The sequence below is a fragment of the Ipomoea triloba genome, chromosome 2 (assembly GCF_003576645.1).
Source record: "Ipomoea triloba cultivar NCNSP0323 chromosome 2, ASM357664v1".
Classification (NCBI taxonomy): domain Eukaryota; kingdom Viridiplantae; phylum Streptophyta; class Magnoliopsida; order Solanales; family Convolvulaceae; genus Ipomoea; species Ipomoea triloba.
In genome coordinates this window covers 10,688,131-10,758,729 of record NC_044917.1, presented here as the reverse complement: position 1 = coordinate 10,758,729, position 70,599 = coordinate 10,688,131, and the positions used below count along the sequence as shown (strand labels likewise).

At 34.9% G+C, this 70,599-nt stretch overlaps 8 protein-coding genes and 3 non-coding genes across 13 annotated transcripts in view; 6 read left to right on the top strand and 5 right to left on the bottom strand.

Moving 5' to 3' along the window:
• LOC116010612 (kinesin-like protein KIN-14F) overlaps positions 1-3,395 on the bottom strand; it is a 9,720-nt gene extending 6,325 nt beyond the window's left edge. Inside the window, exons 1-4 of the mRNA XM_031250094.1 lie at positions 3,066-3,395; positions 2,709-2,882; positions 741-904; positions 471-611 (exon numbers count right to left, since the gene is read on the bottom strand). Coding sequence (XP_031105954.1) covers positions 471-611; positions 741-904; positions 2,709-2,850 — 447 coding nt within the window. The 5' untranslated portion in view covers positions 2,851-2,882; positions 3,066-3,395. The remainder of the gene's footprint in view (positions 1-470; positions 612-740; positions 905-2,708; positions 2,883-3,065) is intronic.
• Positions 3,396-12,744: 9,349 nt separating this feature from the next.
• Positions 12,745-16,358, bottom strand: LOC116008766 (UPF0481 protein At3g47200-like). Of its 2 annotated transcripts, none has more exons than XM_031248707.1 (3): positions 16,213-16,358; positions 13,718-15,147; positions 12,745-13,621 (listed from the first exon to the last, which is right to left on the bottom strand). In XM_031248707.1, the coding sequence occupies exons 2-3, from the start codon at positions 15,108-15,110 to the stop codon at positions 13,572-13,574; spliced, it is 1,443 nt and encodes a 480-aa protein (XP_031104567.1). In that variant the 5' UTR covers positions 15,111-15,147; positions 16,213-16,358; the 3' UTR covers positions 12,745-13,571. The 2 variants fall into 2 exon arrangements, with proteins under 2 accessions (XP_031104567.1, XP_031104568.1); XM_031248708.1 differs by having other exon boundaries at positions 12,745-13,597.
• A 2,000-nt stretch (positions 16,359-18,358) lies between these two features.
• TRNAG-GCC lies at positions 18,359-18,429 on the bottom strand. The gene has a single exon. It is a non-coding gene; the product is annotated as a tRNA-Gly (tRNA).
• A 4,525-nt stretch (positions 18,430-22,954) lies between these two features.
• Positions 22,955-29,678, top strand: LOC116010556 (uridine kinase-like protein 3). Of its 2 annotated transcripts, none has more exons than XM_031250021.1 (15): positions 22,955-23,108; positions 24,383-24,541; positions 25,816-25,907; positions 26,003-26,072; positions 26,156-26,274; positions 26,713-26,809; positions 27,448-27,527; positions 27,698-27,892; positions 28,014-28,097; positions 28,211-28,271; positions 28,346-28,406; positions 28,678-28,771; positions 28,872-28,944; positions 29,095-29,177; positions 29,306-29,678. In XM_031250021.1, exons 2-15 carry the CDS (start codon positions 24,394-24,396, stop codon positions 29,453-29,455), a joined length of 1,407 nt encoding a protein of 468 aa, XP_031105881.1. In that variant the 5' UTR covers positions 22,955-23,108; positions 24,383-24,393; the 3' UTR covers positions 29,456-29,678. The 2 variants fall into 2 exon arrangements, with proteins under 2 accessions (XP_031105881.1, XP_031105882.1); XM_031250022.1 differs by lacking the exon at positions 22,955-23,108 and adding an exon at positions 23,203-23,762 and having other exon boundaries at positions 29,306-29,455.
• Positions 29,679-31,841: 2,163 nt separating this feature from the next.
• Positions 31,842-31,913, top strand: TRNAM-CAU. The gene has a single exon. It is a non-coding gene; the product is annotated as a tRNA-Met (tRNA).
• A 78-nt stretch (positions 31,914-31,991) lies between these two features.
• Positions 31,992-32,064, top strand: TRNAA-UGC. Its single transcript has one exon. It is a non-coding gene; the product is annotated as a tRNA-Ala (tRNA).
• A 3,342-nt stretch (positions 32,065-35,406) lies between these two features.
• Positions 35,407-37,743, top strand: LOC116011334 (fructose-bisphosphate aldolase, cytoplasmic isozyme 1). The gene is made up of 3 exons (XM_031250883.1): positions 35,407-35,579; positions 35,868-36,550; positions 37,206-37,743. The coding sequence occupies exons 1-3, from the start codon at positions 35,435-35,437 to the stop codon at positions 37,566-37,568; spliced, it is 1,191 nt and encodes a 396-aa protein (XP_031106743.1). The 5' UTR covers positions 35,407-35,434; the 3' UTR covers positions 37,569-37,743.
• A 6,252-nt stretch (positions 37,744-43,995) lies between these two features.
• Positions 43,996-45,204, bottom strand: LOC116009755. Its single transcript, XM_031248883.1, has one exon. The coding sequence runs from the start codon at positions 45,053-45,055 to the stop codon at positions 44,204-44,206; it is 852 nt and encodes a 283-aa protein (XP_031104743.1). The 5' UTR covers positions 45,056-45,204; the 3' UTR covers positions 43,996-44,203.
• Positions 45,205-59,966: 14,762 nt separating this feature from the next.
• LOC116011096 (BTB/POZ domain-containing protein At1g55760-like) lies at positions 59,967-61,794 on the top strand. The gene is made up of 4 exons (XM_031250612.1): positions 59,967-60,439; positions 60,526-60,677; positions 60,781-60,902; positions 61,092-61,794. The coding sequence occupies exons 1-4, from the start codon at positions 60,321-60,323 to the stop codon at positions 61,695-61,697; spliced, it is 999 nt and encodes a 332-aa protein (XP_031106472.1). The 5' UTR covers positions 59,967-60,320; the 3' UTR covers positions 61,698-61,794.
• A 98-nt stretch (positions 61,795-61,892) lies between these two features.
• Positions 61,893-66,575, bottom strand: LOC116004357 (protein DNA-DAMAGE INDUCIBLE 1-like). The gene is made up of 16 exons (XM_031244373.1): positions 66,290-66,575; positions 66,157-66,189; positions 65,907-66,037; positions 65,341-65,449; positions 65,070-65,186; positions 64,883-64,948; positions 64,726-64,788; positions 64,591-64,635; positions 64,135-64,196; positions 63,583-63,676; positions 63,131-63,223; positions 62,965-63,034; positions 62,774-62,847; positions 62,587-62,635; positions 62,341-62,366; positions 61,893-62,221 (listed from the first exon to the last, which is right to left on the bottom strand). Exons 1-16 carry the CDS (start codon positions 66,353-66,355, stop codon positions 62,093-62,095), a joined length of 1,227 nt encoding a protein of 408 aa, XP_031100233.1. The 5' UTR covers positions 66,356-66,575; the 3' UTR covers positions 61,893-62,092.
• A 2,637-nt stretch (positions 66,576-69,212) lies between these two features.
• Positions 69,213-70,599, top strand: part of LOC116009729 (enhancer of mRNA-decapping protein 4-like) — an 8,326-nt gene continuing 6,939 nt past the window's right edge. The window contains exon 1 of the mRNA XM_031248852.1: positions 69,213-70,046. Within this exon, the coding sequence (XP_031104712.1) occupies positions 69,213-70,046 (834 nt within the window). The remainder of the gene's footprint in view (positions 70,047-70,599) is intronic.

The window sequence follows — 70,599 nt, the reverse complement described above, 5'->3', positions numbered from 1 at the left end:
TAACCTAAAATTGATGTTTCATTTGTTTGCTATAATAAATATGGACATTTTGATCTTCATACTACTTATTCCCTCTCAATTCCTATGAATACCAAGCAGTGGAATTTTTATTGAAATTTCCTGTAATTCTATTCTTGCGAACCAAACACTAAAATTTAAATTTCACTTTTTTTTTGTGTATTCCCACGAGGTGTTCTGGGTCTTTCTCTGTCCGTTTAACGGTCCAAATCCACACGACTAATCCCTACTCGCTCCGAAAGGCATATGAGCCTGGCCCAAGGGGAATTGTCACTTGTTGGAATCGAACCCGACTTTATTCCTTCCCATGGGATTGCAATTCCTTTCACCTTAATTCCATATTTCCATCCTCGCAACCAAACACCCCATAAAGCTTTACCAAATCTTAGCAGTATCTTACATAGAGACTGAATGCATTATAATGAGGAATAACCAAACATAAAAAAGGAAACCTTTTCAAGATCAGATGCTTCAAATGTAAGAAGCTGCATTCGGCCAACAGCAACAAGAAAATTCCTCATATTTTCGAAATACTGGATAGCAGACTGGGCAGCACCCTCACAGGACACATCCACCATTGGAATTTCAACCACCTTCAAGCACAAAACAACAATTAGTTAATAAAAAAAACATCAAGAAAACAACGAGCATCATTATTTGATGACAAAATCTTGAAAGTGACAAACTTTCTGTTCATACGCAAGCAGAAAGATGGAGGGTACCTTGTGAACTGCTCCGGGATTGACTTTGTTGAGGACATTGCAGAGAATGAGGCCATTGCGAAGAGCCAAACAGAACTCCTCTTCAGTGGGTTCTTTGGGCAGGACCGCTGGTGCACCGTGGTCCATCTGACGCAGCCATTCCGCCGCCTCGTACCTCCTTGCGGCTGCATTTTTCCACACAATACTTAATTGGTAGAAATTAAATATGTGAACAAAAATTATCATTTTACTACTATTAGTAGGATAAAAATTTGTTTCCAATTAATACAATATTTTTAATGCAAACAACATTGAATATAACTTGATAACAAATAATGTACACTGTTAGTACATCATACATTTTCTCTAATCTTAAATCTTCCTACGCAAATACATGCAATTTGGTTAGTCACAATTAACTTCGTATCATAAATCTCATAAATACTTACTATTAGTAAGGTGTAAAATTCAAAATATAAAAATATTAAGTACAGTAGCTTCCCATATTTAACATGATTAATTATGAATTATAATGAAGAATAAGGCTTGATTTGACAACTAATTGATCACAACGCACAAAGGTAATCGACATCTTAATTTTTGGTTAGGGAAATAAAGCTTTTTGGTGGAGTGTATTTGAAGTTAGGTGGCAGCGGTGCAACCATGATGATGATGAAATTTTCTTTTCTTTTTGGAAGTGGTAAGGACAATTTTTATTTTTGAATTATTAGGGAAATTCAGACCCACCATCTAAAGGTGTGTGTGGATAAATTACGCCATGTGATCCTAGTCGCCAAAGAGGTAAATCAGTCTATGTTGTCTATAATTGAATGGTTTAAACCAATAAGATCAATAGACTGCTCTGGTTCAGAATCAAATTTGTAACATTATAATTAATATATTAACAGTCTAACTAACTTGACTGAATTGTCTCGGAAATAACAATATTTAGTGAGGTGCAGTGGCAATGTCATCAAACGCCGTGGGGTATAGACATGCAAAAGATTCAGCAGTGTAGCCCTTTTTCTTTTCTAACATTACGCCTCACCTCAATTAGTCAATCACCCAATCAACTTCATCAGTCATGATTCTGCTGGACAATCCTGTTTTTCCTACCTTTCCCTTTTCCATTTTCTTGTATCAATATATTTTACGTTGTTTAAGGTGACAACTTGGTGGGTCACACCAAATCATATTACGCACCTTCAAATTTGTTTACCGACTTGATACAAATTTATTTTTAATATAACGTAAATTTATTTTTAATATATTTATTATTATATATATAATGAAACATTCCTATATTTTGGATAAAAATTATTCTGAAATATGTTAAAAGTTAAATAATCTCTGACGAGCCCACACTCAAACTACTTTTGACTAAATTTAAGTGCGGAATAAAATTTAAAGAAAAATGTTACTTTTTTCGTATTAAAATTGCCTTCTACGGAGTAAATTTTTTATTTTGAAAAAATAGTAGATATCTTCACAAGTTCATTTTTTGAAATATTCATAACCTTACGATGTGGTATCTATTTTACAATGCTTTTTCAATCTTTTTCCACTCAGAAGAGCAATGCCCCGCCCACCACTGAGTTTAGTCTTGCGACCACCTATTTGAAATGATAACACATGTGTTATCACATTACATGGTATTCTACTATACTTTTTCAGTCTTTTTCTTCAATTTCATTAATTATATCAAAAGGTGTTAAAAAAGGAAAAAAAAAGGATTGCCAAGCAAATCAAATGACAAAAAAAAAATAATCTAAATTGCCAAAATTGGTATCTTTATCCAACTTAATTGTATTATGAATTTATGATTAAGTGGTGATTCAAGCTAAGAAATCATCCAAAATGATAAAACGGATACGTGCATTAATATTTCCTATCTAGCAGTTAACCTCAATAATGCTGATTTATCAGTTTTTTTTTTTTTTTTGGGAAGTAAATTAAAAAAATAAAAATAAAAATACAGAAGGAACTAACCTGCTTCTTCAGCTTTTCTTTGAGCAAAGTCAAGGTCATTGAAGGTATCTTCAGAATGGACCAAACTCTTGAGTCCTCTCAACTTCCCTCCAGGACTATAATTGCTAAATGCAGAACTCAAGTTGCTCATTTCCTGCGGCATTTTAAATGTTTATTTGATCCAATCAGGCCGGCCTGCAACAACACAAACACCCAGAACGTTAACAACACAGAAACCTATTTATGTTTCTTTGTCTTCTGACTTGGCATCATGTGATCTGATGCTATTTTTCTTAATCAATTCGTAGATATATTTTAACTGGGATACTGACAATGAGGAGCCGTGGACAGACAAGACAAGAACAGTAATATACTTACGTTGGATTTGTCGTCGCCGGCGTCAGAAAAAAGTGGAAGCTAAAAGTCCGTCCGGGCGGCTGGCCGCTGGAGAAGTTATAACTAACAGAGAAAGTGATGGATCGCGTGGGGAGTTTGATATTTCTTGATTCTTACTGCAACCGTACAACTAACGACGGGCTTCTCGTGTTCTTCACTTAGTAAACAAGAAGAAAAGCAAATTCGAATTTTGGACGCCCAAGATGAGAGAGAGATATCATTTAATGCAGGCGAGGCAAGAGAGAGAGAGAGAGAGTGAGTGAGAGAAGAATGGCCTCAATTAAAATAAGGTGATGATACCCTACAAAAACAAACTCTCTACTCTCGTCTTCGCCTCCTTGTTTCGGATTTAGACCGCTGAATTGAATACTCTCCCTTTCTGCCGTAATTAACTAATAAATATTGTAGTCTCTATTATAATATTCATCAAATATTATTCACATGAGTAATTAATCACAATATTTTAAATTCGACTCTTATTGTTAAATTGTTTATTGGTCTTTCTTGATTTGATCAGCTGGTAAGTTTATGAATAACCTAAACTTGTTCTTGTCGATTAGGATCACAAGACAAACTTTTATCTAGTCCACACTATTGGGTAATGGCGGTATGTTTCTCTAGTTACCCAACAAAATATATATGACGCACTATTCATGTCAGGATAGCTTAAGTGGTTGACTAGTTAACATTCAGTCTTACTTCTAATGACAGGGTGGTAGAGCGACAATAATATTATTAATAAGATAGTGTAAAATTTCTAATACAGAATAATATTTAATGTGTCAAAGTTTAATTAACATTAAGTAAGGGTTTAACAAAAAAAGAGAGTAAATGAGTATAATATATATTAAATAAAAGAGAAATAGAATCAGTCAATTTGTGCTAATTAATAAATATTGAAGATACAAAAATTTAATAATTTCTTAAGAATTACACTTCTTAGCATTTTTTATAACTTCATATTTAGAAAAGTTTACGTCATACGGTGTACTAAGACACCTTGTAATGTTAATACTTTGTATTAGTGATGCCACACTTTCTTCCTTTAATAGTTTAATACGTTCATTAATATCAATGATATTATCGTAAAATATAGTTTTCAATTCTATGGTCAAAAACAAATATTGAGAGACACATGACAATATTTTACTGATATTGATGAATTTTTCGCTGATTAAATAAGGTGATTGTAAAATTCGTCATTGAGTGTTGATCATGATCACTTTTCATCCCTAAGTTATTATAGGCATTGCACCTTTCGTCCTTTCGTGCTCGCTTTTCATTTCTGAGTTATATGGAGTACTAAATTTCATCCCTAATTTTTATTAATAAAGAGATGAAAAATGTAACGTCAATGAACACTCAGGAACAAAAAGTGCAATTTTAACTAAATTTGTAATACAAGAATATTTTTACTTTGAGTATTGTTTTTGGGATAATATTTCCGAGGTTGTAGGAAGAAATGGGGGTAGACTAGAGTCAAGTGACGTTTGAATTGGGCAACAGTGACATACTGCCACGTGGCGAGCGGTGAGGAGGGATATACGACGTGACAAGTGGGGCCATCCGAACGTTGGACTGGGCGGCAAGATCTAGCTGAATTGATGAATGATGATGGATTCATGCCCATTTTCCAATTACTTTTCTCAAATATAGGATGCATTTACTTTCTTCTTTTTTTTTTCTTTTTTTTTTTTGTTTAACGGGGATAAATATTTAATTTTTAAATGCCTCTCACCCTCTTTATTTATTATAGTGAAATAAATATATTTCAATTAACATATAGATGTAACAGCTTAGTTTCACTCTTCTATAATCATTTTACACTTTTCTTAAAAATATATACTATAATAAATTTAAATTTAAAATTTATTATTCTGAATCTCACGTCAAAATCAATATTAAATAAACATAATTTCTGATAAGAACTATGAGACAAGGGAAAGTAGACATACCGTATGGGAGACCAAAATAACATAGATTTCCCTGCACTTCTCTTACCTCAAGATAGATCAAATAAAATTAAATTATAACTTAAAATTTATGCACAAATATATTATTGTTGCATGTCCACTTTAAAGTTTAAAGTGGAGAAACTGGCTGAAATGAGTACAAGTAGCAGTCCACCCCCTCCAAAGCAAAACTGTTTCAATCTCTGGATGACAATTGTGCAATGCCCACAACATAGATCTCATACAATGAATAAATAATGAATTGCCATAAAAAACAATTAGGTGAGATCCAAATTAATCTCAGGGTTCTCTGAACATTGTTACAAAAAATAATATAAAAACTTTTAAAACTACTTTGCAATAAAAAAAAAACCATTAAATAAAATACTAATACCCGTGTATATTTATTAATGTTAGGCAGCCTACAGAGGAAGAAGAAAAAACAAAAATATAGATAAAACAAATAAAAAATAGAATCTTTCAATTTGTTTTGTAAAAGTAATACGAAAAATTATACAGGTACTCTCGAGAAGTAAAACTCTCTATGCATATTGGGAAAAGAAAAAGAAAAGATAAAAATAGCATGTCGTCTTTTTTTAAAAAATCAATTAAAATGTGTCACGTAGGTATTAAGATTATAACAAATTAGATCAGAATAAAAAGTAAGATACATATAATATTATTTGATTAATAATCAGTCGTTGCATCAAATAAAAGAGTATAGAGTAAAATGAGAGTGCATACACGTATAAGGGTCAAATAGGCCCTCGAACATTTCATAAGAAGTCAATTAGGTCCAGGAACTTTTAAAACGTGCAATTAGACCCTCAAACATGTCAAAATAAGGCAATGAAGCCCACGAACAGGTAATTGACCTGTTATTATCGGTCATTTGGATTTTCCGGCGACCGGCAACACTTTCCGGCCACCGACGACACAGTCTGGCGACGACTGAATCGTCGCCGGTCGCCATCTCCGGCGAATGGCCGCCTTCTCCGTGAAGAAGGCAACCAGATCTGGTTGCCTTCTTCACGGAGAAGGCGACCAGATCTGGTCACCTTCTTCGTGAAGAAGGCGTGACCACCTTCTTCACGGAGAAGGTGACCAGATCTGGTCGCCATGGTTGCCTTCTTCACGGAGAAGGCGGCCATTCGCCGGAGATGGTGACCGGCGACGATTCAGTCGTCGCCGGTCGCCGGATTGTGTCGTCAGTGGCCGGAAAGTGTCGCTGGTCGCCGGAAAATTCAAATGACCGGTAATAACAGGTCAATTACCTGTTCGTGGGCTTCACTGCCTTATTTTGACATGTTTGAGGGTCTAATTGCACGTTTTAAAAGTTCGTGGACCTAATTGACTTTTTATGAAATGTTCGAAGGCCTATTTGACCATTTTCCCTATAATAAATGATGAAAGAATATAAATGGTGAGAGTAATTAAATAGTGAACGTTGGGAGATTTTGAAATGGAAAAGGGTGGAAAGACAACTTTAATGTAGTGTGTGGAAGAACGTTGGATCCCTCCCATTCAAATGATTTCAGAGGCAAACCTTTTAATTTGATGCTTCTTTTAACCTGCAGAATGGGGACCTCTACACTATAGTCTTCAACAACCCAACCCTTCCTTTTACTTTCTACTTTCACTAAAATCTTCCTATGGCTTCACTTCTACGCTGACATTACACTGTATATTTGGTCAACCACGCCGCACCCAGCATATTAACCACCTTTAACTCTCATTTTGTGTTTAATAAGAGTCTATTAAAGTTACTTAATTACAACCACTATGCCTTTATATGCTAATTTAATTTAGCTAGTCTTAGGACAAAAGGTGGAATCGTTCACAAAGCAGGCGTCTTCACACTTCGATCTGACAATTTGTGTAGAGGTAAATTTAGTGAATATGAGGCAATCTGCGGGAGGAAAATGGAGAAAGATCAGTGAAATTACACAGTGGCCCTTGCCAATATTTGTATTGTAGCATTTTTTGTTAAATATGATTGATTTTGTGAGTTACACAGTTAAAATCGTAATTTTAAAGAAAATTGAAAAGGAAAAAAATGAATAAAATAATAATTCAAAGATCAAGTCTAGATACAATGTGGGTAGGGGTATAGTTAAAAGACCAAAACTGATATTTTTCCTTTGACTTCTGAACATTGAAAATGATTGGTGTGTAAAATGAAATAGATGGAATAATCATAAAGTAAATTAATGTGGAAAAAAATAACTATGATGGGGATAGGGAGGGGGGGGGGGGTCAAAAGCGGGTTGAAACTCACGGGCCAACCCTAAACCATTCCATGGTGGGGAGGGTTAGGGCCTAATTAAAATTATTATTGCATGGACCATGGTCCACACAACTATGTGGACCATAAATAAGAAATACATTTTTAAAATATATTAAAAGTACATTATTTTTGTATATAAAGTACATTATTTTAGAGTACATTATTTAAGTACTAAAAGTACATTATTTTATATATACTACGAAATAATGTACCTTCAGTACAAAAATAATGTACTTTTAGTATAATAAAAATGTACCTTATATTCATGGTCCATACATCTATGTGGGTCATGGTCCACACAATAATTTGTCTGCCACAAAAGAGTAAAACACAAACTAAATCTAAAATTTGAAGTCCATTAAGTAATAAAATAATAATAATAAGATAAGTTAGGATGTTTGAAAAAGTCCATAGAATTGCGATTTGTCACACCGAATGCTTGAAAAGGAGTGCTTAAGGTGCATTAGATGATATATGGTAGTCGACATTTAAGGTTCAACCGTAGCATTTGGTTAAGAAAAAGGCAAATCAAGTCATATAGAGTTTTGGTTTGATGGATTTGGTGAAATTAAAGTATGCAAGACCAGAAAATATGTCAAGAAAAATCACAACAACATCCTCAAGAAGTGGAAGATGTATGCATGTGACAAAATACATAGGAGGTATAGAAGCACCAAACATTCAATTCAACATTTGTCTAGTTATTATTTAAACTTGACTGGCTACTCTTATTAAAGTGTAAAATTTGTTGAGCTAGGCCAAACAATAAAAATCTTGGCTAACCAATATTATTTATTTTTACATAATATAAGTTACTTCTTTTCAAAAAAAAAAGTTACTTCGTACAAGTTAAACATTATTTATTTACATCATTTTATTGTAGTTATTATTAATCTTTATATCTATTATAATTGTTAATTTGATATAAATAATAGTTATTATTTTTAAATTTATAATTTAATTTAATAAAAATATTAATACTTATTATCATCATCATTAAAAAATTATTTTTATAAGAAATAATTTTTAAGAAATTTATGTTCATATTTTTAAAATATAAATCAAATAGAAAAATACAAATTTCTTATTATCACCAAAATATTTTTTAAGGCCGGTAAACAAGATCATATCATTAAATAAAGGGAAAAGGGTCAAATAGACCCTCAAACTCTAACCAAAAGTGCAATTAAGCCCTCAAACATTCAAAAGGTTCAATTAAACACACAAACTTATCATTTTAGTGCATTTAAACCCATATGACCAGTTGTTCCAGGTGAACAACCGGTCATAATTTTTCCGACCAAATTCCGGCGGCCGGCGGACGAAATATTCAACCCCAACAGCACTGTTCGTCTTCTCCTCCACTGGAGTAGACGAACCAGTGTACACTATTGGAGAAGACGAACATACCGTTCGTCTTCTCCACTACGCGCTGAGCTCCGGCGAGGAATTGCAGAGAGCCGCACGGAGCGGCGACATGGCGGCGGTGAAGGAATGTTGGCAGAGGGGGCTAACGTGAACGGGAGAGATCAAAGTGGGTGGACTGCTCTCCACCGTGCTGCTTTCAAGGGGAGAATGGAGTGCGTTCAGGTGTTGGTGAGCCACGGGGCTGAGGTTGACGCGGTGGATGGTTCTGGCTTCTCCGTTCGTCTTCTCCGAAGTCTCTGTTTCGTCTTCTCCATTCCGAAGACAAACCGTGCTGTTTGGATGAATATTCTAGCTCCATCAGTTCACAACATCAAAAGTGATTTTGGCTATTCTGCAAAAGATTTAAACCTTTTTTTTCATTGGATTATGCCGATCTTATGGTGCATAGTGAGAGAATTAGGTTTTAGATTAATTGGGGAAAATCACAATTGCTAAGGCCTTCTCCAATAGAGTAAATTTTGGTGTAGATTTTGAGGAGATTTTGTAAGTGTGATTAGGAAAGAGAGGATGAGGTGGAAGAAAAAAAAAGGAAAAAAAAATAAAACAAAGCTGACCCAAAAAAAAATAAAAAAATAAAAAAAAAGGTACATTAATGCGCCCAGGCGGGCGCCTCACGCCAGTGAGGTGCAGTGATGAAGCCCACAGGTGGGGCCCACATGGCCTGCAAAATTTTGAGTTTTGCAGGAGAAATATCTTACTAAATTTCACCTTCCACATTTGTCCAAAGTCTGACTCCAAAATTTTATTTTCTTAAAACTTGTGCCAATTCCCACTATTGGGGATGGCCTAATGGAAATTCATATGTTTTCACGTCATATCTAACCATTTCCAACAAAATGAAACAACAGATTGATGCATAATTACTGAAGACCAAAGAAAGAAAATCGATTAAACTATAAATCGGCTCTCCAGTGGAGGAGAAGACGAACAGTGCTACTGGGGTTGAATATTCCGGCCGCCGGAATTTGGTCGGAAAAATTATGACTGGTTGTTCACCCGGAACAACCGGTCATATGAGTTTAAATGTACTAAAATGATAAGTTTGTGTGTTTAATTGAACCTTTTGAATGTTTGAGGGCTTAATTACACTTTTGGTTAGAGTTTGAGGGTCTATTTGACCCTTTTCCCTTAAATAAAATGTTGAAGACATACAAAAACAGAACACATCCAAAATATTTAATCAGGTTACAACCTTCTTTAACTATTACATACATGCATAATCACAAGTTTGTATTAGTAGCAACAAAGTTAAATTAAACCCACTGGTGTGGACATTTCAAATTTTAGTCGGTAATTGTGATATTTGTTGGGGTTTAATTAAGATTAATTTAGTATAAGTTGAGAAATCTAATGTATATATTTAAAAAAAAAAAAAAAAACACTATGACATTTGTTATGCGCATCCAATATACATCCAACAACATAATTATAATCTTATCATGATTAATATAGTGCTTAAACATTGTATTGAAATCACTAAACACTGTCTTCTAAATGTTGACAGTCATGAAGTCAACCAATGAATACTTTGCCACCATCAAATTATTTTGCTGTACCTGTACGTACAGGAACTTAGCTTAACTGTTACTTTATTGGATCTTAGAGTGATATAAATAATCTCTAAAAATTTTAGTAAGCCAAATGGGCAATCGCCTTTCTGCCGCAATTAAAAAATTAAATTAAAGAAAGTATTTTATTATTATTTTTAAAAGAAGAATCTCTTATTATTTTCTTGTAGGTTTGACGACCGGTAAAACATGTTTTCTTAATTAAAAGACTATGATGTGACATTGGAGTAATCCAACTGAATTGGTCAAACATTTGATTTGATAACCACAAGGTTTTAAGTTCAGCTCTTACAAAGTGCTGTCTATTATGGTTTAGTTCGAACCGGTTGGCTACGGGTTTTAGATTTATATACATATTTAATATTTTATCTTGAAGACTCAGCTCAGAAATGAAGTTAGATGTTGGCAAGTTGGTATGAAATCCAATGTGGTCTCGTTAGAAGCGAAAGCACTTGACAAACCAAATTGTCATTAAAAGAAGAAAGAAAAGTAAAGGAAATGAAAGGAAGTCCTTAAAATGAGATAATATTCCTCCGCAATTGTGGGGTAATTGGAATTGTGCAATTGGACAACAACATTATATTGTTAAATTACTTGATGGCCTCATGTTTCATGCTCACAAGGAAGGAATAATATGGATGTGCAACTTTAAGTAATTAGTGGATAGGTGGGGAAAGATTTATTAACCCAAAGATCGAGCCACTGCACAAGGGGGCAATGAGTGTGTATAGCAGCAGGCCAGGAGCATCTATCACTAACCTAACAATTTTCATTCTGCTTTGCCTTTTTTGACAAAATTAAACTAAGTTTAAAGCTATGGCTGGCCTGGCATGAGAAAAATATCATTGTTTGGGTCCCTCAGCTCTTTTGACTTCCCTTTATTATGAAGCCATGCATGCCCCAGTTTCTTTCTAATCTATCGCCCTCCCGCCCTGCACACACCGCATTCTACAAACTAAACCACTAACCATTTACTATACCAAAAAAAAAAAACAAACAAACAAACAAACAAAGAGGAACCAATTTTATATTTGAGGTTAACAGAAAATGGCCTGCATGTCTAAAAAAAATAAAATTTAAGGTTAAAATTGGTCACTGAACATAACAAAAATGCAATTAGATTACCGAACAAAAAAAAATTGCAATTAGGCCACTAAACACTCCAAATGTATGCAATTTTACCTGATAGCAGGTTACCATCCATTTCATAAGGTTACTTGCTTACGTGGACGGTGAATTGATATTTTAAAATAAATTTTAATAATAAACTATTAAAATAAAAAATTAAAATAATTTAAGAAATTTTAAAAAACACACACACACCATAATAAAACGCGAGAATCTTCCAGCTGCAACATTAATATAAATAGAGATGAGATGGTTTTCCTTTTTTCACCGGACAACAATTTGATCAGAGAATCAATTTATATTTATTTTGTAAACATCCTACGACGTACTACTGAATTCTTATTTTTTCAATTCAAGAATTATTGAAGTTTGATTCTACAAGACCAATGAGATTTATTTAGCTTAAATTATTCTTTGTACTTTATTATCGATATATCTTCTGTTATATGTATTTAAATTATTGCTTGGTTAATTGTTGCAAAATGGTACTTTGTTCAATTGTCAAGTTATTAAATTGCTAGTTAGAACCTTGAATCCGTAATTGTTAAAGTGTTCTAATGTTGGTAGCAAATAACACAATTTGATTATATATTGATTTTCAGTTTGTGTTATGAAGATATATAGTCTAGCTTAAATGAACCATGCTTGTTTATGATTGTTTATTAGCTAGGGAAGTAATTAAAGAGTCTGTTTTGATTACCGATAAAGTAAGGAAAGACAGGTTGTTAGAGCTTGTTAATAACCATAACCAATATAGTAAAGAGTTAAGTTAGTTAAATATTGTTTTAAAAAAAAAAAAGTTAGTTAAATATAATAGACTATTCCAATGCCCAAAGTTTTGCTATTGAAGAAGCCCGCCCACGGCCCATCAAGCCATTTACATATTTTTCTATTTGCCTATAAAATATGAATAGTTTTAATTTATCAAAACAGGCTATAATTTCAAAAAAAAAAAAAAAAAAAAAATCAAAACAGGCTATAAAGGATTAGCCCATTCATTTTTATTTTTTTTTTCATGTTACATCAGTTTTCCCTTTTTAGAAACCATTTCGGATAGGAAAACTCAAATTTTCATTTTGGCAGGAAGGTCAAATAGCAAAATTTATTATCAACAATGGCTCAATGCACGTCTTGGACTAAAATAAGATCTAATTAAACATGTTTACTTTTAAAATTTTATTCACTTGACATTTTCTTCATATTTTCCCCTTTAACAATTTCCACCATGCTTAAAAGAATGTAAATAAAAATAAGAGTAAATTGCATTTTTGGTTATATGACTATAGTCTATAGGGGTCTTTTTAATTAAAACACTTAACATTAAAACTAACAATTTAGTCCCTTAACTATACATTTTTTAACACAATTAGTCTTCCCCGCGGGAAAAATATAACCCATTTTTTAATTATTTATAAGTGGGGGCAAAACGGTCATTTCATGTCATTTCTTTTCTTCCTTCGCCCAGTAGCCGGAGCAAAACCTCCGTCGCCTTTGCCTCCTTCATCAACCCCTTGACTGAGTGCGTGCATAAGCGGCGGCAACGAACCCAAGACACCAATGGCCGTCTTGTTGTCGTCCTCGAGCGCTAAATTGAAAATCGTGCCGACATCGTGCTCGCGCCCTTGTTGACTTTCGCGAGAGAGAGGTTGACCAATGGGGCGCAGACGTTCGCCTGAATTCCGGCGTACATGGACACTATCAGCGGCTTCAATGCCAATAAAAGCCTCGAAGAGCAAAGCTTCCTCGTTTGTCCTAGTCATCTTTCTCAGCTCGATCACAGCTTGCTCCTGGTCAAAGACATCCAATTTATGGTCAACTTCAGAGACGTCGTTCATGGGAACACTAGCCGGGCGGTTCACCAAGCCGATAACTCCCTAGACAGTAGCAGTTTGGGCCAGGAGACTCGGCTTCTCAGCAAGAAAAAAACGGATGCGGCAACAACAGCTCGTCTTCCAGGTCCTTTTCGACGGCGGTTCAAGTTACGACGGCTCGTCTAGAGGCATTCAGTTCAGAAAGCTTTCTGGGTGTTATGAATGTCACATAACCACCTACTAAACACCTCTGTGTTACCACAAAAATGGACTGTACTTATAAACTCTATTTTCTCACGTCCTTGCTTGATCCCTCAGCTTCTATGACAGATTGTGAACCCTTTTACATATTTCACAAACAAATCTATTATTATTGAAAATGCAAGTTGGATCACACAATCAAGTCTTGATATTTTACAGGGGAAAAAAATACTTCAAACAAAACAACACTGTTACTTACGTAGATCAAGTACAGCTATAACAGTTTGTGCCACAGTGAGCGAAAGAAGAAACACAGCTGCAATGGTTGAAATCGCAGCCCAGGGAGTGTGGAAGTAATCGTGCCTTAGTTTCGCCATCATCACATTCCACGGTTTGTTATAGTGTCCATTCAATTTCTTGCACACATCACTGTAATAAAAGTTATCACAAGAAGAATACACAACCCCTTTACAAAGCCGGTTAAAAAGATCAGTCACTTCTTTGTCATCCCCTAGCCAATTTATGAGAACCCCATTCATCCGAAACAAGTTCACATCTTTCTCTGTATTAATCAGATTATCCATGAACTGGGCATAATCTGTGAAATACATGTTGTTCTCGTCGCACGAATGTTGCTCGTAGGCTATCATGTTTCTGAAGAATGTCTCTGTTGGATCAGTGATATGGAATTTGGGGATCTCTAGTTCACCATGATTGAACTTTATGTGAAATAGACTCGAGCTCTCGTCGACAGCCTTTTTAAGGTTAATCCCTGCTTCTTGCAGCTCGGTTGCTGTTCGTATATCGCAATCTTGTGATTGTTTCGCCAAGCTGCAAGGAAAACATGTCCAATAATGTCTCTGTTCCTGAGTCCCATTATTTTGAGGATTGCTGAGATTGTGAACTATCTGAACTAAGTGCTTCATCTCTTCTGTGGAATTATTATTATTATTATTATCCCCAAGAGTTGGGACAATTGGGGGAATTAAGCTTACCTTTGTTAGCATACTTGCAAATGTGATTTTCACTATGTCCAAGAATGTTGCTTTGCTCTCATCATAAACCATACCATGGAGTTTTTGCAGGACAAAAAAGGGAATCTGGTTTTCTAGCAGCAACAGATCACGAACAACTTGAAGTTTCATCCCAGTAGGCATGAAAACAGCATTGGATTTCTTCTTTCTCAGCTCCTTCTCTTCTTCTTCCTTATTAGCTCTTTGTTCACCATATTCCCTGTAAAGAAATTCAGCTATGAAACACCCATCAAGCAACAGCATCTTCACGAATTTATCACCATCGAGGAGTTCTATGTCCTCAGCACCATAATAGCTTGCTGCTTTTTCTTTTGAAGCCTTTAATTTCTCCCAGCACTGCTCCATACTGGGTTGTTTTTCTCTTTTCAGAAATAAGTCTAAATACTTGAGCTTCAGATTTTGCATTTTGAGCAATTTGGGGTTCCCATGGTGGTAAGGGCCGATGGAAATTAGCAATGGCGTATAAGCTTCTGTGTTTGTTCTACGTAGCCCTTCATGCACTTTGAATATGCATTCTTTTGAAGACAATTGTTTTAAGTTTTGAATATCCCTTTTTAATGACTCGTAGATTGGTGAATCTTGTTGATGACCACTCGCTCCCTCCGTGTTTTCCATCATACCTTCTTCGGTTGTTCCGTCTGTAAATCTGTAATGCCTATATATATAGGCATGAGATCCATTACCAAAAAAAAAAAAAAAACTTTTCATGGAAAAGTTGCACTTTATGTCAATGAGTCACTAGTAGTTGCTTGTTATTGATAGAAAAAATCATAATACTTAATAGAGTGATCGAATAGCAATTGTCTTTAAAATATTTTTTTTTCTATGAAAAACCTCACAAAAACTTAAAAGATATAGGTTTCTATGACAACCTCTTAGAATGAAAGGGTTTCTCGCATAGACTTTACTTGGGTTTCTGCGAGAATAGTTTATGCCAGAACGAAAAACTTAGAATGAAAGGGTTTCTCGCATAGACTTTACTTGGGTTTCTGCGAGAATAGTTTATGCCAGAACGAAAAAAAAGTATATGTTGTTTGTAGAGTAAATTTTATTTTTTATTTTTTATTTTTTTTTGTTTCGTTTGTTTCTGGCAAAAATAGGTTCAGAAAAAATCTCTTTTGCTATATATAGTTGTCAAGGAAAATTGCTGACAGCTCTATTTTTTTTTAACCTTCTGCTCACCCGTGGTTAGAAAGTTAGGGTTCAAACCGACACCTTATACTACCAAACTTTTAGTTTACCCATGGAATATAATAATGAACAAACAATGATAGGAGGCCTATGAACAAAGAATACCAGACAAGATTTCCAGAAATATATGACAAGGAAACATTAATAAAGAGTGAATTATCAATAATGAACAAATAGTAAAGGAACAAACATCAAATTCTTTTTTTAAAAGAAAATTCAACAAACCCCACGCCACAAATTAAACTTGCTTTGCCGTTTTAGCACTCCCTTCATTAAAATATATCTAAAAGATAATATCTAAAATAACACTCCAGAAATATAGTTATTTTTAAGTACTACAAACTCTCTTACAATGTCATCTTTTGAACAAAAATGAATTGAATGAGAATATACGGATAGATTTTAAGAATGAAAACAAAGGCAAAATAATTTATTTATTTATTTGTTGACAAAAGTACAATAAAGAAAAAAAAAAAAAGAATTTTAGGTGTAGAATAATACGGAGTATCATACTTGATTTGAGACTTACTTTTATGGCAACTGATGCAGATTTACACAAGATTTGTTGCTCTCATCACCATCATGAGTTGAAATCTTCACTTAACTTGAAGAAACTTCCCAAGTTATAATGCAGTTTGAACTCATAGTACAAAAGATCTATCATGGCACTCTGGGTAGCTCTATACGTGAGAAATGGTTGAATTTGAAGGTGGTGAAGCTTTTATAGCACAAAGCCACAGATTGAGAGATAACACATTTGCAAAGCTTTTAGTTGACTTCGTCACAACTATGACGTGACCAATGACGTTGATATCCAGCGACGTTCACATGCGTGTTTGTACATAGATATCCCTATTTAATTGTTTAATGTACTCCCCCACACCCATCACGTAGAATATAACATATCCAATTAAATAATTTAAAAATACTAGACATATTTGTTGTATTAAACATTAAATGCATAAATAATACTCCCTCTGTCCCATTTTACCTGTCCTATTTACTCTTCATTGGTCAAACCAACTCTTCCTTCTTTGCTTATTTTCTTTAGTAATTTTTTTTTATTTTTAAATTTAATTTTTTGTGTTTAATAGTACTTTTAATGTAGTTTCTAAATATATAAATTTTATATATTAATGCTAAACTTAATAATATGAAAAATTGGATTAAAAATTACTTCAGTCAAGCCTCGTTAAACGAATTAGACAACCATTTTGAGACGGAGGTAGTAATTATTACTCCGTAATACAATTGTCACAAAACACAAAAGTTTGGTTGTTTGAATTATATATAGGGGCAAGCTCATGGTAGATTGGTAGGCTATGAGAGACCTATGAACCAATGAGAGCTGTTAACCCTGTTAAATATCGCTCTCACTAAAGTTTGAACCCATGACTTTTCATATATGAGAGTCACTTGATGCTAAATTAGTATTAATTATTCAAGTAACAAATGTTGAATTCTTAATATATAGTATTAATGTTCACATGATCTGATTTTGTTAAATAAATAACAAGACAGTGAACTACTTTTATTTAAGAAAACTCATGAAAATTTCAGTTGCATACCCGGCCCCCAGCCTTTATGTGCAACAGGGGCCTTGATAAAACATGCAACAACCACTGCGGACTTTCAATATCTTCATGCCCTACCTACCTATATATTAATAACGACATATTTGCAATAATTTACTTGTGTCGGTCCAATAATTTTACAAGATAATTATTGTGTTTACTCTTGTCACTCTTGTGTGAGACTATATCATATGTGATCCTAAATTATATTATGAATTAAGGTTTATATTGTATTATTGAGTTAATTGGTCCAATGCGATATTCAGAGATTATACATTCAATTAATAGATTATGTACATATAAATATATTAAAGCTACATAATATGTTAATTATAATAAATACATAATTTATTAACTGAAATTACATAATATATTAACTGCATGTACATAACATGGATACATGGTGGACCCTGGTCAACAATATAACAATTGATGTGTAGAAAACACATAATACTATTCTATGTCAATTTACTTATATACCTAAGATATCACTATACTATATGATTTTGTACAATTTAGTTTATGTACTTTAAGATTGTACAATTTAATCTTTTTATTTAAAAAAATAATAATAAAATAGAATCATTAATACTAATAAAATTGACTGTTAATTTTACTGACCTAACATTGGCATCATATGATGGCATCAAACTCAAATTTTATTTTATTAATTTAATGACTAATATATTAGTATCAAGATTTACAAAATAAATAAACACTAATGCCTTATCAACTAGGTTCAATGTTTTGACGAATTTATATCAATTAAATATTCAAAGAAAAAAATTATTTGCAAAAAAAACAATGTAATAAGATCAAATTTACCTTTTTAATGATGTAACAAAATATGATTGATTACATAATATTTATACATTCATAATACATTAAATATTTAATTTTACTATAAAATAATTTGAAGATAAAAATGTTAAACATAGTGGGGAGATTTTAGTAATTATGAAGAAATAATCCACCAATGAGACCAAAAAAAAAAAAAAGATGACTGGCTCGGAGGCACTGCGAGTCGTCGGATTAAGATCAGACAATCTGTGGAGACCCAAATCACCACAAGAGCGCAGCTTTCGTCATCGCTACACTGAGTGCACCAGCCGGGAATCGAACCCGGGTCTGTACCGTGGCAGGGTACTATTCTACCACTAGACCACTGGTGCTTCTTGTTTTGAATCACTGAATAATACTTCTTAAAGGCGTCTAAATCAATAGACATATTATTATCAAAATATTATCAAGATGAACCTATCCTATCAAGAAATTTAAGAGTTACCATTATATTATTCGAATTACTACTGATGAAACTTAATATGGTCAAGTTTTACGGAAAAATATTTAAATAGATGAAATAAAATTAAGTCAAAGATCACTGGAAAAATTATTACTCCATATCAAATAATGACAAAAAAAAAAGGAGAAAACCTTTATCTTATTATACTATTTTTAAGACTTTTGCAAAAAATAGAAGTGACTTTATAGTAATATCTTAAGACATATCTTCTACGATTTTTTTTTTTTTCAATATATGATCATACACACCAAAATAAGAGCCATGCAAGAATGATAGCATAAATGAATACTTTTGAAATTATTTTTAGGCACAAAAAATGTATTCAATACAAAAAAAAACAAATAAATGGAATCAAACTCAAGTTCGTATACCATGATAGACTACTATTCTACCACTAGACAACTTATGCTTAAATCTTAATATTTCATTGTACTGAATTAATTTTCATTATAACTTCATCTACTTTTATTATTCTATCCTTAAATAATTGGGTCACACTTGTGTGAGACCGTCTAACGGATCCTTGCTCGTGAGACAGGCCGGGTCGGGTCAAAACACCATGCAAATGTCATACTTATATGTGCAAATGTCATACTTATATGCTCAAATATAACACTAATCAAAAATACAATTTTTGTTACTTATAAGAGAAAAAGTAATACATTTTTCATAATAAGTAATGTTGACAAGTTCCCCTTACTTATAAGGGCAAATATAATACTTTTGAGGACAAATGTAATACTTTTAAATCGAAATAGAAAGTATTGTATTTTCCCTTTAAAGTATTGTATTTTCCCTTTAAAGTAATACTTCTGATTAGTATTACATTTGAGAATATAAGTATGACATTTGTGCATATAAGTGTTACATTTGCATCTTTACCCGACCCGTCTCATGGTGAGATGAGACGGTCTCACACAAGTTTTTGCCAATAATAAAATGTTTATGTTCAATATGTGTGTGGATAGAGTCCTCATGCAAAAAATAATGATTGATCTTAGTCGTTCACTATGATTTTATCAATGATTGAATAAACAACAAAGTGTTTATATTCAAATTAAGCAAAGACTTAGAAGATTTTTTTTTTTTTTGTACCTACAAAATATTTTCTTATACAAAGTATTAGCTTTTTAGCATTCACACAATATACTTTAAATTGTCTATGTGCAAAGCTTCATTTATGTATTCTTTATCAGATTTGATTGATGAATTCTATCTTTGTTGCATCCTTGACAAACAAATAAACCAAACCATCATGGAGACTTTGCGAGGGCATATTGGTGCATTCCATATTCTATATATGTATGCTTGTGTGTGCATGTGTGTATGTACACACACAAACACACACACATATATATATATATTACGAATCATATGTGAATATTAATATGTGTCAAGATCAAGGGGCAAGAATGGAGACAATTAAAAAAAAAAAAACACGATAGCATTATGGTAAATATGTGTAAGTTAGTTCATATGTGTTTTTTCTTTCCGTGCACATTTTTCCTTCTTCAAGTGCATATTTTCCCTGCTTTGAGTACATATATTCTATTTCAGTGTTTAGTTTCCCTTTGAGTGCAAAAATTTGACAAACACACACATATTACGAATCATATGTAAAAGTATTAATTACATTTTTCTTCAAAATAAAGTATTACACTTTCACATATAAGTAATAAACACTTTATTTGTTATTAGTTTACATTTTCAAATATAAGTATTACATTTTTCATCTTTACCTGATCCATCTCACGGAAGTGACGATCTCACACAAGTTTTTACCTAACAACAACAACAATCAAAATTTGAAATTTTTACAATTAAGATATTTAAATTTTGCTAAAAACTAAAAAGTATTATATGTGCATGTGAGATGATGTCACACAAAATTTTGCAATAATTACTTAATTAATATATTTCTACAACAGTCATTAAACAACATAAACTTTGCAGATGCTGTTCAATATGATCATGGCCTGGGGTGCAATTGATAAATCATCATATATCAGATCCGTTAACTGTTGAATAGGTTTTGATGGAAAGATAATATATTAATACGAGTGTTTCTTAATCAATAAGAAAATCGATTTGAGGGTTTTTGTTACTACTAGGGGACCCCTCCTCTTATAAAAACAACAACCTTTCAAAAAATACAAAACCATAATTTTGAAAACATGCCTTAATTTTAAAATGATCGTGAAAGGCATTAGGCATCTTTCACAAGACGGTTTTTGTTGCAACTACTCTAACTTTGAATAATGTATTTGTTCCTCTTGAAGTGGGAATTTTAATTTGTTAGAATTGAAAAGTATGGCTTCTTGTATTTTATTTTATTTTTTTGAGTAAGGGAGGAAATTTAATTTGTAGTCACTACGCAATGGTGTATATTGGATTAACTCCGTCTCTTGATCCTAGCCGACAAAGGACCACAAAGAGGTAAACTAACCTAGATTGTCTGACCAACTCAAACCAAGAAAGTCAATATATAGGCCGCTCTCGCTGAGAGTTTTAAAATGGTAACTTTGTGATTATTAAGTTAACAATTTGACAAACTTGGCTAGGGTTGTCCCCATGATATGACATATTTTAAGCATACAAAAAATAGGGGTAAAATAATGATATTCTATCACCTTTAACGATGATTTTTTAAAGTTTACTAAGATGTTGTGGTCTAGTGGCATCCGGTTGCACCTCACATGAGAGGGGGTGAGTTCGAACTTCAGTGGAGACGATATTGGTTCTAAGTAACTATGAACAGATAATGCATTGTAAAGGAGTCAGTAGTAAACTTATGAACCCAAAAAGAAATTATGTAACCATACCATATAAATCCCAGCAGGAGGGCATTATTCAGCCCAGTAATGTGGAAGCTGATATCCAGGAAGATAATGTCCAAAGCCTTAATTCCACCAATTCACAAAGACAACTTTCAGCCCATTTTGAATCAATTCAAAATTCCACATCTTAATGAAGCCCAACACACTGTTTGTGACAAATTATTGTGTAGAGCATGGTCCACAAAGCTGTGTAGACCATAAATAAAATATACATTTTTAATATATTAAAAGTATATAATTTGTGTACTGAATATACATTATTTTATATAATATAATATATAAAAATCATGTACTTTCAAATAATTTACTTTATGTATACAAATAATGTATATATAATATTTGTGTACTGGATTTTTTTTTTGAGTATCTCAACCTACTGAAGCACAACGAGTCGAGTCAACATATGCCTCTACTGAGGCTCGAACCCACTCCCATCATCCATGTGGGAGTGTTAATCGGGACACCGGATGCCACTTGACCACAAGGTCTAAACCCGATAAATAAAGAATTGATTAAATAAATGAAAAATAATATGAAAAGACAAAGAATGTATGTCCTAAAGACAATTATTGCATTAAGATGTTCTGTAATTGCTATTACAAAGATTCAATAGCTTAGACAATATAGAATATGATTGTGTCTTAATGTGATAATAAAGAAGTCTTTTATACACAGGAAACCCTCTAACCGCCCCCCAATACGGTGGGAACGGTTACAACCTCCTTTGATCGCGTCCAGTCCCACGACCGGACCTATGGATCGACTAGTCGATGCCTCATGGCCGAAGCTTCATAACTGAGCCCTCATGGCCGAAGCTTCATAACTGAGCCCTCATGGCCGAGCCCCCATGGCGTAGGCTTCATAGCTGTGGCCCTATGACAGGGGCATCATAGTCGAGGCCCCCTAGCCGAGGCGTTGTCCTAGGGCGGTTCGGGTCAAGCACGGGGCTCAACCTTGGGGCTCCGGTCCGCTCGAGTACTCCTTACTTCGTCTTTCCGAGTCAGTTTGCTCCATTTCTAATATATCCATCAATTCCATTGTTTGGTTCATTGAAATAATAGATTTAGTAATTGTATTATAGTGTTTGATTGGTTTAAGGAATAAAAATGAAATAAGTATTCAAATGACATAAATATCTTTCACATGAATATTTTATATATGTGTGTGTTGAGAGAGAAAGAGTAACAACAACACAAAGAATCAATACCATATCCATTGAAACTCGATCTCATAAGTTATAATTTCCCATATGAAAGAGTAAAAGTTTATTTTTTATTTGTAGTCCATAGAGACCACACACTTGTATGAATCATAGTCCATGTAAATATGTAATAATATGGGAGTATACTGAGTAGTCTGTCAAGGTAATCAAGAGTGGGCATAATGACGCACTTTGCAAAAGTGGACCCCACATCTGATTTGGAGCCACGGTGTAAAGTAAACCGATCATTTTGCTTGCCTTTCCCTGCATAATGCATATAGACAGAGTTGCCCTTAGATTCGGAATCCAGAGTTCCTGGGGCCCAATGTAATTTCACTAAAATGTGGAGGCCAAAAAGTAACCTCTCAACCGCTGCGCGGAGCGCCCTGTTCCCTCCTCCCTCCTCCGCGTTCCCTATAAATTCCTGTGTCCCTCTCTTCAATCGCTTCCCAACTCGCAAACATCTCCCAGGAGGAACAAGCAACTAAAGATCACATTCTCCTCGTAACAGTAAGTTTGGTTTACAACACCGATGTGATTGTGATTGTGATTATACACACTCACACAAACATCATATACGCACGCATTCATGTTTACCATTCTGCTTTTCTTCATCACTTGCGCTAGTTGTCGCCTCAGTCTGCTTAATCTGAATGTGATTGCATCTTATTTGATCTCAGTAGTCTGTTTTGTTATAATGTATGATCGTCTGACACGAAATCACGGAGTTAATTTATCTATTTTAGTGAATATATATTTAAATGGCTCAGGAAGATTTGGTTTTCAGTGTTGATGAAGATCTTGAATCTGAATAGTATAATACTGTGAATGCGACAAGTCAAATTAGTACTCTGTAGTTTTTACTATCTAGTCTAAATTTATCACGAGGCATTACTGTTGTTATTGGTTAATTTGGTTTAATCCCCCGATTGTGCTCGGGCGTGGAGACGTCGGATCGGCCGGGATTCTTTTTCCAGAACTTTATGTTTTTGGAATATGTACTAAGATGCTGATGGCTTATCAATTCATAATCAGCTCAAGATGTATGGACTCAGATGCTAAGGACTCAGGACTCAGGAGTTATTAGGATTATCAGTGATGTTTTCCTACTGCATTCAATGCATATGAACAAATGAAGATCCTCTATTTTAATCACCTCAAGATGTATGAACTCAGATGCTATGGACTCTGGAGTAATTAGGATTATCAGTGATGTTTTCCTACTGCATTTGATGCATATGAACAAATATGATTTAGGACGATCACATTTCTCATCAACAGGTGTATAATTGCTCTCAGGACTGAGATGTTTAATTCGATTATAGATTATAGATGTACAACTAAAATTCTTTTTAGTTTATCAGATTTTGTTCACTTGGATTCGAACAAGATCATATATATGATATATCACTTAAAATTGAGTGAGCTAATATGTCACTGAGCATGGAATCAGTCATTCAGGACTGAGATAATCAACTTCACTTTGTAGTTTGTAAACTTTGAGATGGCATTTGTTTTTAAGTCTGGATAGGAGGGGTCTTTGAGGTAATGGACCTGCTCACAACCTACAGAAAACCACTTATTTATTTTTAAAGGTAATGACTTTACCTTTCATCTGTACACTTACCTTGGCTTGACCTTGGATGGATGCATGCTGGGATTTTCTATAAATGATAGTAACTGTAAAAGTTGATATCATATTTGTTACCACCATTGTAATGTTGCACTGTATTGCCATATGTCTATGAGATTTATTCCTTCCATCAATTACTTCTATTCTCTAGGTAAATTATCAATGGGTTCACAACCAGTAGAAGATTTTATAGAGGCTTCGTCTGGAGTTCATTATTCAGGATTCCATATGGAGGGGCCAAATTCTTCAGACATTGAGAAACCAACAACTTCAACGGGTGTAAATGTGCTTAAACAGCCCTTTGTGATTGGTATGTTAGCCACAGAATTACAATTCTTTCTTCCATGCAGACAGATATTTCTGGACTCAATTCAGATTTTAGGTCATCACCCATTCACAATTTAGCCTAGGGATGTAAAAAAAGGAAAAAAAAAAAAAAAAAAAAAACAGTAAAACTGCATTGTAATTGCCCAACAAACAGCTGTTTTTAACAATTCTAAATAATGTATTATACTGCAAGATACTAGCTAGGCAGGAATGGTTTAAAAAAATAATTAAATCAAAAAAAAAAATGAACAGCCCATTATTTATACACACAATGCAATGCCTATGTACATATGTACCTAAATATACAAATAAATGTGTTGATTGATTACATGATACTTTTCTTTTTCCTAGTTAAATTGAAGTGAACTTTTTTTGGGTTAATTTCATATTGTATTTTATTTTTTCATTTATATTAATTGTTTTTGTGCACTTATAAAATTTTCTATAAAAAAATATGTGCTATATTGCAAACTAAGATTGGTGATTATGAATGAAGTTTAATTTGCATTTCAACTAGTAACTATTATTAAGTTGTTGTCTTAATAAAGAAGTGTTTAAAATTATAACAAGTAATTTACTTAACCATTAAATAAAATAATTTTAAAAATATTATAACAGCCCAAACTGTTCTCAAAACAAGCTAAATTGCATGGTTATTTATTTATTTATTTATAACTTAATCATTGGTTACTATTTAACTTTTTACAAAAAATGCTAAGCTTGGGCCAGTTATAAACATTATTAAAACCTCCCAAAATCACTCATGAACACTCCTGGTTTTGCAATAGAAATGCAAATATGGTTATCTATTATTCACTATGAAATTGTATCAGTCTTTTTGGATGTTTGTACACATTCTTTGTTTGATAATGTTCAGAAGAATGCCCTGTGATGAGTTTTGAAACTAAAGAAGAATCATCTTTCTAAAGGCTGGAATAGTTCATTCAAATGTGTCAGCATTCATCCAAAAATTTCTCAGATCTTGACACAATATAAAGTACATGAAGTTTTGAACAACAAACCACTTTGATTGCTCTTTTTTTTGTTTTTGTTTTTGTTTGTTTGTTTTTTTTTTTTTTTTGTTTTGTTTTGTTTTGTTTTGTTTTTTGTCTTTCTCTCTCTTTTAATAATACTTTCTGAAGTAAATGCCCATTTGACTTGTAATAACTATCCTACTTGAAATCTATAACAAACCCCATTCCCTTCCCCTATATGTTTCTGCTTCGTGAATGCTCTAATCAAATGCCCAAACTATAGGAGTTGCTGGAGGTGCTGCATCTGGAAAGACCACAGTTTGTGATTTGATTATTGAGCAGCTTCGTGATCAGCGTGTAGTCCTAGTTAACCAGGTTTCTCCTGTTTTCAAACATAAACATAACAAATTTTATCTCTGCAATCATTTAAAGGTTCATACTGATTTCTTATATTTGTTTCTGATTGACAGGATTCTTTCTACCATAATTTGACACCTGAGGAACTAACAAAAGTTCATGAATACAACTTTGATCATCCTGGTTAGTATACACTCCTTTTTAGTTTTTTCTCTTTCCTCTTTTCTTTTCTTTATTGATATTTTTTATTTAATCCTTTTGTGCAGATGCATTTGACACTGAGCAATTATTGTCTGTCATGGATAAACTGAAGCATGGGCAAGCAGTAGATATCCCAAAATATGACTTCAAGTGTTACAAGAACAATGTATTTCCACCTCGAAGGGTAATCTATCCAAAGTCTCATATACAATTTTTTCAGCTTTCTCTATTAAAGAAGCTTTCATTTTTAGCACACAACTCAATTCATGGGCGCTGTGGGTTGGTTGCTTAAGAATGCATCAAATTATCTTATTTCTGCTGTATATTTTATTACTTACATATAATGTTGCTTTACTCCCCTTTATCCCTTTGCCATCCTGATTTAGACTTCGAAAAGCAAACATGTTGGTGCCCCTGCTTCTGATAGATACCCCTGCTTAGTGACTAAATTACTTGGTGACACAACTCACACAAGTAAAATCTCATTCATGTTACCTTACTAGATGAAACAATGCTTTGCTTCCAACCCTCCATTAGGAGTAACAACTAATATATCTGTGATTTTCTTTTTCTTTTTTAATTCTCTAATTAATTTCCCACTTTTTTATTCAACATTTGCCAGGTAAATCCTTCAGATGTCATAATCTTAGAAGGCATTCTTATTTTTCATGATCCTCGTGTGCGAGATCTAATGAATATGAAGATATTTGTAGATACAGGTTCTTTCCTTTTCTTTCTATGATTGTTTGACTTGAACTTTCTAGTTTAATGTAATGTGTCTGCTTATAACTTTTCTATGTTTAGTACTTTAGTTGTGCCCTTTGTCTGACTTAATCATATTAGAAGTAATGTACAAAAGGCTGCTAGATTGTTTGTCAACCAAGAAAGCTGTTGATCTATGAAGTTTTGACATTTCAATCATATTGTTTTGTCTAAACTTCCTAGAGGCGTAATGGAGAACTTTTTATACAACTTCACTTGCCTTAAGCTGATATGTCAAACATAGTGATCCAGAGGAGATTTAGACCATGCTCTGGAATCTGTGAACTGTTCATCCACCGCATAACGTCTTTATTATTCAGGAAAACTTGCTTGAGGAATAAAGAGAATCACTGTAATCCTTGCTATTAGATAACATATTCATTGGTTTGGTTAACTGCCTGAAACTTCTAGTATATCGTATCATATTTGTTAGAATTCTTGCCAATTGGTGCATTTAATTGTCATCCATGAGTCTATTGTATATTTCTCTTATTCTCAGCCCGGTCCTTCCTGGATGACCTTGTTTTGTTGCCTTTATGATGTGGCTGGTCTTCTGTTTTTTACGGGTTTCACAATCTCAGAGTTTTCAGTGCAGATGCTGATGTACGTCTTGCAAGGAGAATAAGACGTGACACAGTTGAAAAGGGTAGAGATATTGCTACAGTACTTGATCAGGTTAGAACAATGTGGCTTTTTAAAGTGATCTATATAGGCTCACTGCCTTGAAGATAATGATCTTTCTATGAAGCTTTTATCTTCTCGGTTTAGTTTGTACTCATCTAAATTTTTACATTCTGAGCAATTAACATTGTGTTTACCAATGATTGGCTTTAATCTTCATACAGTACTCAAAGTTTGTCAAACGAGCTTTTGATGATTTCATTCTTCCAACAAAGAAGTATGCTGACATAATCATTCCTCGTGGTGGAGACAATCATGTTGCTGTTGACTTGATTGTGCAACACATTAGGACAAAACTTGGTCAACATGATCTATGTAAAATATATCCTAATCTTTATGTCATTCAATCAACTTTTCAGGTACCATCTTGTCTGTTCTAATTCAGATAACATCCTACTCCTACATGTTTGCTCTTTATTTTATTCATTAAACCCATAGTTGAGCCTGTGATTTTACCGAAAGTTATTTCTTTTCTTTTAGATACGAGGCATGCACACACTTGTCCGTGATTCCAAAACAACAAAACATGATTTTGTATTTTATGCTGATCGGCTGATCCGTTTGGTAGGTTTTGGGATTGCAAACTCGTTTCATTTTGTAGTGAAGTTATGAGTATTTGCTGTCATAACACAATGATATCACTCTTCTACTTGATTACAATCTAATGTTTAAACCAGGTAGTTGAACATGGTCTTGGGCATCTTCCATTTACTGAAAAGCAGGTGATCACTCCAACTGGTAAGGCTCTACCAGTTAATGAAAAGCAGATGCTGTTTAAATACTGTTTCTTAATGCCTTTTGTCTGAGTGCAGGATCTGTATACTCTGGTGTTGATTTCTGTAAGAGATTATGTGGAGTTTCTGTAATTCGAAGGTAACTTCATGTTGGTCATTTGTTTTTTTTTTTTTTTTGTTTCATCAGTTCAGACTTCACAGTGTTTATCAAGATTAACCTTCTTTTGTTACACTTTTTAGAGCCTTAAGCACAAAGGGAAACCTACTGTAATCAATTTGAATTTTGTTGCAATGTTGCAATTAGCACCCTTGTCTCTGTTCCTTTCTCATTGTGCCTTCTCTGGAGACTGGACTTGTCTGTCATAGGTTTCTAAATTGCATATGTAACTAAAGATATTAAAATTTATCAGTGGTGAGAGCATGGAAAATGCATTGCGAGCATGTTGTAAGGGTATAAAGATTGGCAAGATCCTTATTCACAGAGAGGGTGACAATGGTCAGCAGGTAAGGCAGCCAGCTACTTCAATTCATCCCCTGCTTTGCCATGTTGATTTGTTTTAGTGTTAGTTTAACCTTGTGACACAATGATTAACGCCATGTGCAGCTTATCTATGAAAAACTGCCGGAAGACATTGCAGAGAGGCACGTCTTGCTGCTGGACCCTATCCTAGGCACAGGTTAATATTGGCCTTCCCCATTTTTAAGTGGTGTAAGATTAGAGATGAAGGAAGATTTGTGTGCACAAGCATGGCAGCCATGTCTTGGTCTTGTGTAAAAAATTTCCAATAATTTATAATTATTTGACCTCTCCGCTCCGCTCCGTGCAGGGAATTCAGCCGTTGAAGCTATTTCTTTGTTGCTAAAGAAAGGTGTACCTGAGTCCAAAATTTTATTCCTAAATCTTATATCTGTAAGTGGGTAGAGCAACATTATATTAGTCACTGTGTCCTATTCAAGAAGTTCGTTTGTGTATCTATCTAGACTAAGACTAGATTACATCCATGCAAGTAATTATGCTGCCTGTACGTTTTGTTGCAGGCACCCCAAGGAGTACATATGGTGTGCAAACGTTTCCCAAGAATAAAGATGGTAACATCCGAGATTGAAATGGGTCTGAACAAAGACTTCCGTGTAATTCCTGGCATGGGGGAGTTTGGGGATCGTTATTTCGGCACCGACGAAGATTAAACACCCAGAGCTGAGCTTCACCTTCCCACCGATTATACCAGAAATTCTTTCAGTTTAATTTGTCAATGACGGACTGGACCCTCCTATAAAAATCTATAATTGCTGTTTTATTTTTATTTTATTTTTTTCTCATCGAGTCATCCCCCTCCAATTTTTTTTGAGTATAAAAAGAAGTAAACTATGTATTCTTCTTAAATTAATTAAAAATCACTATTTTTTTCCACTTTATCCTTTATATATTTTTAGTAATTTTCGCTTTATTAATTTAAATACTAATAAATTTTACTCTCTAGTTTATCCTTTATGCTGGTTAAAATATAGTTTTTTTAGAAAGTATTTCTATTTGATAATAGTAATGCTTTTATCTTATTCTACTAAGACCATTTATTTTTACCACTAAACAGATATTATAATCAGATAAGATTTATTAAAATGACATCTTTACTTTTATTTATATTAAAAGTTACACTGAAACTATATTTTTTAAATGTTTTTTTCCTTTCTTTATAAAAATAGCATGTATAGTAATATTTAGTTTTCTAAATAATTTTCTTTAATAATAAGACTTAAGTAACAACAACAACCACCACAACAACAACAATAATAATAATAATAATATAATTATATAATTATAAATTAATTTATCTTTATTTTATTATATACATTAGAATTCGCCTGAATTAGTATACATACGAATGTTGTTTGTTAATGTTTTTAAAACAAATAGTATTTTCACACGGGCACGGAATGAATTTGTTATAACTGCATTGAGGAAGGAAACAAAATTTATGACTGAATTTTATACAAAAGAAATGAATTTGTTATAACTGCATTGATGAAGGAAAGAAAATTTATGACTGTATTTTATACAAAAGAAATGAATTTGTTATAACTGCATTGAGGAAGGAAAGAAAATCTATGACTGTATTTTATACAAAAGAAAATAAGCGCGTAAGCTATTAGAAAAAAAAATTGCTCACCATTAAATTTCTGATAAACTGAATTAAATGTTGAACAACCAACAATTCTTTGCAATACCGACTCATTTTCTAAAAAGCATAAAAGGAAGGATCAATATTTAGACGATTCTCATAGAATAATTCGTACTTTAAATATACAACTATGAATGCATATCATATTTTTAATATTAAATCTTATATATTAATTGCATATATATTATTTGGTTGCTAACCACTGCAATATTTTTGAGAAATAATAAAATCAAATAAGTACATAATAATTAACACATTAATTAGAGTAAATCAATAATTTAAAACAACAAATACATCAAAATTTGTATATAATAAAATGTAAATGTGACGGTAAATATGTTCACCAATGTATATTTCAGTATTAGTGAAGTAGAGTACAGTAGTGTTCGCATACAATAGTTTTCTCCCCCCTCTACTCTACAACAAGGCTCTTTTTATACTTGAGGTACAACGACTCTTCTGTGACTTGTAACGGTTGTTTAATGATGGTGAGCATTCAATATATGGTAATGGAGCTGTTGATAATAACTCATCTTCTCAAGTATAACGGGTGACTGTTTGACCCCCTGAGTCCGTTTCCCTGCTTGCAATCCGTGTTAGTGTTGCTTGTGGTTCTGAGTCGGGTGCTCACCCAATTACCCTGTCAAAATGTTATTACAAATAATTTAAATTTGAGTTGTATTGTCATTTCTAGGCATATTAATAGGTGCTCTTAGAGAGCAAACCATAATCCACCGTACAATGTTTCACTACCGGTCACTACAATATTATGCAAACCTTAATAGTATAGAAGTATGTTTTGAGCGAGGAGTTAAAATGAAGGATTTTGTTTTTATTAATAGTATATATAGATTACGTTGCAGGAAAGTATATATACTGTTATTAAGATTAGTAGTTTTAATATGGAATTATATTATGAATAAGAAAATAGTAAAGAATATATTGTATTAGGTATTATCATATTTTAATATACAATTGTAGTACAAATAGGAATGAGTGGTAAGTTAAAATGGAGAATTTTATTTTTATTAATAGTATAAATTACATAATAAAATACTAATTGATCTTAAATTATTGTACAACTATACAATTAGCAAAACTCAAGATAAACACATCAGCATGTGCATTAGACTTTAAACTTAAAAGATATATATTTTCTTAGCGTTATCAGTGGAAAAATGGAATTCACGTTACAACTTACAAGTACTTGCCAAGTGATTTTTTTTTTTTTTTTTTTGGAGGGGAGTGTTCCTTCAATGAACTTATCAAGATGATCTCCGGTAATAAATAAAGAATTATTGTAAATAATTGCGTTTACATTCATAATCGAATGTTAGAGAAATACTCCACCAGAACAAGGGATAAATACGTTAATAATAGAAACGAATCTCAAAATCAGAGTGGCGCAGCGGAAGCGTGGTGGGCCCATAACCCACAGGTCCCAGGATCGAAACCTGGCTCTGATATGAGTGGCTTCCGATAGTTTTGTAAATACTTCTTTCTGTATCGATATAGATAACATTTTGACTACAATAATGTGAACAGGGGATGTAGCTCAAATGGTAGAGCGCTCGCTTTGCATGCGAGAGGCACGGGGTTCGATCCCCCGCATCTCCAGTTGGTTAAAAATCTGTAATGTTTGTTCTATTTGTGACCTTTTTGGGATCCCCCGCATGGCCGCATCTCCGGTTGGTTAAAAATCTGTAATGTAAGTTCTACTTGCGACCTTTTTGTTAACAACTAAATTCGATCACGTCAATCAGATATATATTTATATATAATTCGTTAAAAAATTAAATCAATTTTAAAGTTGATACTTTAAATTAGAGGATAAGGGTTCGTATGCGGATAAATAGAGAGCATATCTTATTACAAATATAATTAAGTTTTAAGTATGAAAACGTGTGATGGGCAGGGGTGTAAACGAGCCGAGCCGAGCTCGAGCTCGAGCATAGGGTGACTTGAGCTCGAGCTCGTTAAGGAAGGCTCGGCTCGAGTTCGAGCTCGAGCTTGAGAATTGATGCTCGAGCTCGAGCTCGCCAATTTTCGAGCCGCTCGAGTTCGGCTTGAGTAGCTCGATTGTTCGAGCTCGAGTTCGAGTTCGATTTTGAGCTCAAATTTAACGTGTTTGATTTTAAATTAATGTTTCAATTAAAAATAAACTATAATTTTATATGTATATATTATATTATATAAATAAATAAATAAATATATATATATATATATATATATATATATATATATAAGATTATATATATATGGCTCGCGAGCGGCTCGACAAGCCACGATCCTAGGACATTAGAGCTCGAGCTCGACTCGGTTATTAAATGAGTCGCTCGAGTTCGGCTCGAGCCGAGCTTTGACCGAGCAGCTCACGGACCGCTCGGCTCATTTACACCCCTAGTGATAGGGCATTGATTCTTTGGATTGGAAAAGATTGAGGACGTATATAACATATATTACCTTGTAAAGAATTATAAGAGTTTTTTTTTTTTTAGTAAAATTAATATTTTCACCCGTGTGTTGCACGGAATGAATTTGTTATAATATTTTAAAAATATTTGGATCGATATACAATTATATAAATTACAACAACGAATATTATATAGTGCAATTGATGAAATAGATTGGATCGATTATTTTTTCTGATGTATCCTTGCTTGAATTCGATCAAATAATTGCCCAATTACCCGTGCAATACATAAGTAAAATTTTTTATTATATATTTAGATAATAAAATTAAAAATAAAATTATAAATAATTCTAATATTTGAAAGTATATATTTATTTGATTAGAAAATTAGTGCAAAAGTATCACTCAATTAATTGAATAAGTAATTATCTTAAAAATCGATATATAATATGATTTATGTAATTATATTATTACTAAAATAAATATGAAAAAAATACAAAAATAATTTTATTGTAATTATTATAAAAATAAGTCAAACTACTCATGTTTAGCTTAATATTACCATAATAATTATTAGACAATTATACTAATATTTGTGCAGTTATACTTTATACCTAAGCATAATTCTTTTCACCATACCATCTTTAAATATTTCCTCATCCTCCATATTTTAATGAATTAATTGTAATTATACTAATATTCGTGTAATTATTAGCTTAATTAACATAATAATTTATTTTGTTCTCACAGTATTATACCTTAAATATGTGTGTGTGTGTGTGTAAATTATCCCCTGTAATAATCCAATGACCCATGTTTAATTGTAATTATTATACTATTATTATGATAATTATTAGTTAATTATACAAATATATGTGAAATTATATATAAGTTATCACATTTATTGAGCTATTATTTCACCATAATAATTATTATATTTTATATAGTAATAGGTTGAGAGGTAGTTTGGGCGGGAAGTTGTAAAAGTATGATTTTGTTTTTATTAGTAGTATACATAAGGATGCATGTTTAATGTACAATTGTATTAAGGTTAGAAAGAAAAATAGAATCACAGTCTAATGGTGCGGAAATATAAAATTTAATCGTCCAGAACACAAATATATATTGTTTGTCGTCAATTTAAAATTGATCGGGCAAGGTTCTCATTTATTGGGTTCGATCTTAGGCTTCTTCAAACCCTTTGAAGAAGATGAGCAATCCACATTTATTCTGTTTAAAGACTACTGTTGGGAGTGCTTTCATCAACCAAAATGACTTCTAGACTTGACGAAGATGTAACTTCCAATGGTGTTATGCCTTGGATGAAATTAACTATACTATTAAGAAAAACAAGGTGAAAAAAATATTATTGCAAGAGGAAGAAACATGTTTAATGAGAACTAACTTGTTCAACATTGTCCTGTGTGGAGCGTTGATATCCCCTAGACAAATAACAACGCATCAAACGAAGTCTTATAGAGTTTTTCCTCGTCTTGGGGGATATGTCGAAGGCATAGGCGAAAACAGACTCCATTAGTCAACGATAAGAAAAAATAGCAGAAATACTAGAGAAGAACGTAAAATAATCGATGGAAGAATTGTTCACAATTAAGAGAGTATTTATAGTGCAATTTCAATATTATTATTTGCAGAAAATATTACGAATAGAAAAATATTTATACTGTAACCTTTTTTAATGTACGAGTTGCAAAAGTATGATTTTGTTTTTATTAGTAGTATAGATATAAATTTCATGCAATATTATGTCAATATACTGAACTGAAGCACAAAGAGTCAACAGACTTGCCTCCACACTATGAGAGTGTACACTGGGTGCCGCTTAACCACAAGGTCTTTGGCATATAGATTGTAGTTAATAATGATAAAACATAGAATTATTCACATACAAATAATATTAATATATTCTTCCCAAGGCACATAAAAATAATCTAAAATTTCTCATTCTTGATAACAGTAAAATCTGTACCTTAATTTATTACGAGTATTTCATTCTACAAAAAGCACATTCATATGACCACAACATAATATTTAGAACAAACCAATTAATCACTTCAAAATATGATCACAATTAATTAAATATCATGAACCATGTTAAAGTATAGAAAAATAATATATTACTTCAACAAAACCTCAAGAAGTACATAGGTATAACATCACATTTATCTACAAAATTATTTATAAACACATATAATAAATTGAAGTAACACTTGGAATATACACTAATAACTATATATATTGAGTTTTAGTTAATATAAACTTACAAACACAAAATTAGAAGGGTAAAGTAAATAATAAGTTATTTATTTTCTTAATATCCACGATAAACATAGCTATCCTTTATATTTTAGAATAGATTGAGAAAATATTATTCACCAAAAAAATTGATAATATATATTCTAAAGAACAGTGTGTGAAATATCTGTGTGATTGGAGAAAGGCCAGAAAGGTGCCATTTGGCATTGAGAGTGGTCACTCGTTCCTGAAACCCAGGACGATAATCTTTGTTGGGCTACTCTTTTAACACGTGTCGCGTAAATTGCTCGACTGGATAATATGGGAATATCCGCAAAAAGTGGTGTATATTGCATGCATATTCCCTTCCAGTTTTCGTTGAACCCCTTTTATAATCCCTTCTTCCATTATCCTCCATCTCAACAACCTATACTAGCCATGTCTGCCTTCGTAGGAAAATATGCTGGTAAAAACTCTCGATCTTTCTCTTTCTCCTTCTCTCTCATATGAATATGTTATGTATTAACTCTTACTGATTTAACTTACTGATTTAGCTGACATTATTATTTAAGAGAAGAAACTAATGTTTGAAATAATGTGAGATTATGTCTTATATGCTGAGCCACTGAGTTATTCTGATTTATATCATTTGAAATGCTCTATCAAGAACGAATATGGGTCATGGGAACCCTTAGAATTGGGATTCAAGATTTTTATGTATTATTAATATTATCTAAATTAAATGTGATTGCAGATGAGCTGATCAAGACTGCAAAGTACATTGCGACGCCGGGGAAGGGAATCCTGGCCGCCGACGAGAGCACGGGCACCATAGGCAAGCGTTTATCAAGCATCAACGTGGAAAACATCGAGTCTAATCGCCAGGCTCTCCGGGAGCTCCTCTTCACATCACCCAACGCCCTCCCCTACCTCTCGGGCGTGATTCTGTTCGAGGAAACCCTGTACCAGAAGACCTCGGACGGCAAGCCCTTCGTGGAGGTCCTCCAAGAGAACAATGTGGTTCCGGGCATCAAGGTGGACAAGGGGACCGTCGAGCTGGCGGGGACCGACGGCGAAACGACGACGCAGGGGTTCGACTCGCTGGGGGCGCGGTGCCAGCAGTACTACAAGGCGGGCGCGCGGTTCGCCAAGTGGAGAGCGGTGCTGAAAATTGGGGAGACGGAGCCGTCGGAGCTATCGATCCAGCAGAACGCTCAGGGGTTGGCTCGCTACGCCATAATCTGTCAGGAGAATGGGCTGGTCCCGATTGTGGAGCCGGAGGTGCTCACCGACGGTAGTCATGACATCAAGAAATGCGCCGCCGTTACTGAGACTGTTCTTGCGGCTGTTTATAAGGCACTCAATGACCACCATGTCCTCCTTGAAGGAACTCTCTTGAAGCCTAACATGGTCACCCCTGGCTCTGCTAGCCCAAAGGTTTGCAACCATTCTTATCTTGCCTAATTTAATTAGTACTATCAGAGCAGGTCGGTCTGGCCAATTAGCGGGCCAGGTCCTTTAAGCCCACTCATTAATGTGTTACGCTTTTTATAGTCCTAACTCGTCTTTAACGCAGGTGGGTACGATCAACTCATGAGCTTCGACCCACTCTGATAGTACAAAATTTAATTATTATTATTTTTTAGATGACAAAAAAATACGTAGTGGCTACTTAATGATGTGCACTGATTAACCGTGTAATCTTAGTCGATAGAGGACCCCAAAGAAGTTAAACCAGCATAGGTTGTTCATAATTGACGAGCTCAAACCAAGAAAGACAATCTTCTATCCACCTAGTGCTGAATTTGTTCCTGTAGGTCTGACCTAATGATTCTCCTAGCACTAGCCAGTATACTCATGATTTGTATTATTTGTTAGAATCAAACACTTACCACTATATCAGACATAATTTTTTTTTTAATATCTACCTAGTTGTCAGTGTCACATTTGCCTAAGATAAGGTATTGGGCCTAATAATTTCCTAGTTATCTGGTGCTACTCTAATTTGAGAGTTGAACTTATATCCTTATAGTTAGCACTTAAGAGTCTGATCAACTAGCAAAAATTAAATTATTAATTGATTGATGAATAGGTTGCAGCGGAAGTGATTGCTGAATACACGGTAACAGCGTTGAGGCGGACAGTTCCACCGGCGGTGCCGGGGATCGTGTTCCTGTCGGGGGGACAGAGCGAGGAGGAGGCGACGGTGAACCTAAATGCGATGAACAAGCTGGACGTGTTGAAGCCATGGACACTGTCATTCTCCTTCGGGCGAGCTCTGCAGCAGAGCACACTGAAGACATGGGGAGGGAAAAAGGAGAATGTTGGGAAGGCTCAAGAGGCGTTCTTGGTGAGGTGCAAAGCCAATTCTGACGCCACCATTGGCAAATACACTGGTGGAACCGCCGCCGGCGCCGCCACTGAGAGCTTGTTCGTCTCCGGATACAAGTATTAGCTGCCCTATCATCCAGATCAGTATATACGTATATTCGTATGTGTATGTGTATGTATCTATATGATTATACTTGCATTGTTGACTTGTTTTGTGCGTGGAGGGGTTCATAATTGTGCACGTGTATTGATTTACAGTTTTACATTATGAAATCTAATTTATTTTTGCTTTCTTTTAATGATTCGATCTTTACTTTACTGTATCTTTGCCGATACACTGTATAGTGTATACTGTACTCCGTAGTTGATATTCGGTAGTATAGAATTCTCTATTTTTAGGGTTGAATTGAATTATTTATAGTTTTTATGTATAAAAACTTCTGCTTTTGTATAAAAATTACTCCGTAAAAAGTAGTGAAAATTAATTTGATATATTTAATTGAGTAGATTAATGATGGATGATTGCTGAAAATAAAGAGAAGATGGATACAGTCAATTTAATAAATATTACAAAACTAAAAATTCATAATAATTATAAAATTAGCACTGTATTTTTTTATATTAAAATTTTAATTAAATTATTAATAAACTTTTATGAGTGACTGTGATTAATCTTCATGAACCCCACTATATATTAATGAGTATTATTCAAAAGATATCAATATGCATGATATTTTGAATATGGAGTAAGGCTTTCTTCCTTTTGTTAACTCTGATGATCAACGCAAAAGTAATCGAACAGAGAGAGAAAAGTAAAACAATAATTGATAATGCTGAGAAAAAATGTACGAGGATATTCTCATTAATTCGTCCAACTGAACAACATGATACAAATATATATTTTCGAGCAATTCTACGTGTACTCCCAATTCACTCTCATTTTTTACTCCATATGAGTTGGCATGTTTTGATTGATCAATTTAATAGGGGGCCATGATGTTTGCTCATTCTCCTGTTTTCATCATCCAATCAAATTTAAACACAATTGGGAGTAAAAGTTGGGAGTATGATTTTGGGAGTGCATCTAGCATTTTTGTATATTTTCCTACAAACTAGGAAAATAACAAACTACTAACGATAACGGCCACATATTTAAATCTTCATAACACTCCCCTCCCATGATCATGCCTCGTTAAAAACCTTACTAGAAAAAACATAGTGAAGGAAAAGAGTACACTCGATGTATGTAAAATTATATGATGCGCAGGTTGCCTCGTTAAAACCCTTACATGATGTGTTCATAAGTACAGAATTTCACAACACAAGATACAAAAATTCATAACAAAAAATACAATTATTAATTTGTTTGAAGTACAAAATTCATACATTTAAGATACAGAATGTCATAATAATATAATATAAGACAAAAACTTACAACATAAAACAGATACACATGCACCAAGCTTCATAGTGTAATGTGAATTCTAGTTCATGGTATAAGGATTGATATTTTACTACTTCTAAAGAATATATTTCTTTCTAAACTAGTAATAGTAGTGTTGTTGTTATTATTGATATTATTATTTTATAATAATGTAGAATAGGATTTGGTGTAATGGGTTGGAGTTGAATAAAATTTGGTATAAGAATATGCTAAGGATATTTGTGAAATTAAGTTGAGATTTTAATGTTTTAGTGAAAAATGGGTTGGAAATGGCCTTAGTAGGGAAGAATGAAACAAGGCTAAATGCAAAAGTAAAAGAGGCGATAAAGTGGATGGATGCGAAGAGCTTCAATTCTTGACTGCCACTTGCTACCAACATAATTTAGAAATAAATTGCAAATGAAATTAGTGGTGTTTACTTCAAAAATAAAAATAAAAATAGTGGTGTTGATTAACAAGGAAAAAGATGACACGACCTGATGGATCCTTCAATGCAAGGATAAACAATCATTCCTTAAACCACTACGCCACTTTTCGTTAATTTTTTTTATTTATATGGAAGGAGGTCACCCACTAACAGATCATACAAAAATCACTAACAGATCATACAAAAATCAGTCACTATACAAACAACGCCAAAGTTCAACTGCCACATCTCAAGGTTAAGGAGTTCTCTTTTGCAAGCATGTAGGATATTCTGCACAATTGAGGTTGGCGGATTATTGCTGTGTATGTAGTCCACCAGGTTCTTTGCATCACATTCGAACTGAACCTTGTTGAAACCCAATGATACAGCTAGCTGGATGCCTTTCAATAAGGCCCAAGCCTCCGCTTCTAAGGGGGAGCACCTGCCTATGGACTAATCATGACAAAAAAAAAAGCTAAAGAAGATGCGCTAAGAGCGCAGGTGCAGGGGCACCACTTAGCCATCCTGGCTAACAAGATACTGGTCTTCATCCATGGCTTCATTTAGTTGGTCTGTTCTCAAGGTGGAGTTGCGATCAGTGTCCGAGGGTGCTTCTTTGAATACTGTTGCAAGACCATCTGTTATGGGAGGATTGAGACCACCCTCATTATGGTAGACCACCATTGTTGATATGGTTTTTCCTCTAGTCGAGCCTCTGACGACTGTGTGTTCGGGCTCCGCCGCAGCGCGGTTGGGGTTGCCACCCCTTCCGCCACGCCCTCTGTAGTCTCCACGATTAGCTTGCTGGACCTGGGCAATAGGCTGAGGGAGAGCTCTTTGTGTGACGTACGGTGACCTCTGCTCCGGGCGAGTCCGGTCTTTTGGAATATTCGTTCTGATTCTAGGCAGTAGGTCTGTACGCTGTTGCATTGGTAAGAATTGGTCAGGTACGTCCTGATCTTGAACCATTTCATTAAGGTCAAGATCTTGTAAGGGGGCGAATCTTGACTGAGTTTCAGCTCCTTCAAACCTCTGTTCTCTAGTTCCTGGTTGATTCGGTCGTCTTCCCCAAGCCGCACCTCTGTTAGCTTGACTAGAAGTTCTAGGGCGTCCTCTTCTATTCGATCTGGACACTAACATCCAAGAACCGTATTTCCTTGGGTCTTTCTGCTTTAGTCCGGAGTCATCCACCTTAGTGCTGGTTCTCGTTTCCTCACGTGCTGCTGCAACGTCATTCCCATTCTCGTCTTTCCCGCATTGCTCATGTCGATGGTCATTCCCATTCTCGTCTTTCCCGCATTGCTCATGTCGATGACCATATGTTCCACAGTTTTTCCCGCATTGCTCATGTCGATGACCATATGTTCCACAGTTGAAGCATACAAGATGGATTCCCTCGTACTCGATTGGCCAGTTGAAGCATACAAGATGGATTCCCTCGTACTCGATTGGCCATTCTTTTTCATTCAGGACAAATCTTGACAGTAATGGCTTCGAAATATCAAGTTGGATACAAATTCTTGCGAATTTTCCTTTGGAGATGAGGCTAGTTGTGTTATCAATCTTTACCGGACGCCCGATGTCTTTTCCGATCTTCATGAGGAAATCTTCCTCAAAGTATTCTACTGGTCCGATCTTCATGAGGAAATCTTCCTCAAAGTATTCTACTGGTAAGGATGGAAAGCGCACCCATACCAGTAGCTTTGTCGTCTGTAAGGATGGAAAGCGCACCCATACCAGTAGCTTTGTCGTCTTGTTGTTTGGAAAGCGCACCCATACCAGTAGCTTTGTCGTCTTGTTGTTTCTTGTGTCGAAATTGGGCTCCCATTCTTGCACCACAAGATAGTGATCTAATATCTTCCATGGCCCCTCGTACTTTGCAAATTCATAGTCTCTCAACGATTCGAACTTGGCAATGAAGTATCCATGATTCAACTCGATCAGATCAAACACCGCTTCCGGCTTCCACATTCGCTGAAGTCTCTACAACAAGTATGCATATCCCACTGTTCTACCCAAGACTCTAATAATAAGGGACCTGCGCCAGGGTCTTCTTAGCCTTTCCTTCTCTTCTTTGGTGACCAAAATTATGGGATATTCTGAACGCGCATTGTCCATATCCATGGTGTCATCATCAGAGACTTCCTCGTTCTCCTGGAGATCACCGTTATTCCTCTATGTCCAAGCCTGGCTCGGAGTCGCCGCAGGGGTTGTCCAGTTATTTGAATCCGGGGTCGCTGCTCCCGCCATGGATGGCGAATCTTGCATGCTTTCCTCAAGGGGAATGTCGTCCGTTGCCATCCTCTGATCCCTGAGGCGCTTCATTTTTTTCGTACTCCGCTCAAGTAGGTCTTGATCTTCTGGCGACCGTTGGGTCGCCGCCTGTGAGGCGTGCTCAGAGAGCGAATCCGTTACGTACTGCATTGGCTTTTTTCCACTTTTCGTTAATTAGGTGAACTAAATATTTCCTGCAGATTTTCAAAAAAAAAAAAAAAATCCTCAAAAGCGGAAGAGAGTTAGGTTGATTTTTAAAAAAAAAAAAATATTCATGATTCTTTAGAAGATAGTATCTACTATATGTTTTTTTTAATATTTTTAACTAAAAGAATCTAAACACCCACCACCGGAGTTCAAACCTACAACCACTCATTTGGAATGGTATTCGAGATGCCAATACACTACATGGTAGATGATGGGGATAGACTAAGACTCGATATTTGAAGCTCGGCGTGGACGAAAAGGGCGACTGACAAGGAGGGGAAGAGGACTCGGAACGGGGTACGAAACGCGGTATAAGTCGGCAGACGATCGATCGGTCCGTCGAGAGGGATCGTTGAGAAGGTGACAAGACAGCTGAAGATCTTAGACTCAGAGTGATTAAACATTGTTATTGAAACGGTTATTAATTATCATGGAGGAAAGGTTAGGCTAAAGAAGTAAGAAGAATGTGAGTCGGACCAGATCGACCTAGAAGGGGCCGAGGTAAGAGAGGCGGTGCAAGACAGGCAGTTATGAAAGTTTTCTAAAGAGTTTGCCGGCGGAAAGGGAGAGATGCGGAAGGGAGCTCGAGATAAATTAGGAAAGTGTCTAAAATATAATAAGGAAAGAGCTCCTAAAGTAATTTAGAACGAAGTTTCCTAAGGGAGAAATCCCTCCTAGCTTGTATAAATAGGGGTTCTAAGCCTCGAGAGAGGCATAAGCAATTCATTGTGCTTAGTCGATTTTCCGGTGGTGTTGGTCTGCTGTTCGACCATTCCGTGAGAGATAAAATCAACAGTAGTTGTCGATTAGGCTGGATTTATCCATGAAAGAGTGCCTCTTTTAAGTTGATGTGGCTGAAATATAAAATTCGTTTTTTTTTGGCTGAAATATAAAATTCTTTTTTTTTTGTTTATACATGTATTGCAAACTTGCAATTTTTGTAACGAGTAATACTACATCTATTCTTACATTTTACATCGTTTTCTTCCCCCCTGCTTAGGTGTTGATTGATTTAAAGGACAAAAGGGGCCACTATTTTTATTCCACTTTTTTTCCAATAAAATTTTTACAAATTAGCCATGAAAGGGCTCTTGTATAAATAGTGGATCAAATCTTCTTTCCCAACCAATGTACGACAAAAGCTACATAAGCTTTTACTCCACCCAAATTTCATCTCAAATGGGTTTACTTTGAAAACCAATTTCTCATTCATCTATTATCCATTTTGAGCGTACAATAGATCGATCTCTTCGCATAACTACGAAGAACCCGAATCCACATTGACTCGATCCAAATCGGATGTAGACCCCACTTTTAATTGTACCACAAAATGATCACTTAAAATGTCATTTTAATGCTATTTTTCCAACATTTAAATCATGATATTAAAAATTTAGATAAAAGTTATAATACAAATCCTACCTCTAACGACTATACTATAAAAACTAACTCATGACTGTAAATTCGATACAAATATTATATTTTAACCTGAATTTCTGTAATAGCATATGTGGGACCTGTAAGCTATAAAGCCATATAAATGGGAAATAATGCAATTGTTGGGTGAATGCAATATATATATTGTGGTGTTGTGCAACTAGTTTTGCATTTAATATTGGTAGTGCTTTAGTTAGATCAACTTAGGTAGCCTCTTATGGCATTTTTTAAAATTGCCTTTTGTTCACTTTGAATATGCTCGTGCCTTTCATAATTGTATAAATTAAACATTAGCTGCAACCTAGGAGTTCTATTGCTGTTTGAGTTTGCTTGCTCTGTAGCTACATTATTAATTCCTCCTATCATATATCTCTCTACTTTCAGTATACCTACTTCCTCTTTTTGTCATGGTATATTCTACTTATCTGCTTTATTTGTATGGAGAATCACTACCAGCAGTAGCAGATCTAAGCTGAATCTGGACATTGGAATACTTTTTTTTTTCTTTTAATATATTAGGTTTTCAATTTACGCTAGACTAATCCTAAACCCTAGAAGTCGCTGAAAGAAATAAATCGCTAGTCAGTCCTTCTCGTCAATCTTCTAAAAAGCCTTAACTCCAAAATGTTGTTGGTGGATATCAAACATCCACTTTACCGTTAGAGTGATGACTTTAGATTAGGTAGTCTACCACTTGAGTTAGTCCCACGAGGCGGCTGGAATACCTTATTTTGAAACTTAGTGCCCAGGGGAAAACCAGATCTATCAGAGAACAAAAGCAGATCCACAAAGAATTAAATCATAGCTTTAATTTATCAAAAGATTAAAGCTAGCTTCTGAAGTATCCAACCAATAATTAGTATCCACAATCTCTTTTCTGAGTTGCTACTGTACACATAGAGTGCCAAAGAGACAAACATCATAAACCAAAAATTTGCAAAGGCTACACCAAATTACAAACACAACAATTGTCTGTCTCTCATCTTCCTTCTCACCTCTTTGTTTTGCAGGTGTGAGTAATAAGAACACCATTTGGTGGACCTGTCATCTCTACTTGGCATGTCCCATGCAACCAATAAGAATAGTGGAACAGCCCTATAATATCAAACCTCACCTTAAAAGTTCCTCTTATGTTGTACACAATTCTGTTGCTTAGCACTTGCCTTTGAAGCCCCAAAGCATGATTTGGTGGCAGGTAAACCAAGCTTGATATCAGGTGAACTGGTATCAATTTCACTTCCCCTTCTCTCTGACTGAAAGGCTGAAGAATTTGAGTGGCAATCAAACTGTCAGAGAAAAACAGCTCAACTTCCAAACTCTCGAACCGCACATTTAGTCTCCGATTTGGGTTGGAAAAATTGGCGACAAACGAGAATTCCCCGTTCAGGAACTGCAGAGAGTTCAAGTAGACGAAATTTAGGCTCGCCGCCGGCGTATCGAACGCCGGGGTTCTTGGTTTTACGGCGAGGAAGATGATCAAAGTTGCCACGCCAAAGAAGATTAAAAATAGGCTGAAGATCAAACACAGGATTGCGCCACACCATACCATTGGGTTGGTTTTCCTGCGAGGCGGTCTTAGAACCACTGGGTATTGTTCTGATTTAGTCTCCGGCGGCGTTGAAGTTGGGAGCTTGGGTTCTTGATTTTCCGGCGATGGGTTGGTCGGAAGTCTTTGTTTTTCTTGATTTTCCGGCGATGGGTTGGTCGGAAGTCTTTGTTTTTCTTGATTTTTCGGCGATGGGTTGGTCGGAAGTCTTGGTTTTTTTGGTGTTGGGGGTATGGGAAGCATGCTGGGAGAGGAGTATTCGGGAGAAAAGAAACTCAAATTCTCAGAGGAAGTCATGGATGGATGTTGAGGAGATTGAAGAAGGGGGATGGGGGATGGGGAGAGGAATCTTGGATGAATAATAATTATATGTACAATATTATACTGATTAAGGAAAGGTCCAGAGAGAAAGAATGCTTTTATTGATATGCTATGCTATGCTGCAATATAATGGGGCCAATAGCCCTTATAAAATTGGCATAGGCTTTAGCATTGGCAAGTAAAGTTGATAGAATGTAAGATGTCTAGTTTTGAATAGTTGCTTTGTGTTGCTATTTGTTACAGCACAGTATTTAAACAAAAAATTCAAATATTCAATTTAGTCTGATCTTTTCTTTACAACTCATAGGTCGGGCTGTTGGGGTGGCCGACTTCAACCCTACTCGATTCGAGACTTGACGGTGTAGCTTATCATGGAAGGATGTGATTAAATTAATATTCACATACTTATCACCAATTGATTTTAAGTAGTTAGGATAGCCGAGACTTATAGCAGTCCCAGGATGGATGACCCAGCCCTTGGGAAGTAAACATAGTGAGTCCAAAGCCTTTCCAGTCCCGGGAGGGGCTGATAGGCTAGAGGGACTGATGGGCGCAAAGGTTGAGCTTGGTGTCTAAAGGTTGCAACAGGTGTTTGGAGGGGATAAAAGCATTTTTTTTATCATTTGTAGTCAATTAGTAGTTGATTCATTTAATTCCAAAATACATAAAATAATCAAACATTATGGACTAAATGAATACATTGGCATTTTGAAATCTAAATATACATGGAGATTGAACACAAAAAAGGAGTGTGGGGGTAAGTGGCCCCAGAAATGGGCATTCTTTTGCTGAGCTTCTCTGCCTTTACCACCTTTTGATGAAGTTGTAATCCTTAGACTTTGACCTGTCAAATGTGCAGATGGTCGACAAAATCAACGGCGTTTGTTACAACATTAACTATAATACTAATACTAACACTAATAATGGTGGCTGCTCAATGCTTATTATCATATCCCTCTTGATGCTTACCCATTAAGAAAGTAGCAGAGAAAAGTTCAAAACCATGTGGTTAAGATATCGTGCTTCCTTTTCTTTTTTGTGTTCAAAATGAACACCTACTTCAATAATTCTATCATACAGACGACATGTACGTACATAACCAAAGTGGCTTCTGCTTTATACGGCATGCACTTCAGGAATACAATCTGTTCTTCGCTTTTATTTTTCTTTTCTTTTCCTTGATTGACTCGATTTATTTTGCCTCCTTTTGGTTAATCCGGCTAAAATATTGATTATATCTTTATATTATGTTCTTTTTATTAATCACATGGATGCTTTTTTGTTAATCACCCATGGATGAAAAATCGTAAATACATCGGGCAACTTATATTGTATCAAAATTTTCAACCACTTTCAATAGCGATAAGTATATCAGATCGACTAGTACTTTCAATGGGGTGAAGGGAAATAAGAATCATGCATGATTTTTATGGATACCCAAAGTGATGGATAGTTGGTAGAAATGACCATTTCCAACGAGAAACTCTAATTTTCTAACATTTTTGGGTGGCTAGAAAATGTGAGATTTCTAGTTGTACTGTTAAACATGAATGCTTGTTTGATTATTTTTTGCTAATAATAATGTTCTGTTAACTTGGGAACTAAATTGATAGGTTTATATTTTTAAATTAAAATTAAGCATATAGAAGTTGATTTTTTTGTTTGGATTGTGTCAAATTCAAAAATCAAATATGTTTTTTAACAAATATCCTAAATGGAATGAATTCATAACAAGCTACTGAAATATTAGTAAAATAAACACATGATAGAGAAAATATGAAATTAGAGTAAATATAAAATAAAGTCAAAATTGACATTTTTACTGGCTAATTAATTAAGGTTGATGAGAACTGTACTGTATATTTGTATTAACAGAACTTGATTATAAGAGTACAAACATATTGATATAAATACAAGAGAAATCATAGGAAGACTAGGATAAATAGTCATAGCTTTACTCAAGTACATAGAGTCTTAATACTCCCCTCAAGCACAGAGTATGTCAGTAATAACCTATAGCTTGTCTCTAAACAAAGAAAATCTTGGTCCAGGTAAAGCTTTTGTAAACATGTCAGCAAGTTGATCTTTTGTAAAGATGAAATTTACTTGAATATCTCCTTAGGCAACTCTGTCTTTAACAATGTGGTAATTGATTTTCACATGTTTTGTATGAACATGAAAAATTGGATTGGAACACATGTAGGTTGCACCAAAATTTGAGAACAGAGATACCCGGACTTTGAGTTCACCCAGGAGGGAGATGATCCATATTACTTCAGCATAGATATCTACTAGAGCCTTGTATTCTGCTTCTGTTGAAGATCTGGCAACTGTTCGTTGTTTCTTGCAAACCCAAGACACAAGATTTATACCAAGAAAAACAGCATAACCACTAGTGGATTTTCGATCTTAAGGACATCCAGCCCAGTCAAAATCAGAGAAGGCATGTATCTCCCTAGATGAAGAATTATGTATGCGTGAATGGAATGAGAGGGCGCCTTTGACATACCTTAGAACCCTTTTATGTTGTTCCCAATGCGAGACACTAGGAGCATGCATTTGTTGACAAAGTTAATTAACAGCAAAGGATAGATCAGGACGTGTTATTGTCAAATACTATAAAAGCACCAGCTAGACTCCTGTATTGTGTATGATCATCATATAGGTCTGCATAAAAGGGAACAGTACGTCTTCGAAACAGGGATTGGTGTGGACAAAGGTTTGCACTCAGCCATTCCAGCCCTTTTAAGAATATCATTCATATAACGAGATTGAGATAATAAGATGCCATCATCACATTTTACAGTTTCAATGCCAAGGAAAAAATCAGGTTCACCCAAATCTCTAATCTTGAAAGCAGTAGACGACTTAGAAATTAAGTGTGTCACCAGATTTTTATCAGTCCCCATCGTACAAGAATATCATCCACATATACCAAGAGATATACATAAGCAGAATCTTATGAGTAGTAAAACAGTGAGACATCTGTCTTTGATACTTGAAAGCTCACAAAGAGTAAGAATGTATGCAAACGATTAAACCATGCCTAAATAGGTTTGTTTACATATTAAAATTTAACATGTTGAAATAAACTATTAGCATAATCACGATCTAGCATCTCACAATGAAGTAGCAATATTTTTGCGAATCTCATTCATCTCTAATTCTCAATAGAGTTCTGACTTAAATTTTCGTTGATGGAGATATTACTACTTGAACCTTGAAGTTCAAGCGGTATGTAATTTGGATGCCAAACACATTTAACATCAGAATTCTTCTAAATATAATTATGTACGATAAATGTGACCATAATAACATCAATTTGGGTCTCCACACTAAACTGTGGCATTTTAACTAGTATCTTCCATCTCTTCTTCAATACTCCATTAGTCGGCGCCTAGGCGCCCATGTATTATTTTATTTTATTTTTTATATTTTAAAATTTTGTTTAAGTATTTTTTATTTTTTAAAGACTAATAATTATAAACTATGTAATACTTTAATAGTTAATACTAAAATATTAAATATTAACATAAAACATATCTAGAGTTTGTACAATTTAGGATTATTTCGCTCAAAATTAACGATGTTGTTTTGAGTGAAATAACCCATTGAAAAAAGAACAATAGCTAATCGGCCTACTAGGCGGCCTAGTTGATACCTAGAACGTCTAGCGCCTAGGAGGCCTAGGCGGTGCTTAGGCAACCTAGTCGGTAGCCTAGCTGGCCAGCCGCCCAAACCACCATTTAAGGTGATACGCTAGGCAATCGACCGATGCCAAAATCTCAATCCGTGAGACGATCTCACACAAGTTTTTGCCAAAGTATAATATCACCATACTTTTAAAGTTTTTAAAAATTTATAAATTTCTCGATTGAATAGATCCTCAGAGAAAGGGGGTTGACTTTAAATTCAGTGAAAGAAAAGAACCAAAAGTATATTACCCAAAAAAAATAGGGCAAAAACTTGTGTGAGACCGTCTCACCATGAGACAGGTCGAGACGGATCAAGTCAAGATGAAAATGTAATACTTATACGCAGAAATGTCATACTTATATGCTAAAATGTAATACTAATCAGGAGTAAAAAAATTTGTTACTTATAGGGTAAATGTAATACTAATCAGGTAAGACTGACTCGTTCGAGTTAACTCGGCTAATTCTACCGAGTTAGGCGAGTTAACTCGGTCTAATCGGCCGAGTTAGGCGCTAGGTGGTCGCCTAGGCGGCCGGTCACTTAGGCGGACGCCTAGGGAGCAATTCGCCTCAGTCTAGGGGAGCCTAGCGCCTAGGCGGGAAATTTTGCAACAATGCTTAAGGGAAAATACAATACTTTTACATTTCGATTTAAAAGTATTACATTTTGCCTCAAAAATATTATATTTTCACTTATAAGTAAGAAGCACTTGTCATTAATCCTTATTATGGAAAATGTAATACTTTTTCTCTTATAAGCAACAAAAATTGTACTTCTGATTAGTATTATATTTGAGCATATAACATTTGCACATATAAGTATGACATTTGCACATATAAGTATGACATTTGCATGATGCTCTGACCCGACCCACAAATAAGGATATGTGAGACGGTCTCACACAAGTGTGACAAAAAAAAAAAAAATCAATTTGACTCGTTACATCATTACGTGTGTGTGTATAACTCCTAATTGAATCTAAACCAAGTGGCATATATATACATATCAAACAATAGGAACTATGGAATCTTTCAACCTCTGAAACCAATGGTTTCTGGAGGACACCTAGGTTTCTGAAGTCTGAACAATACGAAAGTTCCACTTCTTGAGCTACATTTTTTTTTTCTCTTTTAGAATATTTTTTGATGATACTACATCGAAGTTGCTACTTATTTAAGGTTAATTTCCATGTCGACTACTTATTTGCACTTTCAATTGTATTTAACAAACTATTAGGGCGGAGGAAGAAAGACTTTGTCAAAGTGAAATATTTATATGGTATATAATTTTAATTATATATTATTTTAATCCTTATAATGTTGGTAACTAGCTAGAATTTAATTTAATTTTGTGTATAATTAAGGAAATTACTTTATAATGCTTCTTTTCTTACATGAATATTTTGATAAATGTTACAAATTGAAAAGTTTGTTTATTGGGTTTGAAATTAGAATAAGTTATTAATTTAGTATCATGTTGTGGGTTTGATTTTTATTATTGTATTTGAGTGATGATGTGATAGTCATTGCATCTAATTGTTAGGTCATCTAATCCAATTAACTACAAAACATACATAATGGTTGAATAAATTTCTTTAATTGTTCTACTTGTAATATATAGTGCATGAATTAAATTGAGCATTTTTATAAGCATTTTATAATAGTTTAAAGACTAATGGAGGAGTCCTTAAATAATTTGTATGTTAAAGTAGTTTAGTTAATGTTGAAATGGTAAGTTTTACCTTTTTACAAGTGAAGCATTTTGAAATTTAAAATTAGATTTGATTAATTAAAAAAATTGAAAGATTACAAACGATGAATTTAATAGTTAATTATTAGATGTGAAGTACATACTAATATAACTGATGAACTAAAAGTGAAATAAAAAGAAATAAAATTAGCTTTAATTTGCAATAACGTTATTGCTAGTTTAATTTGTTGCGGAATGCACAACGTAACAATGAACTTAGTTTCATATTATATTCAAGTAGATATAGTATCGCAATTGTTAGTGTAATTACTTTTAGTCATGCATCAAACTAACATTGAAGTACTACGTGTTTTATTTCTCAAATTTTTAATCTAGCCATAATAATAGAATTAGAGTGAAAGTTTGGTCTCAATTACCCTTAAAAGGTTATTAGTTGGATTCAAATAATTAAAGTAACTCCAGCCAACCGCGTTGTGCATGCATGCAAGTGATCATTGAGGCATAGTGTTGGGTGTCCTCCTCCATTAGATACAAAAATTAATTAAAGCAACTCTAACTTGTAAAATTTTCATTATATATATCCTTTAATTATTACTATGAATGGATGGGAGTAAGACGTAGTATTAAACATTTTATTTTATATTGTAGATAGCGTTGTCCTTAATCATAAGATGGAATGCTATACGTACTACTTAGTCAAATTAACAAATTAAAAGTAAGAAGGAATAAGTAAATTATGAGAAGAGACTTTCAAAAGGAGTTGACTTTAATTTCTGAATTGACTTGTTCTTACGTATGGTAGTGGCACAAGTTGTCATAATTCATAAACACACACTTGCGCATACAGTTTGTCTTAACACTTGGGCACAACTGCTTCTCATCTATTATCTATATATACACACACTTTCCCTATCTCATCATACATCATATCATCATATATCACATATACCAAACAACGTAAGTTGGTCAGAAGCTGAATATGAAGGTAATTAATTAATGTCTCCATTACTCGCGACTCATCTATCTGTTACAATATATTTAAAATAAATTATTATAAATAACTTAATTTAAATCTCGTTGCTGAGGTAAGACATAAAATTTTGAGGTTGTTGGAGCATGCTTTTTTTTTTTTTTTTTTTGTTAACCCTAACATGATATGTGTTTGGGTTTAATTTGGCTTGTTTACGTGCAGCAAAAGATAACAGTCAATTTAGCAGTGAATACTGAAAGATGTCGTCAAAAGGCTATGAACATTGCAGTATCTATTGCAGGTAATTATACTACGAGTATTTTTCTTCGAAATAAAATGTATGTATGTAAAAATATAATACTTCGTATATATTTAGATAGTTTTTTTATCATTTGGTGGTGGATAAAAAATATTAACCACTGAACATTTTTTTCACACAATTATTGATAATAGTTTTTGAGCCAATAAAAAAATTAATTGATATTGAGAATTACTTTTATATATATACGCAGGGGTTATATCGGTGGATGTAGATAGGGAAAAAAATGAAATGGAAGTGGTGGGAGAAGGGGTTGATTCATATGATTTGATAAAATGCCTAAAGAAGAAATTCAAGTGCGCCAGGATCTTGAGCATTCAAGAAGTCAAACCACCGGTCAAACCCCCATCTCCTCCGCCATCGCCATCGCCAACGCACTGTCGCTGCGACCCATGCGGTGGCGGCGTTCAGTACTATCCGATATGCCAACCAGTTTACGACTACAATCCACCAAGTTGCTCCCTTATGTAGTCATACATTTCCCCAAATTCAATTTCATACATAATCTTTCTTGTTGGATTACGAGTTTAATATATTGGCTTCTATCTTTTTCTTTTCTTTTGTATATATGCATAAAAACTTTTTACTTTTCCTCTTCTCTTTTCTTTTTAATAAATCTCACTCTGATCGATCTCTCATCTAGGTTCATCAACGATTAAAGGTTTTAATAAAAAAAAAGTATATGATCAATTTTATAAATATTAAAAAGTTAAACTTTGCAATATCTATAAAATTAACATTATATTGCCACGGGCAAAACCCTAATGCTGTCTCCCTTTTCTCTCTAAAACAAAAAGCTTTTCTCTGTTGCTCAACTTCGGCTTCCACCGCCAGCCTCCGGCCGGAGCTCTAATGGAGCTTTGAGCCGGCGGTTTTGGTCACCTTCTACATTTACTCTCGCTCTTCTTCCGCTCCGACTACCGTCGCAGCTCCGTCCGCCTCCGACTACCGCCACAGATCTTCTTCTTCCGTTTTCTTTCCCTTTGAATAAAATAATAGTAGGTAGGTATTGGGGTTTGTGTTGGTAGTCTTGAACTCCCAACCCTACTTTGGCTTTACCACTTTTTATTTTCTCTATTATTGTGTTTTCCTCTCGTTACTTTCACGAGCTTTTCATTATCATTAGCATAAATCGTTTACTTTGGTTTCGGCAAGTGTTGATCTTATCCTGAGCGAGCAAATAAGAATGATGATGAAGACCAGATCTTTGATGAAGCTTTAAGCTCCTTGAAGGAACATAGCTTCCTAGTTATGAAACAGTCTGCGATTCAAGTTTTCTATAGTATAGTTAGAAAAGTTGTTTCTGACTGTAAGGAATGGTTTACCATTTCATTGATCATTGATGTAAACGTTTTATGTTATGAATTAATGGAATAGCTACATTTACCTTCAAAAAAAAAAACATTATATTGCCACGCTTTTTACTTGAGAGCATATTCTCATTAGAACCTAACTATATATAAATATATAGGGACACTTACTAATATTAGTTGTTCATCTGAAAAAAAAATTAATTAATCTTATGCAATTTGAGAAAAAAAATACAATGACGTTATGATAATTTTCTTCAACTTTGTAAGAGTAATTTTTAATATATAGAGCTCATTTCTAGATAAACCATATTAAACCATAAATACTAAAGTTTGAGCAATAAAAAGGGAATTCATAAACCAAACTAAAATGTGAAACATGAAACTCTAAAAGGTAAATCCTAAATGCATTGCATTTTCAAATTGACCAAAATGTAACATAATGTTGAAAAACTGTACCTTTAAAATTGAATAAAATTTTCAAAATGTCAACATAATTTTTTCCATCGCGCTAAAACGGTTAGATCTAGCCAAATAAGCAACTAAAATTCGTTCTTAATTTTCTCTTGTAAACAAGTTATCATACGAGCCTCCCTCGATATGAGAACATCATCCCACATAAAAATTATGGACAAATTTATTTAGTTTTAGCATTACTTGTGTGGAATTAGCCCATCTTCGACGCTTAGTGATATGAACCTATATATTCCAAGGTTCATATAAGATGGGTATTATTTTAAGATAACTCTCAAATGTAAGGATAGAGATGCAATCTTTTCTAAATACAAACTAGTATTTTCTCTCTCATGCCAAACATTTTAATTAATGATGGCTAAAAATAATAGGGCTAATTTGGGCCTAATTTAATCTCTAAAATTAGCATTTAAACAATTATAAAAAGTCTTGAGTTTTTTTTGTCAAGACAGTTGTGCCATGGATCCGGGTCAAAAAACGCAATTTATATACTTAATGTTCACAATTTAAATTGTGAACATTCAATATATAAAATTGTGAACATTCAGTACTTGAATTGTGAACATTTAATATGTAAATTGTGAACATTTAGTATATAAAAATTGTGAACATTCAGTATATAAATTGTGTATTTTTGAACCCGAAGTGAACCCAGATCCACAGAATAATTTGCCTATTTTGTAATTGGACTTTGACCTGAATTTCCACCATCTTTAATTATAACCAATGAAGAGTTTAATGTGTGGACTTGAAGAGTTTATTGTAATTGCACTTTAAATTGGATTTCCACTGATGTAATTGGACTTTGAGGATTTCCACCATCTTAATTTTGTGGACTTGAATTTTGTGGTTGGGTCACTATAATCTTTCCTCTATATATAAGTTTATTGGACTTTGTTATTCCTTCTACCAATCAATCTTTAAGAATAGCGATGTGCCTTAAAGAGCCCACTATGGACAATCAAAAAACAAGGGACTGCACTCCTTCCTATCCTTTGTACATTCAATCGTCCAACATGAGAAGTCCCGCTCTAGTGACGTCAGATACCATACAGCTCCTAGAAACTGCACTGACAAATAAAATCATATATAATGAATATGTTACATTTATAAGTTTTTTTTATGCTAAAGTGACATACTAGCTAAGTTTTAATGTAACAGTAGGAGCTATAAAAAGTAGAATATAATTCCACTTATAGTCCTTGAATTGAGACTAACGTGGCAACACTGGAACCCAGGACTGTGTTTAGACTTAGTCACTTAATTAGAGAAGAGAATTGAAGGGGCATACTAGCTAGGTTTTAATGTAACAATAGAAATTAAGGACCTATACTTACAACAACTACTAATGAAGGAGCACAATGAGAGTCCATGCCCCCTTTTTTTAACAGCTTTGGAACATATTGTAGCATAATAACCAGAGTAATGGCATGATTAGCAGTAGACCTTCTTCAGGCCCTCCCGGGCAGTATAACCAAAATAAGAATCTGCATGCATAAACCAAAGAGATCAGAAATTTCGATCTGTTTATGAAACATATATAATTGTGAATCATCATATATACTTTACCAGCTGAAAAACTCTTAAAGCCTAAACTAACCCTTTATAACTACTTTCTCAAAGTACTAAAACGCAAAGAGTCACCACCCCCACCCACGGAGACTCGAACCCATAACGTTCTATTTGGAAGAGTCACTCCGTATTACTAGACCACAAGATGATTTGGGGATCCAAACCTTTTTTATACCATAAAAAAAAAAAGGGAAAATCGCACTTTTAGTCCTTCAATTATTGTCCGATCTGCAATGTGGTCCCTCATTGTCAATTTTATGCAATTGGGTCCCTAATAACCTTAAACCTTAGTCAATGTAGCCCTCCGGTCAAATTTCGCTCTAACTAAGGTTAAGACCATGGACAATTTAGTAATTTCACAACCCTTTTACCCAGTCCATGCCCTCTTCTTCCTCCTTGGCGTGGTCCGATCGGCGGGATTGCTCATTGAACACGTGGAGCTAAGGCCACCGGCTTTCGACACCAGAGACGTGCTGGAGCTCCAGACGAACATGTGCAACTCTTTGGCGTCGTGGTTGGGCTTGGCGGTCTGTTGCGGCGGCGGCACGGGCTGAGACGCTTGTGGTTGCTTCTGGATTTTCAGGACAGCGGAGACGATTTTTAGGTTCGAAGCCGGGTAAGACTCCAACGACCCGCGGCTGGAATATGTAGATTCTAGAATAAAATTGTTTTTAGTCACTTGCTAGTCACTATGCTTCTTCTCTCTTTTCTTGTGAAAGGTTTAAGCTCATTGGAAGCGTACTGTTTCTTCGGTTAATGCATATTATCTCCCCCTTTACTTTCCTCTTTTTCTGTAACAAAGCAACTCAAATTCCTTTAATCTTTGAATATTTTGAAAGCCCAGAACCTTATTCCTTAGATGTGCCATGTTTTTTTCTTGAAAGCTTTGGTTTTTGCCTCCGTGGCCGTAATCTTCACCGGACAAACCATTATTTTCTATTGGCGTTGTAACTCTGTAAGTTCGATTATTTCCAACCCAACTGGTTTTGGGTTGAGCAGTTGAGATAATGGCAATCAAGGTGTTATAGAGAGAAGGATTATGAGAAAATCATATGGGATCAAATAAAGAACCCTCATTCCGGCAGGCTTCGTTCGATCTCTGGGTCGCAGAATTGAGCCAAGGCCAAATTCATGGTGTGGCTCATTCTATTTGTATCCGCTACCTACGTGGTGTATACTCTCAAGCTTGTTTCTAGCTCCAGAGCCTGCAACGATGACATTTTCCCACACCGACATAGCGCCACATTACCTATTCGCCAGCAAATCAACTCCATGATGGAGGAGGGAGAAACGAGGATCTGGAGAAGTGAGACAATAGGGTTGGAACATATAGTGTTCAGTATTGCGGCATCAGCGAAGCTCTGGGGCAAGCGGAAGAATTACACGAAGCTACGGTGGAAGACGGAGGAGAAGATGAGGGGGATAGTGTGGCTGGACAAGGCGGTGAAGACTGAAGAAATTGGGGTAAATGTTGTGAAATTACTAAATTGTCCATGGTCTTAACCTTAGTTAGAGCGAAATTTGACCGGAGGGCTACATTGATTAAGATTTAAGGTTATTAGGGACCCAATTGCATAAAATTGACAATGAGGAACCACATTGCAGATCGGGCAATAATTGAGGGACTAAAAGTGCGATTTTCCCAAAAAAAAAAAAGTAAGGGTTCTCAGCATCCACTTCCCAATACTTCAGTTCAAACCCCAGTGGCACATTAACTCTGTTTTAATAAGTTGAGAAAGTATGCAGGACAAATACTAATTGTAATAGAGTAAATAGTACTAAAAAAAAAACTCTACTCCAATATATAGAGTCAATTTTTTACATAAAGTAATTGAAAAAGATTTGTTCAATTAGAGCTATAGTGTTCTCTTACAAAAACTTGAGCACTTAACTTTTTATTTTTTTTATATATATAGAAAAATCAATCTTCACTGAAAGACTTTGGTAAAGCATGTAGCACTTACTTGAGGGAGAGGGAGAATGGTGACAAGATCAATGGCGAAGTCGGTTTTAAGGTAGCGGATAGCGATCTTCCTTCGGTCAAGCACAAGCTCTCTCTTGCCGGAGACCCGGGAAGTGCAGGACACGAAGGCGGTGTGGAATTTCATATAGATCTGGACAAGAGACCACAAATCGAAAACGTTGCGGAAGGTGATGAGAGGTAACCCAAGAGTGCTAATGTCGATGCCCATACATTTTCTATTGCGGATCTGAGGGAGGAAGAGGAAGAGGAAGATGGGATCGATGAAGAGGCCGACGAAGGAAGTGACGAAGAAGATTTGTTTCCAAAAGAGGCAGAAATCGCCGTTGGGATCGATAATCTTTAGCTGCCTCCTCGGCTTCTGGTGGATTGGAGGTGGAAGTGGTTCACGGCGTCGGCAGTCCATTCGCCGGAAAACTGGAGATCGATCGAGGTGGAAAACCTAAGAAGAATAAGGGATATGATATATGGGATTGGAGAAAGGGGGAAACGAATGGGTATGGGAGGAGAGAAGAAAACGGGGAGCTAGGAATTCAGCCGTTACGTTGAGTTTGTTCATTAGCTAGCTTAGCGCTCCAAAAATTAAATAAAAACAAAACTATAAATTGCAAAATTTATAATTTCTTAGAGCCATACATGGCGGAGGCCATAGCAATGAAGGAGGTGTTGGGATGTGTTGGTTCTTCGCTTTATTGATCCAGTTGTTCTCTTAAGGCCGGTCCATGTGACTCAAACCTAGTGTATTATCCATCAGGATGGATCAAAATCGTGATTTGGCCAATGTTCATATTGAAACTGACTGTCTCACAACTTTGTTCCCGTCTTTTAGAATTAAAAAGGATCGTTCTTATGCAGACACAATCACTCGAGATTGCAGGAATATTACTATTTACTAATAGCATAGGTGGTTGTAGTTTTCGTTACATTTGTAGACAATTTAATAATGGAATAAGGGTCAAATAGGCCACCGAACTACACACGAAACTGCAATTAGGCCATCGAACTCAAAAACAATGCAATTGGGCCCTTGAACTACACAAATTCATACAAATTAACCCAAAGTGACTTGTTGACTTGATCTTCTAGTTACCAACTTTAAAAATAATATTTTAAAATAATTTTAAATTAATTAATTAATTAAAATTAAATTTAAAATTATAAAAAAAAAACAGGAACAAGTCAATTGGGTCCTTTTTTTAATTTTAAATTTTAAATTTAATTTTAATTAATTAATTAATTTAAAATTATTTTAAAATATTACTTTTTAAAGTTGGTAACCGGAAGATTAAGTCAAACAAGTCACTTTGGGTTAATTTGCATGGATTTGTGTAGTTCAGGGACCCAATTGCATTGTTTTTTAGTTCAATGGTCTAATTGCAGTTTCTTGTGTAGTTGGGTGGCCTATTTAACCCTTATTCCTTTTACCTCATTCTCTTGCTAAGGCAGAGGGGCATGCGTAGTTCGTTACTTTGTTCGAGAAGAAGAAGGAAGTATATAAATAATATATATAAATGTACTAATTTTAGAGCATCCTTAGTAGTGGAGTTATTTCACGGTTATTGAGAGGTTTTTGTAAGTGTGATTAGAAAAGAGAAAATGAAAAGGGATGAAAAAAAAAAACAAAACAAAATTGAATTTTTAAAAAAATAATAATTATTATTTGAATTGTCAAGTTGTGCGCTAACGTGTAAAGCATTCATTGCTTTGTTTAATCTTCTTTTTCTTGGGACCAAAAATATCTCCTAAGTTGCAGAAGGACTCCACCCTTCTCTCTCTTAATTTCTCTATCATCCATGTGGCACACGATCTGACATGAACCAAAAAAAAAAAAAAACCTCTGATAATGATGCTCTTATTTCGTTGGAATAAAAAAAAAACATAAAAGACAGTCAATTCATATATCTTATACCATTAACATATTTTATTTTATTTTGTATAGCATGTTTGGTTCACATACATAATACATTTAAAATGAATAGAAATGTTATTATATATAGAATGGAATAGATAATTAATAGAATAAAAATTACTAAGGAATAGACTTCAGAAATTGTATTACAGTGTTGGATTGATTTAAGAAATAAAAATGAAATAAGTATACATAAAATCATTTATACTGAATGTGTGTTAGAGAGAGAGAATCTATGTGTGTGAGAGAAATAGAATGGCAACAACAACAATAATTATTATTGTTGTTGTTCTTGTTGTTGATGTTCTTCTTGGCCAGAATTTGCAGTCATTATACGGTGGACCATGATCCCAAAACGTCGTCGTTTCATTAAGTAAAGAAACGGTTGTCGTCGAGTCTTAACGGAGCTCCGTAAATGAAACTATAGTTCATCTCAAAAGATACTGCCTCACATTTATTTTTATATTATCAAATGAAATTGTAATACCATTAGTTTATTACTATAATGAATTGAAACTAGTATTACTATAATGAAACTAGTGTGTGTGGACCACATTACTATATGGACCGTGTTCCACAGTAAAATTTGCCCTAAAATCACAAGGCAAACTTCACTGCACATTTAGGTAGTTCCTAATAATTCACCAAAAAAAAAAAAAAAAAATAGCTCCTACGAACTTTTTCCTAAATCAAAATATTGAAAGTCAAATATTTAATACAAGTATAATTGGGCATACTTTGCTTGGAAGGAAAACAAAGAATTAGAGTTTCCTTCCTGTGCACACATGCCTTGTACACCTACAAAAACAAATTATAAACAATTTTCAATTAAAAATAAATAAATAAATAAAAGTAACAATTAAATTAGCAATTGCACACAAAAAACTATATGTAAATTAGATCCGAAAGGTAGGGTGCAATGTGCAAAACCCAACAAATCAGCAGAAAGAAACTCCCTTCTGCAAACGAACTTAACTACTTCACCATTAGTATATAATAGCCCATCGAGCAGTTAATTTCTGGAAATTTATATATACATGCACTCAAGTCCTGCAAGTTTGCTCTATTTGTCGCAGATTTTGTTAGAAAATACTGAGCTAGCGAGTTGAAAATAACACCTAACACGAAGCTAGGTTACGTTGCAAAAGCAAGTAAGCAGGCAGGTTACGCCATACTAATCTTCAGTTCCCATAACTCTTGTTCAAAAGGAGTTGGAGGAGGTAAATCGCGAGTAATCTCGTCAATCTCCAAGTTCTCACTCCTTATCTGTATATTCTGTGCATCGTATGAAATCAGAAAGATGACCGAGGATCCTTACCGAGTGGACACCACATCACGTTTCGCGCAATGGCGCTTCGAAAATTTGCCTACCTGCACTTACCGCAGGTCTCAGCCTTTCATCATGGGCAAGTGGAATTGGTCAGTCTTATATAACATCAAAATTTTTTTAATTTTGAATTGTATTGAAGTTAGTGTTGAATTGGTTGTTATTATTTGTATTGAAGGATTCTAGTTGTGGAGAATAACAGATCATTATCCGTTAAGTTCCACCCAGAGACATCCAATACAACAAGAGATAATCCTCCCATAGCATCTTTCATAATTAGATTAGTGTCCAACAATGTTGGACCTGATCGCAAGGTTCTGGTCCATCCAGGTATGTACCATTAATCCATTTTATTTTAATTTAATTTGTTTCTTTCATTTATATTTTTTCTTTCTTTAACTGTACATCACATATGTATATATCATGCATGCAGAAGTTATAGACAAGAAGTTCAAGTACAGTGAAACCACTTTCCTCTGGACAATTCAAGCCCCAATATCCGGCAAATTCATCTTAGACATTGAGTTTCTTGATCTCAAGATTGAATCTCCCAATGTATGTATAGTATTATTCTTTAATTTAATTAATTACTTATTCTTTTTTCCCATTCCGCCACACGCACATGATGTGTTTGATAAATTGCTCCAATGAAATTAGGTTACCATAGCAATGAAATCTAACACTAATTGGTAGTCCAATGGCCATTAGAATGGCTTTTGAATTGATGAATATTTTTGAATGCAGAAAGGGGATGAGCTGTGCTCAATCTGGGCTGAAACCTTCAAGCGGGAAGAATCAAACGCACACTCCTTATCATCCTTGGCTACGATGTTCTCCAAAACCATCCTCACAGACATCGTAATCAACGTATCAGACGGAAGCATCGAAGCTCATCGCGCGGTCCTGGCCGCAAGATCGCCCGTGTTCCACACCATGTTCTCGAGCGACCTCAAAGAGAAAGAGGTCTCCACCGTAGACATCTCCGACATGTCGGTGGAATCTTGCCGGATTTTGCTGAGCTACATGTACGGCAGCATAAAGAACGACGATTTCATAGCGCATAGACTGGAGCTTCTCCGAGCGGCGGATAAGTACGACGTTGGGGATCTGAAAGAGGCGTGTAGCCAAAGCCTGCTGGAAGACATCGATTGCAAGAATGTTTTGGAGAGGCTCCAAGCCGCCGTGCTTTATGAGCTGCCGCAACTGAAGCTTAGTTGTATGCAGTATCTTGTGAAGTTCGGTAAGGTGTTTGAAATTCGCGATGAGTTTGCTGCGTTTCTGCAATATACGGATAGAGAACTCATCTGTGAAATGTTTAGTGAAATTCTGACTGTCTGGAAAGGCTTATGAATCTCTCTCTCTCTACCCAAATGGAGACACCAAATATATATATTCCTTTTATATATATAATATATAAATACCCAAATGGCCAAATGTTTTTCGTCAATGAACTGGATGCAAGTGAAAAGATCAATTCAGGTCGGTTTAGTTTGGACTTATTTTAAATTAGTAAATTTGAAATATGCATTGTTAACAAATAAATAATTATGCCATAAAATAATTAGGGGTAGATAAACATATTTTTCGAAATTCAATTAGAAAAATGAAACAATAATGTGTATGATGTTCCTTCTCTCCCAACCTCCTGTTAGGAGTTAAACTGCAACAGTTACTGTGCAGCCTATGAATGTGGGTCTAAAATAACAATAAGAGTTACATAAGTGAAAAATGTATATTACAGCTAATCAACCCCCAAAAAGATATGCAGCAGCTTGTTCTTCATTGCCATCAAAGAACTTCAAAGCTTGTATGACAGCCTCCCTTCCAAATCCCAGCTCAACAAGCTTGCTTACTTTGGCTTCAAAATTAGGTCCCTGCATACACAGTATCAGCTGTATTATACTTTTTCTTTTTACTTCATACAACATTTTGTAACAACCTATTTTGCGACGAATTTTCACACCATATAGTAATCAATTCGACGGTATTTTACCTGTGTCTGGGTCTGACCAGAACTTCCTGCAAGTCAAAAGAGAAGAGCTATGTGAGTTGCCATTCAATGTAACAGAAGTAAAAGTGTTGATCAGAAGGAACGATTAAACAAATTCGATAAAAAAGAATAGTAGAGCACAAAGCTAAGGAGTCTTGAATTCTAAATTTGGAAAAAAGAAGTTAACTCAAATTCAGCAGTACAAAATGAATGAAATAGGAGATTTTATTAAGGTGTTCTAGAGCTTACCAGAAGGGCCTCCTGTAGGGGTATTAGTCTTCTCCCCGGCAGATGTTGCCTGAACATCAAGACAGCGAAAGTCAATACCGAATTCAGCGTCACAACAAAGTAAATTTACCGGAGAAGGAAATTATATATTTAAAGAAGACTAATACAGAGGAGGGACACAGGAAGAAGAGATGGAGGGCATTCTTACTTGAGATCCAGAGCTAGAAGCCGCCTCCTTAGCATGCCTCTGTTCATCGAGAAAGTGAGATGGAATGTCCTTCTCTGAAATTTCAAAATGCGAACGAGGAAAAAGTGAATATCGACTTTCACTTTACTCTGTAAAGCTAATAATTTCATTTCGGCATTACTGCTAAAAAAAGTAACGGGAAGGTGATTAACCTTGCAGGAACGGTACAGCCACTTCCCCTCCAGCAACTCTCAGGACATTTTCCTTCAAATCAATCATGCACTGCAATGATGCCGGATAAGTACGTTCTCGTTGTACACAAATCAACAATAAGTGAAATGATTTCCCAAGACAAGGGGGATAAAGTAGTAATATTACCTGGTGTTTGCGGAGCATGTCTAGTCCAAAAAGAAATTCCATATTCGGGGAATCCAGCACCAGGAATGAACAAGGGTAAAATATTTGCCCAATCTGCCAGAGTTCAGTGACCCAGTCACATTATGTAATGAAAAAAATAATTTTCCATGATAATTTCTCAACAATAAAGACATCCACGAATAATTAACAGGATAACTGGGCTCTATTTTGTCAGTCCTGTGACTCAAGTCTTTGTATAAATGTAGGACAGCACATCTCGATAAAATCAAAAGCAAGGGAAAACTGGAAAACTAAATAACGCATATTTCCTCAGACAGAACCACAGGACGATAGAAAATATACCAAACATAAATCCTCTATTGCTCCAACGAGAGATTGAATCATACATTCATCAATGGATGCGAGAAAATTTTAGGCAAAGTAAATGCGAGATAGTTTCGAATCTTACAAACCTTGATTGGAGCAACATGAATCCTACCAAGTATCTCAGATTGGCCAACACCATGAGCAATGCCCCTATAGCGTGTATCTAGAAGCCTTAACAAACTGAAAGAAAACATGTGAATAATAATTAACCACTAAAATATAGGGATTATCATTTCAGAAGAACAAATCCCCCCACCCCATAAATCCCTACTTTACACGGCATTACAATATACATATAATACAATTTTTTTTTAGGTAAACTGAATTTCTGTAACTGTAATCAAGTAACCAAACAAATCTCCAGAAATGTTACTTTCACCAGAGTGTATGAAAGAATGAACAAATCCAATGCTAGGATCTAGAATCCCAGTTGCTTTACTAGTCTGTCTATATATGCTTGAGAAAATTTTAGCAACTTACATTACATATAAATATATAATACATCTTATTTCAGACTCACTCTTCTGTACAGCTTACAATATTATGATTCATTATTATTCGCAATCAAAAACAAAAGATAAATAAATAGCACAGAAAAAAAGTTAAAAGTGATTCAGAGAAACACAAATTTATCATACCCACAGCGTTCAGCACAGCTTTTTGATATGATTGTTGACTGAGCTCCACTATCCACAAAGGCCTGAAGCAAAGGCAAAGATAATCCCTCTGATCAACATAAAACAACTAACAAAATAAACAAAGTAATGGAAGTGAACTGAACAACATACTACACAAGTAGCAATAAATAGTCACAAAGTTACAAAAAGGGAGAGAGAGGGAATAGAATAAGTAATTTAACAAGATTAGTCAGCCCAATGAGAGAACCAAGATGGTAAAAAAATTCTTAAGAGCAATAATATTTATTCTCTACCACCACATGAATAAAAAAAATCTTAATGCATTAAAGTATTCAACACATAAAGAGCTTGCTATCATGAGATCAGGCACTCCCTTTTCATTTGGAAAATGGGTGTTAGGCGATTAAGAAAAAGAAAGATACACAGAAGCAAGCCATGCACATTTTGAGTCCACACCTTTAAAGGGACACCATTTACTTCCATGTCAACATACAACATAACCTGCAAGTAGCAAACAAAAATTAAGTTTAGTTACTAACAATCACCTATGCATATAGTGAAGAAATGAATAAAACAGGCATCTTCACATACCACCCTTGCAAAAGCTTCGGGATTGTGCTCCAGGGCAGCTGCCCAGTTCTCATCAATACCTTTCTGCAGGATAAAAGTATACAAATGAGACTAAATAACTATGCATTTTAACATAGCAAATCTAAAGCATAAAAGAAGAGGCAATAGAAAGAGAGACCTGGCGAATTGCTTCCTCAATCTTCTTTTGTGCCTCCACATCAAATGGATCTGCATAAAGTAGTGCCTGGATAACAAGAGTTCAGTCAGGTAAAAATGCACCAATTAAGAGCTAATATTCTATTATTCTGATATTTCTAAAACAGTAATACAAAGTATTAAGGAATATCAAAATGAGATTCATCTACCATTTCCTCTTCCTGTCGACGCCGAAGTTCTGTTCTCTGCTGATTACGCATGCGCAGAATCTCTTGTAGCTTATTTAGATCATTCCCAAGAACAGCTTGGGCCAACTCAGGATCATTCTGCAAGTTGAAACACCACATAGTATCAACGCCGTCAACTATAAAACCATTATATCAATCATTAAAAGAAGTTCAATGAAGGCATGACTTATATGCTTCTAGAGTTGTCCCTATCGAGTTCAGACCATAAAGAATCAGACTAAATTTACTCTACCTGGAACAATTGGGCCATCAAATTGGAATCATTCCGCAAGTGCTGCTGGAAAGCAGATGGGTTCACTGCAGAGCCATCTGGATTGAAGCCCATGGCATTGCTAGAAGCACTGAAATTTACCAATCTATTGTTAGCATGAGAAGACTTGACAGAGCTATATTTTCTCTGTATTACTGGAGGACAATAACAGAGGACCAGGAGTAGCAGAAATAAAGGTTACTAAGGCAACCATAGGCAGAGAGATCACACAAGGAATGAGCTTTAAAACCCAATAGTTATGGGGAAAAAAAGCATCAGCCAACAATTCAAATAGCTATAGAATCATAACTTATTCTTGACAAGATATTAAAATAGGAGCAACAATTATAAAGCTATAACTTCATCCTAACAGAAAGACTAAGATTTAGCACTTAATAAAAATGAAAATCTGGCCATCTTAGTGGAGAAGGTAGGGAGGGATTAAGGTTAATGCATAACAACCTCAAAGCTGTGAGCTTTCTTGTAATTATCCGCTTAACAAGTAGAGATAAACCAGATATCAACTTTATAAATTGCAAATTACACACCTTGATTGCAATGCGTTTGACACCATCATCACCAAATCTCCATCAGAAACACCAAGAGCACTGAGCTTCTCAGCATTTCTCATCTCCCGCCCATTATATAGCAGCTGCTGTTGCTGAAGCGGTACCTGTGTCTTCTCGTCCCAAAAATTCACAAATTAAGCAAATATAGACCAAGAAACTTGCAAAGAAATTTTGAAAAAGAAAGATATATTTAAAAAAAAAAAAAAAAAAAAAGCCCTTTTAATCTAACCTCAACTTCCAGTAATGCTTTCAAGTTCTCCACCTTGCATTATCAAAACCAGAATCAGAAAAACTTAGGGCACCACCGATCAATGAATAAATATAAAACTTTCAAAAAAGAAACAAATAATAACAATAATTACAGATTCGTCTCGATCCACATCGAGGGTAATGATTTGCTCGTCAACAGTCATTACAGTGACCTTCATCTTCTCGCCTTTTGGTTGATTTCCGAAAGAGGTAATGAACTGAATGGGGATTGATGAAGGGTATGTATAGGATTGTGGGAATTCAATTGTAAGAGAGAACTAGGAAACTAGGTGTAGTTATAAAGAGAAAAATTGGGCAGCTTTAATGTATTTCTTTCCTGCTAGGTTTCTTATCTTGCTGCCAAAGAAATCCTGACCTTCGTTGACGGGCGGAAAGAAAGACGCTTAAAATTACGGGACTTACACTGCTAACTTTTCGGCTTCCAGCTAGGAATCGACAGCGACAGCGACGGAGACGCAGCCCTGTTTCTTTGTTTCGTTTTTTTGTTTTTTGTTTTTTTCCAAAGGAAAAAGTGTCAAACTGGCCCATAAGTTGGGTGAATAGTGCAATTAGGTCTTTTCTTGAAAAAATTTCATTTAAGCCCTCAAATCGATAAAATTGTTCAATTAAGTCTAAGTTGACTTGTTTATCATGTCAAATTTAGTTAGGAGACCTAATTGCACTATGCACCCGACTTAGGAAGGTCAAGAGCAGCAGTAGCATGAGGAAGATGTGTTGGGCTATGGGTAATCCAAGTTGACTTGTTTATCATGCCAATTTTAGTTATGAGACCTAATTGCACTATCTACCTGACTTGGGAAGGCAAGGACAGCAACAACATGAGGAAGATGTGTTCGGTCATGGGCAGCAACAGCATGAAGAAGGAGTTTATGTTGGTCTTAGCCATCGCAGCAGCATGATGAAGACCTCATTCTCCCTACTGTGAGCACAAAGAAGATGACAAGCCAAAGACAATCCAACTGTAAGAAGCCTTACTATACTAGGAGCAAGGCAACTATGAAGTCCAAATTTGTTAATAGCAGTGATAACCCTATCAACCTTGACTGAATCAAGCTTTAGTGCTGTTGAATGTATTGAACTGTCAATTTGTATGTAGTAGTTTTGATCAGTGCATATCAACTTTAACTGATGTTTTTTGCCTAGTTAAGGAGTATGAACTATTGATTATTGACATTAACCTTTTTGGTATTGTAATGGCAGTCTAGTTGTTTACCGTATTGGCATAAAAGTGTTGTTGAATGTATTTGCAAATTGGCTAATGAATGGCAGTTTGGTTTTTGGTTAATGACTGGTAGTGTGATTTTTGTTAATGAATGGCAGTGTGGTTTTTGGTTAATGTCTTTGGTAAATATATTGATGAGTTCATTACATTACCAAAAGGATGAATTCATTACATAACTAAAAGGATGAATTCATTACATTACCAAAATGATGAGTTCATTACATTATCAAAATGATCACTACCTACAATACACAACTCCAAGAAAGGGACATTACACATTGGGGCAATATTTACTATCAACCAAAACTACAAATATTACCATCAACAATTTCACCAACTTCAACCCCTTGCCATGCTCCCTATCACCTTTAACCTTCATATTTAGTGTTCTTAATTATTCATATTGTCTATTTAATATTTATGTGTTTTAGCAATCCCGAAATTATTCACTTTGAACGATAGCACATTGGAGGATCATATCAATCCACACCCCACTTGATCCTATATTAACAATTTCAAAACAAAAAATTTAACAAAAACAAGGTATACTTGGCGTACATATATACAATTTTAACCAAAAAAAAAAAAAGTTACTTACAATACTACCACAACATTGCCAAAACATCCGATCCAAAATCTCATTTGTCCATGAGGTTTGAATCCTTAATTGATGATCATATCTACAATCGATAATTGAGAACTTTTCCCCATATTCATAGTACTCATTACTCAAAGAATAATAATGAAAATTACTCATTACCAGGTAGAGAGTCGACTTGTTGGAGAATGGAGCTGACCTTCCTCTTCCTTCTCTTCCCCTCTTCGTTCTTCTGTTGTTTTCTTTCTTAGGTTTAAAAAAGACAAGAAGACAAGAACGAAGAATGAATGAACAAAATACTTCGATTTTGATTTAGATGAATCGAGTTTGGGATTGGTTCGATTGGCTGAATAGTTTGTTTTGCCCCTTAGATTAAGCCTTAATTGAGTAATTAAGAGATTTCAACGAAAATTTGCCGTCAATTTGGTCGGAGTGACAAAAATTGATAAAAATGGATAGCCATGGTATGCAATTAATACTTTTGAAAGTCGTGAATTGCAATTAAGAGGATCCTATAGTCAATAGACCAAAATGGTAATTTGCTCTAAGTTAAATTACTACAACACACTTAGGTATGGATTTGTACAACACTTTTAAGATGGGTGGGTGTCAAGAATAATCAATCCAAGTAATCCATGATCAATGTGTATAGCCAACCATATGGTGCAAAAATTTGATTGCATGTAAATATGCGATGCTTTTTTCATTACTATTATCGCTTACTTTATCCATTCTATTCATATCTGACTCCTTCCTTGACGCCCTCCACCCGCCAACTATCATCAATACATTAATAGTTTCGCTTGGATTATATTTTTTAAATAAAAGATAAATTTAAAAATTTTATGTTTTATAAATTGTTTTGAGTATTAATGACTCTATTGCAATCTAGTCTATATATATAAAAAAAAAAGGATAGAAATCATATTTTTCAATTGTTTTTTTTTTTTTTTTTGGTTGGGGGTTTAGAAAACTGGTACATGCCGGTCTCCATTTCCTCATCGCCATCATAGTAAGTAGTAACGTTGTCACAACAAGACTGAAATCACCAAATACTCAAGTGTTTAATGGTGGACGCTCTTCTGCTTCCTAGCTTCCATCTCTGAGAATCTCCACGCTCTACCTATACATACACAAATCTGTATTTCTATACACAGGCCAAGAAAGTTAGAGTGTAATTGATCAGATCTAGCTAATGGCTTCCCCTGGAAATCTTAATCAACCAGGTGGAGGACCATTCGACGTGCCCAAATTCTTCAAGACATCGGCGCCGTCACAGCCACCGCCTGTGGCGGCGGTAGCAGCCGCAAACCCTACTCCCCAAAACCCTAACTTCATTTCCTCCTCGCCTTTTCCTCCGCCGTCTACTGCTTCCTATCCTCCGACCTCCGGGATGGAATATATTTACTCTTTTCCGCCTCAGACCTCCGCTCCATTCCCACACCACCCCCAATTCCACCACCAGCACATCCCTCCCTACCCCGCCCCGCTTCCTCCTCAAGCGCAAGGGCTTCAGAGATCCGTGTCTTTCCCCACCCCGCCTCTTCAGCCTCCGCCGCCGGCGACTCCTCACCAGTTCCAGAACCCTAATTCTACTAGCCCCAATCCCGGGGCTCGCCTCATGGCTCTGTTGAGTGCGCCGCCTTCCTCTCACGAAACTCCGCAACAGATAATGCCAGTGCCGCCCATTCATTCGGCAGTTTCCGGGTCGGACCCGCCCGAATTTTCATTGCCCCATGGTGCTCCCGGGTCCAATCTACCATTGCGGATGCCCAGCAGTAAGCTGCCTATAGGCCGGCATTTGAGTGGCGAACACATTGGTTATGACATTAATGCTAGATTGCCTGGTGAGGTGCAGCCTCAACTCGAGGTTACTCCCATTACAAAGTATGCTTCAGATCCTGGACTTGTTTTGGGCCGGCAAATTGCAGTCAATAAGACTTACATATGTTACGGATTGAAGTTGGGCAACGTTCGGGTCCTTAACATCAATACTGCTCTCAGATCATTGCTAAAGGGCCTAGGGCAGGTTGGGTTCCTATTTGGAATTGTTTTTTTCCCTTGATAATGGAATTTGTTAAACAACTTCGAGGTGCTGATATTCTCTTGCTTTTCTGTATGGTTTATATGGGCAATTTAACATATTATCCTTGTCTATGCACATTGCAAATGATATATCAAGAGTTTTTTATATTTTATTTTTGTAACCAGTTGATTATTGTTCACTCAAAATGACTACATGAAATAATTGAAGTATTGTAGGAGCAATTTAGTTTCAAGTACTTTACACTCTTTGCCATGATAGAAGAAAACAATGAAAGTTGGGATCCTTGTCTTTCTGGGTGAACTTTAGGTCACCATAATTCATTTCCAGCTGCTAATTCTATGCCTGCAAATGGGTTTTGGTCCTTGTTTGCCAATTGTAATTGCTTTTTTAGGGCAATGGGCAATCTGACTTGCCCCATCCCCATGGCCTTGTACTTGTAGTTTGTGGTAGATGGCTAGGTCAAAACTTGCTCATAATGAAAGAAAGGGGATATCTCTACTTGGTCAGCTGTTTTTCATCAAACATTAGTCAAATG

What these genes read in the sequence shown, in the direction of transcription:
- LOC116008766 (XM_031248707.1), bottom strand. Translation starts at nt 15,110, where the DNA reads ATGATGGAAAACACGGAGGGAGCGAGTGGTCATCAACAAGATTCACCA. An exon ending in TATAGCTGTACTTGATCTAC is followed by an intron (nt 13,622 to 13,717) that starts GTAAGTAACAGT and finishes CAATAATAATAG; the next exon opens with ATTTGTTTGTGAAATATGTA.
- LOC116010556 (XM_031250021.1), top strand. Translation starts at nt 24,394, where the DNA reads ATGGGTTCACAACCAGTAGAAGATTTTATAGAGGCTTCGTCTGGAGTT. An exon ending in TAAACAGCCCTTTGTGATTG is followed by an intron (nt 24,542 to 25,815) that starts GTATGTTAGCCA and finishes CCCAAACTATAG; the next exon opens with GAGTTGCTGGAGGTGCTGCA. An exon ending in GAAGATATTTGTAGATACAG is followed by an intron (nt 26,810 to 27,447) that starts GTTCTTTCCTTT and finishes TTTTCAGTGCAG; the next exon opens with ATGCTGATGTACGTCTTGCA.
- LOC116011334 (XM_031250883.1), top strand. Translation starts at nt 35,435, where the DNA reads ATGGGAATATCCGCAAAAAGTGGTGTATATTGCATGCATATTCCCTTC. An exon ending in CTTCGTAGGAAAATATGCTG is followed by an intron (nt 35,580 to 35,867) that starts GTAAAAACTCTC and finishes ATGTGATTGCAG; the next exon opens with ATGAGCTGATCAAGACTGCA. An exon ending in CTGGCTCTGCTAGCCCAAAG is followed by an intron (nt 36,551 to 37,205) that starts GTTTGCAACCAT and finishes ATTGATGAATAG; the next exon opens with GTTGCAGCGGAAGTGATTGC.
- LOC116009755 (XM_031248883.1), bottom strand. Translation starts at nt 45,055, where the DNA reads ATGACTTCCTCTGAGAATTTGAGTTTCTTTTCTCCCGAATACTCCTCT.
- LOC116011096 (XM_031250612.1), top strand. Translation starts at nt 60,321, where the DNA reads ATGACCGAGGATCCTTACCGAGTGGACACCACATCACGTTTCGCGCAA. An exon ending in ATCATGGGCAAGTGGAATTG is followed by an intron (nt 60,440 to 60,525) that starts GTCAGTCTTATA and finishes TTTGTATTGAAG; the next exon opens with GATTCTAGTTGTGGAGAATA. An exon ending in TCAAGATTGAATCTCCCAAT is followed by an intron (nt 60,903 to 61,091) that starts GTATGTATAGTA and finishes TTTTGAATGCAG; the next exon opens with AAAGGGGATGAGCTGTGCTC.
- LOC116004357 (XM_031244373.1), bottom strand. Translation starts at nt 66,355, where the DNA reads ATGAAGGTCACTGTAATGACTGTTGACGAGCAAATCATTACCCTCGAT. An exon ending in GTCGACAGGAAGAGGAAATG is followed by an intron (nt 64,949 to 65,069) that starts GTAGATGAATCT and finishes CTTGTTATCCAG; the next exon opens with GCACTACTTTATGCAGATCC. An exon ending in GGCTGTACCGTTCCTGCAAG is followed by an intron (nt 62,848 to 62,964) that starts GTTAATCACCTT and finishes TTGAAATTTCAG; the next exon opens with AGAAGGACATTCCATCTCAC.